Consider the following 72,089-nt stretch of genomic DNA (forward strand, 5'->3'; position numbering starts at 1 on the left):
AGTCATCGTTTCTGTTATGTCCTTTCCAGTCCAAAGATCATTTGAATTCTTTGGGAGAGTAAAAGAAGGAAAATAAGAGTCTAGCTCTGCAGGTACTTAAAGGTACAATAGGGGTAGAGCTTGGCTCTTAATTAGAAAGGTTCATGGAATTCCTATTAGATTTCTAAGGATTGAAGGATCAGAAACACTCTAATGTAGCCCTGATAGCAAACACAGTCAAGACTTTTTCCCACCTGGCCTCTGTTTAAGCCCATAATACTGACATTGTTGTCAACCATAGTTATTCATGCTTATACGAATAGCATTTTTTGTTATCTCCTTCCGTAAAAAGAGGTGGTACATTTCAGTGACTTTAATCTACCAGAAAGGTGCTTTAGATGACTCTCTTGCCCTCCCTTTTTTGACCCAGCCTTTCAATTCCTATCCCAAAATGAACTTCTTAAATGAGAAATAATGAATTCTATATTATAAATAGTTAGCAAATTTCAATGAGATAATTAAACTAATTGATCATCCCTTTCCCCCATCAAGGCTTCCAGGATTTAAAAAAAAAATATCTACCCTTTCCTCACAAAGAAGCCTTTTCCTAGGAAAGGATTTAATATATTATTCACACTAAGATGTGCAATGACTGAGAAGACTTAAAGCATAACCGCTACCAGAATCTACTTTTTAATGGAAGAACAAGGACTCTAATGTAGCTATAATTGTGAATTTCAACTACCCACCAGTAGATTGGGGAAAGTATTTTTCAGAAGGGTAGCTTACCTTGTGTCCATAAAATAAAATACTGCATAATATTGCATTTGAACCCAGATTTTCCTGATTCGACATTCAGCATTTTATTGTTCCTTCCCTTCTTTGACTACCTACTCATATAGTTAAGTGTACAATGAGAAAAATGGAGTCTCAGCAATTGTAAGAATCTTAATGGTTTCCTCTTCAATTCTCACCCCAACTATGAATTCTTGGTAGAACACCCCTAACTGGTGATCATCACCATCACTTTGATGGAAGACCTTTAAGGGCAGGGAACTCATAATTTTACAAAGCAGCCCAGTTCATTTTAAATTGATTTAGTTTTAGGTAGTTTTCCTTATCTTGAGTAACTTTGGAATTGTCAGTTGGTCAATAAATGTTTATTAAGCACTTACTATGTTCCAAATCCTGTGCTAAGGGCTGGAGAAATAATTTTAAGGGGTTAAACTCTTATCATAGAGGCACAGTACTGCAGGTGTTTTCCTACCAGGTAGGTGGGAGTAGATTACTTTGATTGGTTTCATACCTCAAACTTACTGCTTAAGACAAACTACGGTGGGATAGTCTCACTTTCTTTTATGCTCTTTTTTGTTAAGTCCACAGAAAAGATGACAGGTTACCCACAGCCTGGGACCATGAGTTGACCCTCAAAGGGGAATATCTTTCCTCCTTTTTTTTTTTTGCTCCAACTGAGAAAGAGATCTAAGGATGATTGTTTCTGTTCTGTTCCATTTCTGTTCCATTTGTCCTCCTCAATTTCAAGTGCAGGCAACAATTCTCCCTGAATCTATGACTTTCAGTCAGATGACCTCTGAGCCAGAATTATGGGTGGGAGTTTGTAGTCAGCCAGCCTAGCAAGGATGCTGGGCGAGGCCAGGCCCAAGTGGCTTTTGGACTTGGAACTGGGATTGGGCCCTGGTAGAACAGAGGTAAGTCATTTGTACATTTGTTCTTATAATTTTTGAATTAAATATTTCTTTCTATAAACAAATCCAACTATTAGTGGTCAAATAGAACTAGTTTGCAAAGGACCCCTCTCACACACCAGAGAAAACCATCCAAAGGGTCTAGTGCCATTTGCAGATAGTTTTGACACTCCCCAGGTCTCCTTAAGGGTACAGAGAACTTTGAGGGAGGGGTTTTGGAATATAACATAACATAAAAGGCTCCTGGCAGTGGTGGCCAGAGTAGCAGGTGTATCCAAAGAAAGATAAAAGTTCCTTCTTTTGGGGAGTTCACAGACTAATGGGAGAGACAAATAGGAAAACGATTATGTACAAACAAGCTAGATACAGAATAAAATGCAAATAATTACAGAGGAAAGGCATTAGAATGGAGGGAATTGAGGAGAGAATTCCCAGAATGGGTGGAATTTTAGCTGCAACTTGAGAAAATCAGGAAGGAAGGAACCTGAAATGATTATACATCCCAGATCTGCTTCTTGGGACCTAGCAGAATAACAATAAACAACATTAAACATTAAGCTCTAGCTATATGAAGAACATTATGCTAGGCCCAGTGGGAACGTTTAGATAATATATAGCCTTTGCCTTCAGGTGTTTAATGGCAAGGGTGTGTGTATGTGTAATTAAGACTCCATCAAGATAGCTATAATATGCAATTTATATTTTTAAAATATAAAAGTTTTTTTTAAACTTGAAAACAAAAAAGAGAAAAACCATAGAGTACATCTGTATGTTAGTTATATAATATTCATCTGTATATTAGACTATTAAGGAAAATCTACAACCTCCCCCTTTCCAAAAGCAATCTTTATAGTCTTTCCTACTAATGGGGTGTCACCAATAGGTATAATTAATATGCATTTCACTAGATAATAGCACATTAGGAAATGACAACACAGAGGACTGCAGAGACCCAAGGGGGAAGTTCATTTTGAATGGGGACAATTATTATTATTCGACTTGTTTAGAATGTTTATTTTACAAAGAATATGTATATTCTCTTCCCAGGAAAAGGCTTCACAAGGGGGTCCCTATCTACCTTCCCAGCCTCATTACACATTCTTTCCTGCATTCTATGATCCAGCCAGATTGGCTTTTCCTCTCTTCTTCACACCCAGCCACACTTCACCTCTCACCTCTAGCCCTTTACCCTGGCTATTCCCAATGCCTGCCAGGAATACAGCTTCTCCTCATCTCTGACCCATAGCTTGGACCCTCCTTTTTTAAGGAAGCCTTTCTGAGTCCCCTTGTGAAAGTCTAACACTAGCCTGTGCCCCTTTTTTGGCACCCCAAGACAAACTTTGGATTTTAGAAAGCTCAATATTAAACTTGAGGTTACAGCTCTGCTTTTTAGGCCACCCTCTGTGGAATAGGAATGCAAACAAAGCTTATTGTTTATTAGTAAACAAGCCTTTAAGGTAGTGGGTAGAGGAAATAGAGAAAGTGGGCATAATCAGTCTAATGGTCTCTTGACTTCTGGCATGGACCAGTTCTGCCTCTTGCCCAGAGTGAGGTTGGAGTCCACCAATTGTGGGGCTTTGGGAAAGGCGCATCACTGAGCATACACTGGAGTACCAGGAGGAAGTGGGGGACTTTTTCCCTCCGAATGTAGTGTATAGGTGTGCATAGGTCCAACTCCAGCTCTTGGAGGAAATTGCTGAGGGAATGGCTGGTCATATGTGGCTGATGTTCTCACTTTCTCTGGCCTGCTTTTTATTATTTAATAATTATAAATTAAGATACAATCTCCAGACAATTTTAATCTTAACATCCTGAAGCTGTTGGCATCCTCACTTTCAACCTATTTTGTATTTCTATTTAACTTCCTTGTATTCATTCTGCTTATATATATATATATATATGCACATATGCATTATTTATATATATACACATACACAACACATATCACATTTATAGATATGCACATATACATTATTAAACCTACAACTATATATGTTCACACATTTGTTTATACATGCTACTATATATGTGGATACACAAATATATACATATATTTATTTTGCCTATTATTATATACGTCTACACATTATATCTATATAATGGAAATAAAACTTTTTTTCTTTTCCATTAGCATGCAAACTCCTTTTAGAAGATTTTTCATCACTGAATTTGTATCCTCAGTAAGTAGCACAGTGCCTGGCATATAGTAAGTGCTTAAATGCTTATTGATTGATTGATTGGTAGATTAATTCAAATAGGTGAAGATAGTAAGCACACCTCTCTAAATCTTTATTTTTCTAGGCCAAATATTTTTAGTTCCTCCAGTCACAAACTTCTCTTCTTGTGTTCTTATCCCCCTCACCTGCTTCTACACTGATGAAGAAGCATGTCTGTTAACTTTCTACCCAATAATTTTTTTGCAATGGGAAAAAGTTTTATTTTCCCTTTGCTAAGTACTACTCTGTTGTTTTATGAGATTTTTTTTCTTGCCAGCAAGTGTTCCATCCTGACATTTTTATAGCACTTCTGACTTTGGGAAAGGAAGGAAGGTGGTCCACATTAGATAGGTTGTGGGAACTAAAAGATATTGCCTGAATATGCATTAAGTACCTTTGCTATTTGGCCCATTAAATACTAAATTGTGATCTCGCCCAGGTGGAGACTCAGGTGAGATTATAGGAAATTCTGGGAAGTACCAAGGACTTCTGGGGATTGAAGTCTGGGGTTCAAATCTCCATTTTTATACTACCCCTTTTCCTGTGGGAAAATTTTCTTCAATTTTTTCTTTTCTCAATGTTTAGTGTCATTGATTTTCTATGGTGTATCTTATTCTGCTTTGTAATTTGATTCTTTTTTAATGAGTTCATTTTCCAGCTTGACATGTTTTCTAGTTCTTGAATTTCCCCCCTGCCTTTCCTTCCATGGAGTGTAATTTCATTGTACATGGACAACTATATGTTTTAGAACTTGACATTTCTTTTCATAAATCTGTCGAAGGCAGCAAGCAGCTAAGATTGCTCTAGTCAAGAATTTCTTTTTTATGTGGTCAACAAGATCTAGTCATTCCTTGCTGCCATTTCTGCTGAACCTAGTCTTTAAAGTTGCCTATCTGCATGACCTGGAGGATTACATAATAGCAAGGATGGATTACTAGTTGCTCCAAGTCCTGGTTCCATGATCAGAAGTGGCATCATCCCTGGAAGTTGTAGGTCCTTCAAAATGAGGAGGATCATAAGTGCACTACTGTTCCACTGGGTTGTGTGAAGAGTCTGATTGATAACTGTAATGCAAAGGATCCTAGCTTAAAAACAAGGAGGATCTCAGAGATCCAATTGGACAAACCCTCATTTCTCAATGATGGAGTGAATTGCTTATGGTCATAGAGCTTGCACATGTCAGGGATAGGATTTGAGTCTAGGTCTTCCTGATGTTAAATGCAGCTAGTTTAATTTAAACATAAACTATTATTATTGGTGGGTAGCTAAGGTGGGGTAGTGGATAGAGTGCCACGCCTGGAGTCAGGAAGACTCATATTCCTGAGTTCAAATCTAACCTCAGACATTTACTAGCTCTGTGACTTTGGACAAGTCACTCAACCTTGTTTGCCTCAGTTTCCTTCTCTGTAAAACTGAGTCCCAGAGAAGGAAATGACGAATCATTCTAGTATCTGTGCCAAGAAAGCCCCAAAAGGGGTTATGAAAAGTTAAAACCAACTGAAAATGACTGAATTGAACTATTACTGGTAAGAAAATTCCTAAGTAGATGATTTATATTTCTAGTGACATTTTTGGGGTTGATTTCATTATGCAAGTTCTTCCTCTTTTGTCTCTGCTATTTGTTTTTTCTATTACTGACATGATTCTAGTTTTTTCCTACTCTTTACTCCAGCCATCATGATTTAACCTTCCTTTGAATCCATCTCTTTTGGTCTTAATTTGAATGATATAACCTTAGCTTGAATTGATAAATATTATAGAATTTCTGGAGTAGAAAAGCATGATGTCCTCCACTAATGAGCCCATGTATTAGAATGTAAAATTCCCTGTATGCCCCAGTTCTTTTTTCTTTTTGAGGCTCTTCAATATTGTTTCTTGGAATATTCATGTAAAAGTCAGGGGAGTACTGTGTGTGTGTGTGTGTGTGTGTGTGTGTGTGATTCTCTATCCCAGGCCAAAATGTTGGGTTGTATATTTGCCTTTTTTCTCCCTACCTGTTCATCTTTAGGTCAGAGCATCTTCTTTCTAGGATTGTTGCCTCCTTTGGGCTCGCCAAAGCAATGTATAGAGACCTCCTCATTCCCTGGAAGTAGCTGGAAGTCCTAAGAAATGCAACTTCTGCTAGGATAATACTTTTCCTGAAGTATCTAGTTCCTTAGCATGGAGACAGTTGGGTTGTTTTCATTACACCCGCCCCTCCCCCCGCCCCCCCCATCTCTGAAGGCAGTGAGGTGATATGCTTCGAAGGAGGACAGTGGACTCTCTTCCCACCTCCCCCAAATGGCAGGAGGGTACTAGAGCCCCTTTGTGACTCAAATCCATCCTTATTCTCTGCTCCCCCCAAACCTTTAGCTAAGTGTGACAAACCAAAAAAATACCACTAGGTGACACTCAAAGCTTGAGCTACAGGCATACTTGTTTTGCAACTAGTAAACACTTCATAAATGCTTTTTGTCCCTCCCTCTCTCCCTATTTCTCTTTCCCTTCCTCCCTGCTTCTTTGCCTCCATCTCTAATTCCTTTCCTGTCCCCACTCCCTCCTTCACTCCCTCCCTCCCTCCCTCCATCCCTCCATCCCTCCCTCCTTCCCTTCTTCGTTCCATAGGAAGGGTTTCCCACAGTCTTTTCCCAAAGCCCCGGATTCTTCTAGCTTCAAATAATCAGTCATGAATTGTCTTTGATTCATTCTTGCCGCTATCCTACTAGATCCTGCTCTCCCGCTTTCTCTTCACAGTGTGACCCCCCAAATGATTCATTCAGCTGGATAGCAATGGGGGATTTTGCTACAATAAAAAAGAAATGGCAATGGCAGCTTTCAACTTCCAAACTGGTTTGTCGACTTTCCAGTTAATATCTGCGTGTTTGGTGCCTTCCACCTTCTGCCTTTGCTTTCACAGGAAGAGAGAGCCTGACGCACCCTGAGCCCTTCATAGGGAAGCGTTCTCCAGGGTGCCAGTAAGAAAGGCTTTGGGAGAAAGAAGTCGTTTTACTACCATGTGCAGCCATTTTTTGGCTTCTTCCAGAGCAGTAGCTGTGTGCAACACCTGGATGGCCTCCAGGAACGTCCTTGGCTTCATACCCCACTTGCAGAGAGAGCTCCGACTCTCCCCACCTCTTCCCTCCAGTAACCCACCCAAGCATAAGCTGCCTTTGTACCATTCTTTCCTGCTGTCAGGCAGACTTCCAGAGTCACATTAGCAGATTGAATACTACCAGCTCCAACCCTACAGTGAAGTTAGGATGTGTCGAGAGAGAAAGAAATTCTCTGACCGAGCCCCGTTTTATTACATTTATGAGAAGCCCTATTCAGCCCCACAATTCCCACTAGAAATGGGTACCAGGTAGGAGACCTTGTATTCCAGGGGTTGTTTTTCTCTAGTGCCAGCCTCTGTCACAGTCTCCAAGCCCAGACTGTTGCAGAGAGCACTCCAGCAAGGAGACACACTAATACGAGGAAATCTGTTAAGTTAAACAACAGTCTGGGCAGCTCTGAGGCACAGTGTATAGAGATCAGGGCCTGGGGTCAGGAAGATCTGAGTTCAAATCCAACCTTAGACACTTCCTATCTATGTGACATCAGGTCTATTTGCCTTATTATTTTATTTGATTAGTTATTTTATTTTTAAATAAAAAACTATTACTTGTTTATTAACCTTTATTTGCCTCAATCCACTGGAGAAGGAAATGGTTAGCCATTCCAGTTTGTTTGCCAGAAAAAATCCATGAACAGTATTGGCATGCTTTGTTCCATGGAGTCACAGAGAGTCAAACATGCCAAAAACAATAGCAAACAACATTCTACACTTGGGAAATCAAAAACTGACTTTACAAGTGCAGAATGGGGCAAAAAATCTGTATGGAAAAAGATCTGAGGATTTTATTTATTTTGGGGGGTAATCTATTTTATTTTTTTCAAGTTTTGGAAAATTTTATTTAATTAATTAATTTAGAATATTTTCCCATGGTTACAAGATTCATGTTATTTCCCTCTCCTGCCCCTTCCCTCCTGCTGTAGCTGATGCCCAATTCCAGTGGGTTTTACATGTGCCATGGATCAAGACTTATTTCCATATTATTGATATTTGCACTAGAGTAGATCTGAGGATTTTAGCAGACTTCAGGTTCAATAGAGATTTCAATATGGTGCCTTAAAAAAAATATATTATCTTAGGACAAATTCAGAGAGAGGCACAGCATTTAAGAGTAGGAGGGTGATGATCCCATACACAATGTCATAGTCTGAATGGATTTGAAATTTGTATTTGGTTTTAGAAACCATATTTTAGGAAAGACACTCATAAGATGGGCAGTGTTTGGAAGACAATGATCAGGATGGTTGAAGTCAGGCCATGATAGACTCAGTTGAAGGTACTGGAAGAAAGGAAGGAAACAAGCACTAATTTATTTTTTTAAAACCTTCCCTTTTATCTTAGTATCAATTGTAAGACAGAAGAGCAGCAAGGGCTAGGCAACCAAGGTTAAAGGACTTGATCAGGGTCACAGAGCTGAGAAGTACTGAGACCGGATTTGACTGGAGGTCTTTCCAGCCCTAGGCCTTGTGCCCTATCCATTGTGCTATCTAGCTGCCCCCAAACAAGCATTTAATACGCATTTATTATACTATGGGACAGGTACTTTGCTAAGCTCTTTACAAATATCTCCTTTTATCCTATAGCAATCTGGGAAGGTAGGTTCAATTATGAATCCCATTTTACAATTTAGGAAACTCAAGAAAAACAGGGGTTTTATCTATTCAGTGCCATACCCATTGAACTCCCAAAATATTTCTTTACTGATTTAGAAAAAAATCATAACAAAATTCATCTGGAATAACAAAAGATCAAGGATATCCAGGGAAATAATGAAAAAAAAAACACATATGATGGGGGCCTTGCAGTCCCAGACCTCAAACTATATTACAAAGCAGCAGTCATCAAAACAATTTGGTACTGGCTAAGAAACAGAAAGGAAGATCAGTGGAATAGACTGGGGGAAAGCGACCTCAGCAAGACAGTATACGATAAACCCAAAGATCCCAGTTTTTGGGACAAAAATCCAGTATTCGATAAAAACTGCTGGGAAAATTGGAAGACAGTGTGGGAGAGACTAGGAATAGATCAACACCTCACACCCTACACCAAGATAAATTCAAAATGGGTGAATGACTTAAACATAAAGAAGGAAACCATAAGTAAATTGGGTAAACACAGAATAGTATACATGTCAGACCTTTGGGAGGGCAAAGACTTTAAAACCAAGCAAGACATAGAAAGAATCACAAAACGTAAAATAAATAATTTTGACTACATCAAATTAAAAAGCTTTAGTACAAACAAAACCAATGTAACTAAAATCAGAAGGGAAACAACAAATTGGGAAAAAATCTTCATAGAAACCTCTGACAAAGGTTTAATTACTCAAATTTATAAAGAGCTAAATCAATTGTACAAAAAATCAAGCCATTTTCCAATTGATAAATGGGCATGGGACATGGATAGGCAGTTCTCAGATAAAGAAATCAAAACTATTAATAAGCACATGAAGAAGTGTTCTACATCTCTTATAATCAGAGAGATGCAAATCAAAACAACTCTGAGGTATCACCTCACACCAAGCAGATTGGCTAACATGATAGCAAAGGAAAGTAATGAATGCTGGAGGGGATGTGGCAAAGTAGGGACATTATTTCATTGCTGGTGGAGTTGTGAACTGATCCAACCATTGTGGAGGGCAATTTGGAACTATGCCCAAAGGGAGCTAAAAGAATATCTACCCTTTGACCCAGCCATAGCACTGCTGGGTTTGTACCCCAAAGAGATAATGGACAAGAAGACTTGTACAAAAATATTCATAGTTGCGCTCTTTGTGGTGGACAAAAACTGGAAAACGAGGGGATGCCCATTAATTGGGGAATGGCTGAACAAATTGTGGTATATGTTGGTGATGGAATACTATTGTGCTAAAAGGAATAATAAAGTGGAGGAATTCCATGGAGACTGGAACGACCTCCAGGAAGTGATGCAGAGCGAGAGGAGCAGAACCAGGAGAACATTGTATACAGAAACTAATACACTGTGGTATAATCAAACATAATGGACGTCTCCATTAATGGCGGTGTAATGTCCCTGAACAATCTGCAGGGATCAAGCAGAAAAAACACCATTCATAAGCAAAGGATAAACTATGGCAGTGGAAACACCGAGGAAAAGCAACTGCCTGACTACAGCAGTTGAGGGGACATGACAGAGGAGAGACTCTAAAGGAAACCCTAATGTAAATATTAACAACATAGCAATGGGTTCGAATCAAGAACACATGTAATACCCAGTGGAATCACCAGTTGGCTATGGGGGTTGGGGGGGAGGAAAAGAAAATGATCTTTGTCTTTAATGAATAATACTTGGAAATGATCAAATAAAATATTATAAAAGAAAAAAAAGAAAAACAGGAGTTAAGTGGCTAACTTTGAGTCACATAGTGACTCTATATACTACACCACCTAAATACCTCCCCCTGGGATGTTTAGATAAGGTAAGATTTGGGGGGACATAAGAACTCTTTTAAGATATTTGAAATTCTATTATGTAGAAAAAGATTAAGACTTATTCTGTTTGGCATCCATTGGTAGAAGGAATAATAAGTTGCTGGGAGGCAAATTGAAGATTGATTTAAGGACATATTTCATGACAATTAGTGCTATCCAAAAAGATAATGGGCTACCTTGGGATTTTCTCCTTCACTTGAAGTCTTCAAGCAATATTTGTGGGCACTGAGTTAAGGAGGGAAAGCAGTAAAAGAGGAGCTGGAGCTGAGAAATCAAACAAGAAAGATTTATGAAAGGGTTGGAGATATACACTCTCCAAATTGTCCAAGTAGCACCCAATCTTCTGTATCCCTTCTTATGTTTGAACGTTTTACCCTTCCAATCACTGTCTTGCCATTCATACCTCATGAGCATGAATCTAACCTCTTCTCAGTTGAGAGAGCCTGAGCAAGTCATGTAGCCCCTGTCAAGCCCTTTGGTTATCTATCAAATATAAAATACATGATGTTTGGGAAAGCTTGGAAGATTGAAGATTGATTCTAGGTTCATATCCTAGCTGGCTCACCAAAACCTGTAATTTTTATTGGGAAAAGAGATGGGGGATTGGAAAAATGGGGGATAACTGAGGTTGTAGTAGGGTATGGAGGAGTTGAGGGGAGAGAGGGAATATTGCTTGGTGATGCAAAGGAGAGAGATGCTCCCTGCTGAGAGGAAGCAGCAGAGGTCCAATAAGGACTGTTTTTCGTTGAATGACTGAACTGATGTTCACCTCCCTCTATGCCCCAGAAAAGATAGTCCACTTATCTGACTGCGAATTCAAATAAAATAAAATTTAATAACCAGTTGGGATTGGAGAGATATCAGGAAGGAGGGGCAAGGGAGGTCCCTAAATGAGGTTGGAGTCTTCCGCAGCTTTTAGAGCTGAGTCCAGGTCCCACAGGCTCGCAGTGAGTTTCTCCCACTCCTGTCTTCTATGCCAGTTTTGTCAATTTCAGAATCTTAGCAGTAGACAGAAAGCAAACAAGAACAGTTCTAACCTTCAGAAGCCTGTGTCTTCGGGCTGAATGGAGTAGAGGCACTCCACTCCAGACTGGGCAGAAATGAGCTCCTCCCTCCTCCAACACCAGGAAGGAAGTAAAGTCCAGCAGGAAGGAAGTGCAAGTCACAAGACCCAACTGCCACTCCCAGTTTCCCCTTCCCCCACCAACTGTCCATCTTGTTTCCTTTCCACAGTGTGTGTATGTGTATGTGTAGAGAGAGAGAGAGAGAACATTTAAAAGGAGAGAGATACACAGAGTTAAAGACAGAAATGGAGCAAGAAGAGAATGAGTCATCTTCTAGTATTTACCTATCTCATCATAATTTTTCTAAGCAGCAAGGTGTAAGAAGAACTATGTTCAAGTTCTTCCTTTGACACTAACCATAAGACCTTGGGACAGCCTCTAAATATCTTAGTGTCCCACCTGTTGCTCCATCAATAAAATTTAGAGTCCAGTTATTGATGGATAGAGCTGAAGAGAGCTTCCATGATTTGGATAAACAATATCAATGAAAAGTCTAGATCTTTGCTCTCCTCCTCCTCTTCTAAAAATGGGTAGGGAAATGAAATATGTAAGAGACATAGGGATTTTTAGAAACATCTGAGGTATGAGAAAGGAAAATATATAACCACAATCTGCTATATAAATATGTAATTGGCAGTTAAGTGGCTCAGTGGCTGACTTGGTGTCAGTAAGATGTTGTTGTTGTTCAGTTTTTTTTTCAGTTGTGTTCAATTCTTCATGACCCCATTTGTTTTCTATTTTTTTTTGTCTCAGATACCAGAGAGTTTTGCCATTTCTTTTTCCAGTTTATTTTACATATGAGGAAACTGAGGCAAACAGGGGTAAGTGTCTTGTCCAACATCACACAGCTGGTATCTGTGGCTATATTTGAACTTAGGAAAGATGAGTCTTTATCCACTATTCCACCTAGTTGCCTAGGATTCAGGAAGACCTAAGTTCAACTTCTGCCTCAGACTTAATGACTACAACAAGTTAACCTGTTTCAACCTCAGTTCCCTCGTCTGGAAAATGGGAATAATAATAAAATATCTATTAGAATGGATGATCCTTGAGGACAGGGGCATTCGTTTGCAAGTTTTGTTCTGCTAATTTTTGATTGCAATGAAGTAGCTGTTCTAGTAACTGTGGTTTTTCAGAAGCACACATCTATATATGTAACTGGATAATTGGTAAAGCATTTCTCCCAAAATATCCTTGGGAGCTAGGCAGAGTATTATCCAAATTTTACAGAAGAAACAGGCTCAGAGAGATTGAGTCAAATGTAGGCAGGTGTTGTGCAATTTTTGTCTTTGGATGCCTACATCTAGCACACTGTATTAGACCTTGAAAGCACTTAATAGATATGTTTGTTGGACTGAATTAGTTAGAAATAATTTTTTCAGGTCTTACAGCAGGGCTTCAACCCATATTTTGACCTCAAATTCATTGCTTTCTCCACACCGTATTCCTCTCCCCCTACTTTGATACAATACTTCTTGGTATAAAAGAATGAATACATGAAAAAGTATTTATTCAGTGCTTATATGCCAAGCTTTGTCAGAAATCAAAAAGTAGAAACATTCCCAGTCCAAAAGGATCTTATATTTTAAGAGAGAAACATTACTTTTGGGAAGTGGTGACCAAGGTTTAGAAAATGATTAGAATGGTGAATGAAACTATAGGGAAGCAGATTGGCATATTCTTACCAGAACCAATGCCACCTGCTGCTGAGGCAGACATTTGGATATGATGTGATGGGCTTTCATTTTGCTTCTCCTTGACATTAATATGAAACAAAATGGGGTGCTTTTGTATCAAAATCCCATCTACAGAAATCAGGTCATCTTAAGTAAAGAGTGTTAGGAGGGGTGAAATGCAAAGCTCTTTGAAGCTTTAGGAAAGGTAATTTAATCTCCTTTACGAAGGACCAAAAGCTATTCATTTTCCATCTGGACACACATCTTTACTAGGACCAATTTTTTTTAATTAAAGGTCCTAGATGAGCTTCAAATGAAAGATACTTTTGAAGAGCAAAATTCTAGTCGGTATGTTTGGTTAGAAAGGAGGCCGGGTGGGTAGGGCTTCAAGAAAAGCCAAAGGTTTTGTGTGAGATCACTTCACATGTGCTGTGGGAAAATAGGGTGAAGAAATCAATTGTAGGAGGAGCTAGTTATTTTTCTTGGAGCACCATAGTAGGTCCCTTTAAGCTGATGAGGATGCCTTTTAAGTATATGTAGGCATGTGAAGCTTTTTCAAAATATAATAGTAATAGTACCTTTTAAAATTTAATTTCCATTTTTCCTAGATAATATGCCTACACAATTTTTAATCATTTTCTGACATTTTGTGATCCATGTTCTTTCTTTCCTTCCCATGTCCCCCCCTTCCTAAAGATGGCAGGTAATATGAAATGGGTTGTACATGTGTCATTATACAACATTTATTTCCCTGTTTGTCATATTGTGAAAGATGGTACCTATCACTTACACTACAGAAAACTTCATGGAGGAAACAAAGCCAAGAATGCTGTGTTTCAATCTGTATTCCAACTCCATCAGTTCCTCCTAAGGCAGTGGATATCCTTTTACTTAATGAGACCCATGGAGTTGTCTTGGATCCTTCTATTACTGATAATAGTGCAAAGTTATTTATAGTTAACCATTATACATTATTGTTGTTTCTGTATGCAATGTTCTCCTGGTTCTGTTCATTTCACTTTGCCTCATTTCATACATGTCTTTCCAGGTTGTCTCTGTCGCCATCCTATTTATCATTTCTTATAGCACAATAGTATTCAATTATAATCTCGCTCAGCTATTCCCCAATTGATTGAAATCCCTTCAGTTTTCAGTTCTTTGGTACCACAAAAAGAATTGTAGGAATATTTTTCTACCAGTAGGTCCTTTTCTCTTATTTTTGAGAATAATAGTATCTTTTCTTTTTTAAACCCTTGCCTTCCATCTTAGAATCAATACTGTGTATTGAATGTTCCAAGGCAGAAGAGTGGTGAGAGCTAGGCAATGGGAGTTAAGTGACTTGTCCAGGATCACATAGTTAGGAAGTGTCTGAGGCCAGATTTGAACCTAGGACCTCCTGTTTCTAGCTCTGGCTCAATCCACTGAACCATCCAGCTGCCCCTGGGAACCATAGTTTCTTAAGAGGCATCATGACATAATGGATAGAAGGCTGGCCATAGAGTAGAGAGAAACTGAGTTTAAGTCCTGCCTCTTGCAAATACTATGTAACTTTGAGGAAATCATTTAACTTCAGTGCTCTAGGCAATTTTCTCAACCAAGTATTGCAGAATAAATATTATACTTCCATTGGTTTTTAGAGTTTCCAAACCAGAAGATTTCTTCCTATGAAATCAAAGGTTAAGACAATAATGATCATTCTTGCAATATTGTTATCTTATTTTTGATTTTGAAATTCATTTTATTTAATTTTTATTCAATTTGTATTTTATTTTATTTTCAGGTCTAAGTTCCCCCTCTCCTTCCAATTCTTGTCTGCCTATTGAGAAGGCAAGAAATATAAAACTTATTAGATATGAAGTAATAAAAAACAAATATTACCTATATTTGTATAACTCCTTGGTTTTTACAAGCCTTTAACTTACATTATCTCCTTTTATTCTAGAGTGGATATAATTATATCTATTTTGAAAATAAGGTAATTGAGTCTTGAGGTTATTAAATGACATGTCTAACATTATATAGTTTGTATGAAGTAGGATCAAACTTAAAACTCAAGCCTTTTTTCTTTTTAGGAGGTTCTATGTCACCATTAAGTACAGAATTGACTAATGTTGACATCAATTAGCAAATCTACACATTAAATACGTAGCTGGCTAAAATGAGATAATACAACAAACATTTATTTTAAATATTATTCAGAATAAGCTGGTTAAAATTGACTTCTCTTGTATATGATTTTCCCAAATGACAACATTAACTACTATGTCTATAAATATAACTAAAATTAATGTGCCACACATGACTAAAGAGTGATATCTGCCCTCCAGATTATAACATAATATGATTCTACTCGTGTTAAGGCACACACATTTGAGATAATGAACAAAATATTCTGGTTTTGTCCCAATTTTTTTGTTTGTACAATTTATTTTCCAAGCATTTTTCCTAGTTCCTGCCACTGCAGTTATATTTTTGATCTTCTTTAAGGATCACGTGTTGATGAACCATTTGCTGTTATTCACTCTGCCCACAAATCATATGCTCCAGGAAAAGCAAATATCACTAATGTTGAAAGATGAAATGGCTTAGGAAACAGAGGTTTGAGCTTCTGAACATCGATTTATTAAGAAATGCATGCCAATTTCATAACAAATTGAGACCAGACCTAATCTCATTCCCTTATATGAAGGAATTGAATTTCTCAATGTGGGATCAGGGTACAGAATATTCTAAACCAACCCCATTAGAGATGGAAGAGATTTGTGTTGTTTCATGTCTTGATTATGATGACTCAGTGGTGTGGTCTGGTCTTCTCTAGAATTTGTTTGGGAACTATTTAACTAGTCTTACCATCTATACATCCTGATCAAACTTATGATTGCACCATAATTTCAGAATATAGAAGGCACATTAGTGAATACATTCAGGAAATTCCACTTAAAAGTGCCAAAGACTGATTACAAAATGGCATTTCTATTTGATGTAAGGTCCTATCATCTCTCCATAATGACTGTCACTAGATACTCTGTATAATCTCCTCAACAGGAGAAATTTTCCTGGAAACGATAATGTGAATGATATAAATGCAAACCTTAAAAAGTCCCATAATGTCTATAATCCTTTGTTACAAATATAGTTGTATATTCTTGATTGCCTCCCTTATTTTAATGATTTTTAAGCAAAACTAAATGAAAAAGTAATCGTCTGAGATCAGATCTTGAAACCATTAACATTGTAATCATGAATCGTAAATTATGTGCTACCCAGATGAGCCAAGTTGTGAAGCACAGCCTGGAAAGGGAGAAGCAATAAAAAATCAGTTGGAAAAACCCTCCATTTCTATTTCATTCAAATAGGGAAAAAATGGTAACAAATGCCGTTTGTGGTGGAGGAGACAAGAACCCAACCAGTAAACATTAATATGGGTGAGACATATGTTTCTGCTTTATTTAACCGCACAAAACAACAACAATTCATCGAGTCGCAGCTCCTCAAATCTGCATGCCCAAACAGAAGGATCAAAGGCTTGACTTTCTTTGGTATACTCCCATGTCAATGGAACTTTCTCTATTTGCACAATATGAAAGAAAAATGATGACATGTGCATGAGGGAGGGAGGGATTTATTTTGGGGAGAATGAATTAATCTCTTATTCCTTCCTTTGTCAAATTATGTATATATATATATAAATAAATCCACAGGATCAAGCCAGATCTGGGGACCTTAATAGGGTAAATGTTTTGGATGACAATTGGACATTTGGGGATGTGCAATTTACCCTCAGTTCCCTTAGCTTGGGAGAAGATGGAAGAAGCATGCCATGGAATTGGGGATTGGGGTATGGGATATAATAGTGTCCAGAGCTTGAGCAGAAGGGTCTAAGCTTAGAGCAAGCACTGCTAGAAATTAAGGGTGAACCACAGAGAATGGAAGTAGAAATCAGGCTATTTATTGGAACAGGGGTGCCCAAACTTTTTACACAGGGGGCCAGTTCACTGTTCCTCAGACCATTGGAGGGCCGGACTAGAAAAACCTAACTCTAACCCTAAATGGGCAGCAGTATACACAGTGTGGAATCCCCTTCCCCAGATAGCTGCTCACCATGCTGATGTCTTCCATTGTGCAGCCACATAATCCTTTGCTCAGAGCCTCTTTCTAAGGCGCCACACAAAGGATTATGTCACCAGAAGTAGTACTCTACATGAGGGACACCATGCTTTGTGGCACCGCCACATACAGTGCTCCTCTCACTGACCACCAATGAAAGAGGTGCCCCTTCCAGAAGTGCAGTGGGGGCCGGATACATGGCCTCAGGGGACTGCATGTGGCCAGTGGGCCATAGTTTGGGAACCAATAATTGGAGTAACAGGGCTCCCAGGGAGGCTACACAGGGTTGTTGTCCCTGGTAGGCTTCTCTTATTTGGGAGTTCTAGTGCATTCTTTCTATTTTCATTTTGCTTTAGCTTCTTAAGATCTGGGCAGTTTTCCTTTAGGATTTCTTGAAATAAGATATCTTGGCTCTTTTTATTGTCTTGGTTTTCAGGTTGTCCATGATTCTTAAATTATCTCTTTTTGACCTGTTTTATAGGTCATTTGTTTTTGAAAAGAGATATCTTACATTTTTTTAATTTTTTTTAGTCTTTTGACTTTGTTTTAATATTTTTTGTTGCCTCATGGAATCAATAACTTCTGTTTGGTTCTAATATTTGGAGCCTGTTACTTTGGTATAGTTTTATCCTTTTTTAAAAAGTCTTCTGCCTTAGAATTAATACTAAGTATTGGTTCCAAGCCAGAAGAACAGTAAGACTAGGCATTTGAATCCAGGACCTCCCATCTCCAGGCCTGGCTTTCTATCTGCTATGCCACCTAGCTGCCCCCAAGTTTTATACTTCTTAACAGCAAGTAGCATTTATATAGGGTTTTAAGATTTGCAAAGTACTTTACAAATATTAATTTTATCTTCAAAGCATCCCTGGGAAATAGGTCTTATTATTATGTCCATTTTATAGATGATGAAACTGAGGCAGAAAATAGTTAAGTGAGTGCCCAGTGTCACACAGCTTGTAAATGTTTGAGACTAAATTTGAACTCAAATCTACTTGACTCTTAGTTGAGCTTTTTATTTACTGAATCACCTAGATAACTTGGTACCTTTTGTAATACATCTTTATTCTCCCTCCAAGGCTTTCATTCAGAGCTCTCATTTATTTTCCACACTTGTAATAAACCTCTCAAGGCAAGCTAAGAAAGTAGCCAATGATAGCCATTAGTATCAAACAGTACTGATTGATAAAAACTCCATAACTCTATTTTCTTCTATTTACTTCTACCTGTCTGACCACTTGGCCTTTGTTTCCTTTGATGATATTGAATCATCCTCTTTCTCCAATTCCCTCTAATCTCTGTTCTGGACCTTTTTCTTATTTCTCTCTACAGTATTTCTCTTTAGGATTCCTTTGGAACATTTAAGTTCTAGTTTTTTATCTGCATCCACTGGCTATAGCTGATGGTAGATGGATGTGAGATCCCTTACAGGGCTGATGAAACCAAACAAGGTAACATGTAAAGGACTTTGAAAATATAAAAGCACTTTAGAAGTGTTTTTATTGTCATTATCATCACCTTCATCATAGTCAATAATAATAATAAGAAGCACTATTACTGAGGCTCTTTGCTTCTGATGGTTCAGGGTATCTTCCTTGGGGCAGTGGTCAGAAACTGTGTGGCTGGCACTCCATAAGGATGGCCCTTCCTTCCATTTGGCAAGAATAATTATAGCTGTTGAGGGCAAGTAAAGCTGAATTGGTATGCTTTAAGGTATGCTCCTACCCCCTACTGAGTTTTGAAACGCTCTTTTTTTGTTACTTTTAAATGTGATGAGAATAGATTGTGTTTCTTTAGTGATTTCTCTCAGCTTGGCAGCAGAATGGACTCTACTATTTATTGGGTCAATTCTAGCTCTGCTATCTGTGTTTGTATTAAAAGGTTAATTGTTTTACACCTACACATGTCTGTTCTTGATTCTCTAAGAGAGAAAAGCAGTCATAATGAGAACAGCATTTCTTTTCTAATGTCTTTTGCTGTACTGAGTACACGGCTTTGCTTATTATATATTTTTTTAAAGCATAACTCGCTGATTCTGATTGGAGTGAATATTGCCATTCTGGCAGGGGATGGTGTCTGGTTGTGTTAACTGCTTGTTTTTGAAACCCTTGAAGATATTGGTCAGTTTCTTTGTTTATTCTGGGCTACCAGATAGTGATTCCTTACTTTCAAAGGGCAGCCTTTAATGAGCACCCTGTGGCTTTTTTGATGTTACCCACCTACAGTCTTTGGCAATGTGAGGAATCATCTATTTTCATTTGCGGCAACATTTGTACCTAGTCCTTTTTTTTTTTAATAACTCTCCCTTTGGAACACAGAAAACCCAATTTTATAGCAATGTTCTTTGTGTTCCCATCTGTACGCATCCTAATAGCTAGGATGGAAATATTCTTGGAAGCATAATCGTTTTTCACCCTATAGGTATTTGGGAAAGGCCCTGGTGTCTTTGCTGGTGATATCTCAGAAAACTGCCTTTATGAGCAATATTCCTCTGAGGTACCCCAAATGAATTCATATCTGCATAAGGAACCTGGAAATGATAGGGCTTTGTAGAGAAGATGAAAGTAGAAAGAAATATTCCCTAAAGCAAGAGCTAATAGAATCAAATTTAGTCTCTGTTCTAGGTATATCTGAATGACAGCTGCAAATTGAACCAATCTATACAGCACTTCCTTCTAATGCACACTGATGAAGAACAGATTCTGAGATCCTGATTTGGTTTTAGTGAAAGTAGATGTCCAATCAATTTTCTGACACTACTCTTCTCTATTTACTAACTACAGCTTTTAAAAGAGGAAGTTATTTCCTGTCCTTTTTTTCCCCTTCAGGTTTCATAATCAGGAATACATATGAATTTTGGACCAATGGAGTTCTTTATCTGGCTCATGAAACTATAAATTAATGGAATTAGCCTTTGCTTAATCCAGCCAGGAGGCAGAGAGACAGAGGGATTAGGTAGGAATGGAAACCTTTGAAGAGGGAAGCCAGGTCTAGGTTGAGCAAGATCCATTGCCAGCTGCTAACTGTGGTCATTCAGGGTTAGTGTGGAAAGTCTAAAAGGGGAGCCAAGTTTTCTGGCTGTTTTCTCTGCAAGAATGTCTGACTGTGGGTGGAAGAGAAATGGAGGGAATTAAGGTGTCAGATTTGAGGGACATAACGAGATAAGATAGGGATTGAGTTGATCATAATAGGGCAACTTGTAAAGGACAGCCAGCTACACACATACACACCCAGGTAGAGACACAGGCATAGATATTGATAGACATCCATGCAGACAGCTGTAGACATAGTTACATATACACACATATATGGATATATAAACATACAGATGTTATATATGTATAATATATGTGTATATATTATAAATATAATATATAGTATGTATATTATACACTAGTGCCCTGTTGGCAAAGCTATGGCACCTGTGCAGATCCGGCACTCAGGGAGCTGCTCTGCTCCCTCTCTTCCCAGGGTCTGAGGACCTTTTTTATATGCCCTACTCCTCTGTCCAGTGCCCAAAGCAAGCACTTTCTCCCTCAGCTCTCTCTGCTAACCTGGGCACTCCCAGACAGCTTGAATTTCCCCTCTGAGCACTCGAACTGGGAAAAGGTTCCCCAACTCTGTACTAGTGTATAGTGTCTATACTTTAATGGGAAAAGGATAGAGATAGGATAAGATTTAAGAGAAATGGAAGACTGTCTTTAACTCAAGGGAAAGGATCTTAGCAGGCAGAAGGCAGAGGAGGAACAGTTTGAAAGTGACAAGTGCTAGAGTGAGTGACTTCCTGAAGGAAGCTTTGTTTTTCCTGTCCGGAAGGGTGGAGGAAAGGTGGGCTTGTTAGAGTTTATCTACCTCAACCTGACTGTGGAAAGGGAGAAAAGCCTAAATCATCTTTGGAGGTTCTCTGTTTGACTGGGAAACATCTAGAAAAGGATCTGATCATATCTGCTGTGCTTTCCAGAAGGTTTTTATCTAAAAATCCTGTCAGATAGGCTTTGAGGTTTTACCTCGGGGGTCAGACCCCCTGGGGTGAACTTAGCCCTTTGAGAGAAATCCTAAAGATTTTGGAGACAGCTGTTGAACTAAATCTAACCAACTACTGAGGGTCATTGATAGATAGCTTAGTCAGCTTTTGGGGAACACCTAGATAGAAATAGGGAGCTGGTAGGTGAGCTGGAAGACCAGAAGACTCCCTCTTGTGATGGACATAGAGGAATATAGGGTGAATAGCTAGATCCCTTAGAATTAGGAACCCCTTGTTCTGATCCTCAGTTTGTATCCTCTCTTAAAATAAGAGATACTGATTTTATACATCAATTGTTTCCAAGGCATTTGCACAACTGGCCCATTGAGAGAAAGTGATTCTATTTCACTCTCACTAATAAGAGGTTATAATACCCAGAGATCATGGCTGGGTATTCAGTGGGGGTCCCTAAGTGGAAACTACTCTATCCATTTTGGGTCTCTCCCCCATTATATCTTTTAAAATACATTATATATAACATATACATAGGGATTATAATAGTGTAAAAAAAGCTGAAATGATGAAGCAGAGCAAGAAAATTAATAAATGGGAACTGAATAGCTGCCTGTTTGGTGTGCCAGGCTACATCCTAGAGAAGGCTGATAGTTAATGTGGGAATATAAAAAAAGAGCCATTTTCAAGCTTCTTTTTGGCATGATGGGATGGAAGTTTTAGTCACTTTCTTACTTAATTCCAAAACTCTTTCCAGAATTTTGGGACTACTTTACAATTTTAATGGCAGTGTGCTAGTGAAGCTGATTTTTCACTTCCTACATCGACCATTCTAATCTCTCAAATTACTTTTCCATTTATTTTTTATTTTCTTTATTATGTGTTTATCATGTGTCTATTTTGTACATGCATATATTGACCCACTTATAGAATGTACATTATTTGAGGAAAGGAGTTATTTCTCATCTTTGTACCTATAGCCTCTAGAGTAGTGGCTGGAGCATAGTAGGTCATTGATTGGTTATTTGATCTGAGACACATGGGAAAAATATGCAAGTCCTAGGTACTAATATTGGCCATATTGACTCTTATAACATCCTCTTATAAATAAAAATTGAGCTGGGGGCTATCCTATCAGATTTATGTCTTTATTGGTAAAGAGAGAGTGATTGATAGAGAGAGCCAGACAGACAGAGAGCCAGACAAAGATAGAGATAGATAGATAGATAGAGAGAGAGAGAGAGAGAGAGAGAGAGAGAGAGAGAGAGAGAGAGAGAGAGAGAGAGAGAGAGAGAGAGAGCTGTGGCTCTCAGGCTTCCTGGATCTGATACTTCATTTTGCTGGATGGCTGAGGCCCATGAATTTGTCAGAGACCCCCAGGTAAGATAAGATGGAGCCTGGACAGCCTGAGAGCCAAACTCAGCTTCCTGTCCTACTTTTAAAACCCATTTTGTTTCACCTCCGTGGTCACTTTGTGCTGGCTCTGCCACATTGTTACTCTGAATGCCTACCATCACTGGGAACCCAGCAGTCTCAGTTACCCTGTCACTTTGTGACTCCTCAGTCCCACTACCAGGGTGAGCAGGATCTAAGCTGGAATGGAGGCCCCCCAGGCATTATGCTTCACACAATCCTCAGATAATAGAAATGAAGCAAGTCCTGAAATTGAGCTGAAATGTCTGGCTCATCTAAGCCCATAGAAGTCACAGAGCTGGCTTCAAATGGAAATACAGTGTGTAGAACCTAATACTTGATAAGCAGAGCAGGAGAGAGTGCTTAAAAATAGTTCTGATCAATTCTTTAAATAAATCTTCTTTTCTCTAAAGTTTCTTTCTTTTTTTCATTTTCCATTTAATTCTTTCTGTGAGAATTTCTTTTTTTTTCCTGGCTGCTCAAGTGAAATGGCAAGACACTTTTAGAAAAGGAAAATAAGGTTCTTCAGAAAGACCTAACGAAATTGAATTGCTGTTGAGCAAAAAAGAGTTTTTGGTCAGTTTCTATGAAAACTTCTTGATTTTGAACTTTGCACACATACATGCATAGACAATATGTAGACAAACACCATTATCTTCCAAAAGCATGTTGGCAAAATGTGAAGATATATTTATAAGGTAATCCAGAGTGAAGTATAGAAAATCACAGGACCCTCACAACAGAGCCAGATAATCTTCTTTATAATGGTTGCAGACTCTAGCAACCTAAGGGTATGGTATAATGAGATACAAACTAACTTTGGGGAATTTCATCAGCTATTTGATATCAAGTGATCTCATTTTCTCCTCAACTCATTGCATTACGCTTTGATATTGAAATAGAAATAGTGTGTTGAATCACATATTTTGACTTCCTTTAATATTAGATATTTCCAAATATTCTCCAATTATTATCATATCACATCCCCTTGAAGCAGGTTGGGATTATTATCTTCAGAAGGTGCTTCGGTTTCAACCAAATGAGATATTTGACATGCTGAAAGGTTAAAAGACTTAAATATGGCCCCAGATTAAGTTACTGTCAGACAAGGGACAGGAATTCTGATTTTTCTGGGTGTGAATGCTTTTCAGCTTTTATCTTTGTTCAATGAGTTGAAGTATAGCAAGGAACAATGCACAAGGAGTCAGGAGACTAAGGATGTAATTCATTTTCTATCGTTCAATCTTCGACTAAATATGAAGTGTTATACTGGAATTTAAAAACAACAACTTCACAAGTACAAAATAGGGGAGGTCTGGCTAAATAGTAGTTCCTTAGAAAAATACCTGAAAGTTCAGTATGAGACCACATATATGTGCCAGCCTGAACCAAAAACTAATGCAATATTGCATTGCATTAAGAAAAGAATAGTGTATAGGACAGTGGAATTGGGAAGACAGCTGGGTGGAGCAATGGCCCTGGAGTTAGGAAGAATTGAGTTCGAGTCTGACCCCAGACATTTATTAGCAGTTTGACTCTGGGCATGTTAATTAATCTCAATCTGCTCCAGTTTCCTTAACAATAAAATGGGGGCATAATAACACCTATGATTAATATGAGGACTAAGTGATAATATCTATAAACTGTTTAGCATAATGTCTGATAAAGGAGCTGAATAAATGCTGATTCCCTTCCCTTGTACTCTGTCTCCGTCAGACTACTTATTGCTATAGAGTATTATATTGGGATTTGAGCACTGTTTTTTAGGAAAAAAGCATTAATAAACCAAGGAACGAGCAACAAAGTGGTGAAAACATTTTATAATTAGTGTTGTTGAAGGAACCTAAGTTGTTCGACTTGAAGAAGAGAAGATGCACGGAGGACACAATAGCCACCTTTAAATATTTGAAGGGCTGTCCTGTGGAAGAAAGCTAGACTTGTTCTAGTAGGGTCTAGGGAACAGAACTAGGAGGAGGGTTAGAAGCTGCAGAGATAAATTTAGGTCTGATATAAGGAAAAGTTTCCTAATAATTAAACATCTAAATATGGAATGGGCTGTGTCAGGAAGTCTTCAGGCAAAGGCTGATGCTCCTTTGTTGGGTATAATATGGGAGAGATTCTTGTTAAACTACAAGTTGGACTAAGTGACCTCTGATACTGTTCATGGAAGTGGGCAGTGATAGAAGGTGGGTAGTGATAGAAGAGGGACCCTTGTGTTTTGGAGTCGTGTATTTTTTACCAGTTAGTAGTAGGTGAGCATAAATTGCAAAATCTGTATTATTAATTATTTACATTAGGCTTGTACTGTTCTGTATTATTAATCGCCTATAGTCTTATATTATTCTGTATTTACATTAGTTTTGTACTGTTCTGTATTATTAATCACCTATAGTGGTCTTGTACTGTTCTGTACCCTTCCTATGTTTCCCAACTAGATAAGGACATTCCAGGAGGATAGCAAGACATCTCCTATGCTGACAAATGATGGCAAGGGGGACAATGAAGGGAACACAAGAAATGCGTGCTAAAGATACTGACAATTCAGGGGAATCCCCCAAACTCATGTATGCTCCCATTCTCTTTTTGGTGTCCTTAAGTTCATCTATACCTGGATTTGTACCATCCTCCTTTATGCCCATTTCTGGGTTTTTCTGCCTCAAACACCCTAGAATGCTTAGGGGTGGCCTGTTCCAGTAAAAAGGTGAAAATTTCCCTGGAATGGGAGGGGACAAACCCTGAGACTTTTAATAAATATGCAAACCCTGATCCACAGCTTGGGCCATTTCATCAGCCTTCGGGTCATTCCATCAGTCTAGGTCACCTTTTAGAGACTGAGTGCACAAACTGCAACCCTTATACTGCATGTGAGCCCCATGCCTAACCTCAGACAGGGGAGGGACAAAGCGCTCCCATAGGGCTGCTGGGAAGAGGGGTGGGTGATGTGAGAAATGTCCTCAGGCACATGTGGAGAGGAGGAGGGGATCAGCCCAGTCCCACATCCTTCTGACTTTCTAGTAATAAACTCCAGTGATCTCTGTGCTGGGGTGATAGTATGTGTGCCCATGGAGAGAGTGCTGAATTGCCCCTCTGGCACACGTGCCATAGGTTTGCCACCACAGTGGGACATTTCTTCACTCTAAATTTCTTCTTTAAATAAAAACTTTCATACCTCTGGGCCGAAGAGTTTTGAAACTCCAATTCTTTGAGATACTTTTATAAGTTTTGGTGTGTTTTCCCACAATACTGTGACTTATTGTCAAGATTTGAGTAAATAATTCAGCTTCTCTTGGCCTCAGATATTTTATCTGTAAAATGGGAACAATGATACCTTGGCTAACAATTCAAGAGACAAGACCATTTCCTCCCAAAGATCTATGATTCTAATTCTCATCAATTTGTGTCAATGCACATGTGGAAGAACCAGTGACTTCCAGAGTCCTTTTTTGCTGCTATTCGGTCAGTCATATTTGAGTCTTCATGACCTCATTGCCCATAGCACGCCAATGCTGTCTATGGGGTTTCTTGGCAAAGATACTAGAGTGCCACCCCACCCCCCATTTCCTCCTCCAGTAGATTGAGGCAAACAGAAATTATGGGATTTGGGTAACACAGCTAGTAAATGTCTGAGGCTAGAGGCTCAGTACTATATCCACTGAGTCACCTAGCTGCCTCCCCTTGCCAGAAATCTTTGCAAACCTTAAAAAAAAACAAACACCTAGAATTAATTTGAGTGTTTGTTTTCACTGTAGAAATGGATTGGTCAGGGTAACCATGAACAACTGTGTCCTTCCAATATATTTTATGCTACCTGATAAAACAGTTGATAACAAGATGTTAAAATGTTGCCCCTTTTGGACTTTGAATGGTTGCATATATAGCTTAGACACTGAGTAATCTGTTTACAGATTTTAAAGACTTTGAAGCTGAAAGCGACCTATTTATCTTGTAAAAGAGAACAAAGACTCTGATGGGCCAGAGTAAAAGTGTAAAGAAGTATGGAGATAGGAAAAATTTTTTTATTAATGTGATGGAATTCCACATGGTGAAGCCATTGACTGACTAAATGCTCAGCCATGGTCCTGGTGACCTTAAGGAGAGTAAACAAACATTGAGAAGGAAGTCACTTCTGGTAGTTGAGAAGGGAGCCTGCAACTGAAGAAGTACACAGTTTCTGAGAGGAAATCACTTTTTGTCTTTTTCTTTGTATTTTATGGTGCTGCAAGAAGAGGTGAGGGGGATTTTTCTTCTCATATCTTCCATCCCCTCCAATGGCAATTGCATCTTGCCATAGAGCAACTCTTTCAACAGCTCTACCCAGAAGAGATCGGGTCCAAAGAGTTCAGTTGCAGAGCCATGTCAAGCGGCAGAGAGACCCAAGCATCCTAGCACAGTGGCCTGCCCAACATATATACTGCATTCAAGGGGAGCAGGGGAAGGATACCATGAGAAGAGAAAAGATATTGGGACCCTGTAGTGCCAGTGGTATGAGCTACATCCCTATATAAATAACTCTTTATTAATGAACATTGTGTACATATTCTTCATTTCTTTTGATATATTTGTGGTAGAGCTCCAGAAGTGTGGGGCAAATATTTTGTTACCAGTGTAAATGCTTTGCTATTTCCATCAATCAATAAACATTTTTTAAATCCCTGCCCTCAAGGAACTCACATTTTAGTAGGGGAGACAATGAACAACATATACAAATAAGCTATACAAGGTAAATTTAAAAAATAATAATTAAGAGAGGAAAGGCAATTGAATTAAGAGGGGATGGAAAAGGCTGTCTGGAGAAGATTGAATTTTAGCTGAGACTTACAGGAAGCCAGGAAATCAAGGTAGTGATGAGAAGGGCAAGGATTACAGGCATGGGGGTTAGACAGAAAAATTATTCAGAGCCAAGAGATAGTGCATCTTATTCTTTGGTTGTTGTCTTTTGTACCTGAAGAGGACCAAAATGACATCATAGTGATGTTTTTTTGACTTGGACATAATTGGGCTTAAGTGAGGTAGAATTGCACAAAGTCATCAATCTCATGCTCTCTTCCAGAATCATTAAGGTCCAGTGGCCATACAAAAATCACGATGACTAGCAATGACTCAGAAAGCAGTGGATGACTTTGACTTGTTCTATCTATGCCTAATCAAGCTTTAAGTGTTTCACTGGGTCAACTTCTGCTGCCTTCATGGCTAACTTCATTGAGGAGAGGGTGATCAACAGTGTCAAAAATCTTTGCTTTTAGAAAAGCTTCAATCTGCTTTAACCTTCCTACCATGATGGTTAACTGGGGTGAGACCACTGTACATGATACAGCTTCTTGGAGACACAGGTGAGAGCTGGTTGACAAATGGAAGCCAAAGGAAGAAAGGAGCCTTAAAAAGGGCTTGACAAGTTCTCACACCAGAGGAACTGGTCTTCTTTGAATACCCTGTACCTGCTCTCTTGTTCCTAGAACAGCAAAGAGGTCAGTGTCCTAGGATTGAAGAGGATATGATGGAGTATAAAGTTTAAGAAGACTGGAAAGGTAGGAGAGAGCTAGGTTATAAAGAGCTTCAAATGCCAAGCAGAAGATTTTGTATTTGATCCTGGAGGAGAAACCATTGGCATTTACTGAGTGGAGGGTGGGTAACATGGTTGAACCTATGCTTCAGGAATATTACTTTGGTGCCTGAATGGAGGATGAATTAGAGTGGAGAGACTGGAGGCAGACAAAACCACCAGTAGGCTATTATAATAATCTAGGTATGAGAAGATGAGGGGCCTTCACTAGAGTGGTGACAGTGTCTTAGGTGAGACAGTGCAAAGGTGAAATTGTTAAGTCTTGTCAACAAACTGGATATGGGAGGATAAGAGATAGTGAGGAGTTGATAGTTGATAATGCCTATAAATTGTCACATTGTTATAACTTTTTTTAAACCCTTACCTTTTGTCTTAGACTCATTACAAAGTGTCGTTTGGAAGGCAGAAGATTAATAAGAGTTAAACAATTGGGGCTGAGTGACTTGGCCAGAGTCACACAGCTAGGAAAGGTCTGAGTCCAGATTTGAACCCAATTCTTCCCAACTCTAAGTCTGGAACTCTGTCCACTGAGTTACCTAGCTGCCCCCAACAATTGTCTTTCTAAGTATAGCCAAGTTGTATGCTTCTTTTTCATATGGGAAATAACAAGGGTCCTCCAGTGGATAGTCCAAAATCCCACATTCCCTGGTTCCCAGTCTAGTGAGCTATCTGACAAACTATTTCTGCAGTACTACAATATTTCAGAAGAATTATGATTTCACCAAATGCAGAGGAAAATCAGGTCCTTATTAAATGTTTTACTTGGTTGCTGTGGCCAAAAATAATCATTACCTGGTGGTCATCCTTTTGATGATGATCATCTCAGCATTTAGCCAGTTTGGTCTTCAGATAACAATCTGTCTCTAGATTCACACTTGAAACATTTCCAGCTTTAGAGGATATATGAGAGTTTGTGATATGTTAGTATAGCTTTCCAAAACCCAAGGTCACCTTTGCATCACAGCAGCCATTTATTAAAGCACCATTTCCTTTAATTCCTTACTTTATAATGTTTCGCTGGTGTTGGCTGTTTCCAGTATAATGAATTCAGTGAGTTGGTTAGGCAAGAAGTATTTATTAGATGCTTACTGTGCTGGTCTCTACAGATACAAAGAATGACAGAATTTGGTCCCTGCTCTCAAGGAGCTCACATTCTAATTCACACCTAATGAGAATTATGCTAAACATTTATATTTTCTCCCATTTTAATATCTTATCACTTGTCATTATCATTTTTTATGGTCCACACATAATTTCCTTGCTTTTGGAGACTCCTAGCAGAGATGCTCCTTCCATTGTTGCAGATAATAGTAACTGTTCTTCAATTTAATATTAGAGAGTTATTTGAGGCATTAAGGGGGGGAAATGACTTGTCCTTGTGTTAGACTTTGCATTTATTCTTGTTAAATATTAGAGTACTTAAGCATTTGAATTCCAATAATGGCATTGCTATAGGAATTTGGCTTAGTAGAGCTGGACCCCAAATCAGGAAGAGCTGAGTTCAAGTTCCATTTCTTTCATATCTAGCTGTGTGACTCTGGATAGGTAATTTACCTACTTAGTATCTCAAATAACTCTCTGAAATTATATTTAGGGGGTCTAGCACACATAGCTGAGTTTCCATAAGCAATGTTTATGGAAAGGTCTAGTAGTTCTGAGGATTTAACCAAAGAGGAGATGGCAAGTACAAGATTTCAGAGAGTAAGATTTGTCATCTTATCAGGATGATTATAGTTGATCCCTCTTTGTTCATTGAAGTGATGAGTGACAAGTCTGCCACACAGTGTAGGGTAAGGGAATCCTAGAAGGGCCCAGACAAATGACTGATATAAATAGGCAGTGGAATCAGGTATTTTAGGTTCTTTCCCTTGATGGTGGGGATTGGGATAGGAGTTTATTTTCAGTAGGGCTGGAAGGGTGAAAGGGAATGGAGGTGTTGATAGGAATAGTGGAGGTAAGAAAAGATCCTGCTGGGGCCTGAGATGGAGGAAAGGGTACCTTGGTGACTCTTCCACTGGTACCACCCAGTAGAATTTGAGGGAGGGATAAATTAGGGGAAAAAGAGTTTCCCACTACTTAGTCTATTCTGCCCTTTGGCACCCAAGTGGAACTTGCAAATGTAACTAAAAAGGGTTTTCATCCCAAAAGGCATGGGGAAGGGGAAAATTTCCTATGGATATCCATAGCCAGTATAAGGAGAAGAATAACAAAAGAGGCATCCAGAAGTTCATAGGAAGCAGATTCCCAAAAAGGAGTTACTGACAAAATCCAAATTCTTTAATGCTGTACAGAGATACACAAAATGTGAGCAACAAGCAAGAGGAACTATAAATCACAGAAGGAACAAAATTTAACTCTCACTGAGATTTGGTGGAATTAGATGTTTTGCCTGGACTATAGCTCAGGAGAGGAGATCTATAAGAGTATATTTTATTCAAAGGAATCAAAAGAAATAAAAAGGAAGGCATAAAGTCATATGCATATATTATTTATTTTTTTTTCATGTTAAGAAATCCAGAAACCAAAACGAGGAAGCACAGTGTTGAGCATTTTGGTGAAAATTAACACAGACAGGAACAGAAACAATACTGTCATCTGGCTGAAGTGCAAGATAACTGAACAAAAAGAAGATAGATGAGTACCATGTCAAAAGCCTGCCATGGAGAAGGCATGCTCTAGTACTGAAAAGAAATGAAAAGCAATGTAGTTAATAAATTCTTGAATTGCTTCAATGTTAACCTAATTCTTCAAAAGACAGAGGAAACAACAAGGGGGAATTCTTTCAGTATCTGAATAACAACAAGGGGGAATTCTTTCTGTATTTGAATCTCACCAAAAATGGGGAATTGAATGATGGGAAACTTTAGGGAGAAGTGACTCTTAGAATTTAGAATACAGAATTTATAATATAGAAGGAAAAGCTAGGCATTAATAATTTGACACTAGTTTGGAGAGAATAGATTTCTAAGGGTTCAGAGAGAGTATAGGGAGATTATATCCCAGGAACTAAAATGCTGAAGAAGCAAATCCAAGAGAGATGGGGAGTTTTCAAAAATGAGATTCTTGAGACATGAAGAGAAATAATTTTGAGGAGACAAAAACAGGAATTGTTTAAAGGGACTGATATAGACACACAGGGAACTCACTAAATTTTTTAGGTTTTTAAACTTAAAGAAGATGGAAGCAAAGAGGTAATGAGTGAAAAATAGTGTCAAGAGTTCTAATGCTCCCATGTAAAAATAAAGCAAGTTTTTTTTTTTTTAGCTAGATTGGGTAAAAGAGGAGACTCAGGAGGGCCATTGTTCTGAGTGATGGACACACTGATAATTGGAGTGAAGATAGAATTGCTTCAGTCAAATTTTATTTCTAGAGCCCAGGGAATCATGGCACCCTTTATGATGATCATCCCTGTTCCTCACCCATTCCCTACAGTTGTAATCTAGGGGACCAATTCTAGTGGAGAGATCTGGAAAATTGTTTTGCAGGAGCTGTTTCCCCTGCCTCCTCAGAAGCCACAATTAATAAAAAAACTAGAGAAGAAAGTCCTCACCTCCAAATTCTCACCTCAAATTGTTCGGAAATTAAACATTGTATTAATAGAGATTATATTAAAGGTCATTTTACTATCTACTTTGTAATCATAGCCACAGAGTCATGAAGCCTTTCCATCTGACTTAATAATGAAACTTGTACACATTGTGTTCCCCCTAGTACAGTGATGGGCAACCTTTTGAGCTTGATGTGTAAAAAATTTGCCAAAAAACTGAGCATAATTCAGGTGGTGTGACACTTCCAGAAAAAAAAACCCATAATTTCATGACATTTATAGTTTAAATAAAAATGTATTATTGTAATATATTTAATAAACCCAAAATGAATTATTTAACCTACCTGCTTAGTGACTTCTTTGTTCATCTGACAGTCAGTTTCATTCATTGGTCTTGATATTATTTAACTTATGTGGGGTGCTGCGAACTAAGATAAGTGAGGGGGAATTCTTTAACCTGCTTATTAGTGCCTCTTTTTGTTGCTGAATTTAATTGGCTAAATCTTCAATTGAAGGTTGATATTTTGTACACTTCAAACCCAAGCAAGCTATACTAACTTCAACTGTCAATCTGTTTCTTTTTGTTGGTTTTGATATTATTTAATGTTGAGAATAAGGTCTCATAAAAGTATGTAGAGGGAAAAATTGTGAGTAAAGCCATTGCTATATTTTTTCAGGGTGCTAAAAGTGTCTGGTAATTGGTTCCTGGCACTCCTCTACTTGTGTGGGCTAGAGCTGCCCAGTCTTCCACTGATCTAGCCCCTCCCATTCCCTCCCTAGCCAGCTGGCCCAGGGGGCTTGGAGAGCCAGCCTGCCTGCCTATGCATGCTCCTCCTCTCCGTTCCAGAAGCCCCATTTGCCCCAGCCTCCTGGCACATACCACCTCTTGCCTCCGGCCCTCACAGCCAGCACATAGAGCATGCTTCTTCCCCACCCCCTGCCAGGATGAGGCATTGCCATGGCCAAGGCTGCGTGCATGCAGCTCTCTGGGCAGCTCCAGGGCCCTGAGGTGCATTGAACCTTCATGCGGCTTGTGTCATCAAAACATGTCATAGGTTCACCATCACGGCCCTAGTAAAACATGAGGTCCTTGAGGGCAGATTCTTGTTTTTCAATTTGCAGCCTAAGCAAAACACTTTGTACATAATAAGTGTGTAAAGTGATTTTTTAATTCATTAATTCACCATTCATTTATTCATGGCAAGAAAACACTTACCTGTCCTTAAGGAATTCCAATCATTGTATCCCTCATAAGCTATATCTTATTGTAATGAAAGTATTGTAAGAATTATTTCTATTCCACTAACAGTGATCTGTGAAAGAGAATGTGGAGAATGGGAGAAGTATTGTGGGCAACATATTTTAATTGCTTTCAAAACAGAGAAAAGAATGGAGCCTGAAAATTATGGGCTATCATCTCATACCTATCAGATTGTATAAACAATAAAAGGACAAAATGACAAATGTTGAAGAGGATGTGGAAAAATAAGAACACTAATACATTGTTGGTAGAACTGTGAACTGATCCTACTATTGTAGAAAGTAATCTGGAATTGTATTTGAAGAGTTATAAAAATATATATACCTTTTGACCAACAATACTACTATTGGGTTTATTTCCTTAAGGTGATTGAGGAAAAAGGAAAAGAAACTCTTATATTCTATAATATTTATAGTAGCTCCCTTTGTGGTAGCAAAGAACTGAATATTGAAGGGATGCCCATCAATTGAGGAATGGAGAAAAAAGTTTTGGCATATGATTGTGGTGGAATATTACTGCACTGTAAGAAATTACAAACAAGTTAATTTTGGAAAAAACATCGAAAGGCAGATGAAATTATGAAGAATTAAACAAGCACAATCCAGAGAACATAATATACAGAAACAGAAGTATTCTTTGAAGAATGACTTGTGTAGGTCTACCTCCAGAGAAAGAACTGATAAAAAGAAATAGTAAGACATAGTTTTATATATACATATCTTTTTTTTTTTATCATCAAATGATGTCTTCTTTTCGGGCGGTAAAGAGGGAAGGACTTAACTAAATATCTTAATATTTAAAATTTTACAAATAAAGAAATAAATAAAAAATAAGGTAAGATTAGTATACAATTGTAATCCTACAGATATAGTTTATTAGATTTTAGTCAAGCATTTGATAATGCTTATTTGATATTCTTGTGGAAAACATGGACATATGTGAGTAAGGTGAAAGTCCAATAACGTGGCTTCAAAATTGGTTAAAAGGTGGACTCATATAGAGTTGATTAACAACTTGATGTCAACTTAGAATGAGATCCCTAGGGGAGTGCCCCAATGATCTGTGCCTGGCTTTGTATTTGTTTAACATTTCTAACAATGATTTTAAAATAAAGATGTTGTGCTTAATGCATTTGCAGACATGCAACACATATTTTAGGACATCAAATAGATCTTGACAGTCTAGAACTAATTCTAATAAAATGAAAATGGTTGGGATAAATGTAGAGTCTTAGAGTTGGGTTGAAAATCAGTGTCTCAAGTAAAAGCTGTGGGAGTCATGGCTAGACAAAATTCTACCCGAATAAAAGGTTTTTTTTCTTTTTTTTAAATTTTATAGTATTTTATTTGATCATTTTCATGCATTATCCATTAAAGACAAAGATCATTTTCTTTTCCTCCCCCCAACCCCTATAGCCGTCGTGTGATTCCACTGGGTATCACATGTGTTCTTGATTCGAACCCATTGCCATGTTGTTAATATTTGCATTAGAGTGTTTGTTTAGAGTCTCTCCTCTGTCATGTCTCCTCAACTGCTGTAGTCAGGCAGTTGCTTTTCCTTGGTGTTTCTACTCCCACAGTTTGTCCTTTGCTTATGGATAGTGTCCCGAATAAAAGTTTTAATAGATTGTATACTCAATATTAGTCACAGTGAGATTTTACAGACAAAAGATCTAAAGCACATGTGGGCGTGAGACTTTTTATATTGTCTATAAGCCTTAAATGCCTTTGATTTTTTAGATCTTAGTCTGTTTTTCCAACATATTTTTTGCCATCTTTTCCTCAGAACACCATTGTATTGAAGCCACTGAATATTATATGTTTCCTTTGGAGGACCTTAGTGATTTCTTCATAGACTTTTCTGAATTGACTAAGTTCCCATCTTTGACAATTAACCAAAGAAGACAACCCACCCTCCCCCTTTTCATATTTTTTTATATCAAACTCTTTGGATGGTACACAGTTGGGACATCTAGGATCTTTGGGGGCCCATACCACAAGTTATATTCATTTTAGAGTTTTTAAAATCCATTCCAGTTCAATTGTAAAGTGAGTTCACTCCTAAACCACAGTTTTTCTCCTATTGTTTTTTCTCTTCTTTTGGGGGTAGTGGAGTGGGAAGGTTGTACAGATGGTGGGAAACCCATTCCATTTTCTTCCATTTTCCTAACAGTTCATTTCTCACTTATTACTAGAGGGAGCTCCTTAATTTTACAGCCAGAGTAATTAATATAAAACGTTGTTGTTTGCCAGAGAAAAGATGGTTGTAACTTCTGGATCACAATCAACGTGACTCATTTAAAAAATGCCTTCTCATTAAAGATACTGTGCTAAAGTTGCCCAGCAGGGGCTGATTTATACCTTTTTTAATGAACAACTTTCAAAAAGATTTCAAGTTTATGTAATGTGTTAAAAAGTTTACAAAGTGCTTTCCTCACAACAACATTGTGAGCTAAATTATGCAAGTATTAATGTCCCCTTTTTACAGGTGAGGAAAAAGGCTCAGGGACATAAATAGCAAACGTCTTTGGGGGAATTCAAATCCCAAACTCCTGATTACAGATGTAATACACCTATTTTAACACTTTGTCACATTGCTTCCTTCAGATGTATCTTCAAAGAGAGTATCTGCTCCTTTCCATCCCTACCCCAAAGACACACTTAAACTCAATTCCCATCATCTAATAGAAGAGCAAAGCTACCAGGTAAATACAGTGTTAAATTCCTTGAGTAATTATATTGACAATAACTCCCTTGTTACATTGTTTTAAGTCTACAAAGGGCTTTCCCTACAACCTCCCTATGAATTCGGTAGGAAAAAAGTACAGAATAATTACTTTAACTGTCAAAAAGTTACAGTGCTGGAGGCTCCAAGCCATGCCTGGAGATGGAAGTGCTGGATTCAAATGTCACCTCACACACTTCCTAGCTGGGTGACCCTGGGCAAACCAATTGGTTCTAAGACAGAAGGTAAGGGTTTGGAAAAAAAAGTTATAGTGCCAGCCTTTATTTGTTATTGCCTTCAATTTGTCTAATGGTCCATCCTTTCCGTCCCAGTCTTTTCTCACAATTAAAAGTAGAGTACTTTCTTTTAAATGTTTTGGACTAGGAAAGGGAATTGTTACCAATGGCAAGACCCAAGACAGTAGATGATCACACTGATGAACAGGATTTCCCGTTAAAACATTGCCTGTACGGAAGTTCGTTCTTATTAGGCATTTACAAAACCTCTCTTGTTTTCCCCTTGCATTGTAATTAGCATAATTAGAGTTTATGTGTAAAGTACTATATGTATGGTGAAGGTTTTCAGGGTATCAAGAATTCGAAATTGTTTCACACAAAATGATTCCTTTTTGTATTGTATTTGGCAGAGCTTCTTGGGGGAGGGGGAGGGTCCCACGATCAGGACAGCATTTTGGGGTGTGGAATTATAGTATCTTCTTGCTGGACTTGTCATCTGTTTTCCTGGGTTGGCTAGGTGCAGTGTTGATACAGTAATGAAATATGTCCGCTTGAGATTATAAAATGACTGTTTTTCTGGGAGCCTGATGAGAACAAGAAGAACAGCGTGGCACGCTAGTCTAGCCCAGGGAGCACGAATGTAAATAAAGAGAAAAGAAACAGGTTTCCTGGTATAGATGGCAGCTACCTTATGGGGATTGGTTTCTGCCTGCTCCAGCATGTGTTATGTTTGAGAGTGGCAGTCTGGGCTGCAGAGTCGCTTCTCAGAGGCCCCTAAAGAGTTACTCAGAGAACAGAGAGGTAGACACACGCTGGATCTGCCTCAAAAGGGAAAAATACATCCACAATGTGTGCTAATTTGTCTCTGTGTACTTTCCATTTGCAACATCAGATATCTGTATCCATCGCCCATACAGCTCCACTTCCATCACATCGTGCTACTTTGTAAAGATTATGTTTGGTGCTGGCCAGGGCTGAGTCTCCTGACTAGAAATGTTCTGCTCAGAAAGCAGAATCTGTGGACGGTAGCCAAGTACCTTTCTGGCCTTTTAGCAAATCGCCTTTTTCAAATGGAGTTGAAGTTCATCTAGAGAGGCCCCCGCGATTCTAGATCGTTTTTTAATTGATGTGCTCAGCCTAGTCATGCTTTACTTACAAGTGAAATTGAACCAAGTGACCACACACAGCATGTTGTCTTTTCTGTGAATGTGCTAGCCCACCCCCTTCCCTGACCATGCTGGTGCCCTTAATTACACGTAGCCAAATCACAGCTAAATTTAGTTCATAAAAAGTTAAAGTTCGTCTGTGGATTTTTTGTCATCGTGTTATGCTGGATAGTCAAGTACTTTGGAAGGACACACGGATAATTCGAGTGATTAGGTAGAAAGTACTGTGGAGACAAGTTAGTGATGTGTGTTGTATGGAGCACTGAGAGATTTCCTATATCTTGCCATTCCTTCCGAAATGTGTTAGCTGTTGCATGACAGAAAGGAAAGGTCCAGTGAGTTTAACTTTTAATCTGCTTTTACAAAGGTTAAACCTTGGTGATTTCACCACTTACCATGTCCGGAGTTATCCCCCATTTCTTTACTATGGGAAACTGCCTAACTCCTTCCTTCTAAGAAGTATATGAATACACACACACGAATTTATATCCACATAAGTAGATTCAAATACATGTATACCTATGCACATCGTATAATATGTGTATATATAGAGAGACAAACATGTGGATATAAATATAATTTCATATTGATATATGCATATTAAATGTTTGCATGCCTACCTATTTATGTAAATACAAATGATCATGTGGATGAATATATGAATTTATATTATACTTCTATCTTAAGATTTATAGATCCATAGATGACTATAATCTAGAAATATTGGTTTATATGCATATGCATGTATAGAGGCAGTCGTATGTGCATAAATATGACTCTGTAGTAATATAGTCAAATAAGGCACACAGTGCACTAGTATGTATATATATATATATAGAAATATATATATATGTCTGTGAGTATATACCTACAAATGCATAATACTTATAGGCGTAAACACGGACATAGTAGACACCTACTCGCCACAGATGACATTAACTAGAATTTCTTCCAGGGGACTGTGATCTATTCTTCTACCTGGCCTTTCAGAAAGTATTTAAGAAACAATGATTTCTTAGTAGTTTATTTCTTCCAGTTTTCTGACCACCCAAAGAGTTCATATTGGTTCATTAGGTCCAGACAATCTGGAATTCTCTTGGAAATGCTAGTGAAGGAATTAAGGTCAAAGGCAGAGAATGTCCTCATTAATAATCTTTCAAGAAAGGCCTGGGATAATTCTCTGTGAATTTTTCTTCTGGACTTTTAGGTTCCTCTTTTAGCTGTGATTCTACTTTTTCAGAGAGAAGGAGTGAGGCACAGGAATACAACTCGGAGTCCTTTCTTCATTGACTTGAGGTGGGAATGCTCCAGAAAGAATACATTCTGTTTCTGGGCATGAAAACATGAAGTCTAACCCTTCCCAACTACCTAATTGCTCATCTCACTGATGTAATGCTTTTACTCTTTAGGGCTTCTGGTGACTAAGTAGTAGATGCAATATGCAGAATAAACATACTTAAAGTGCATCTTATTTGCATCAAGAATAAGCTGAAGCCAGCTCTGACTTGGGGAAACTGATCATTAAATTTTCATTGTGAGTATCAAGATTTGGTTTACTGCCTTCTTGATCGTCTAAACTTAAGAGTGACTGAGAAAATGATAATAATGTGGCTTAAACAAGAATATGTTGTATGCATGTTCTGCTCAGCCATTTATTAAATATTTACCAGTTCACCATTTTGTGTACATCCATGTGTAAAATCACACACACATATACATATATGTAATCTTATATATATTAATGGATAAAAATAACGTGATAATTTTCTGAGTCACATCTTGCAAGTGATATAATATATTTTTGAAGATACTCAGCAAAATGGCAACACATTTACCAATTAATTTCTCAAAGGCAACTTTAAGCTAGATTCTCAGATAACTACAGAACAAATGTATTTTGTGTTAGAGCTTTAATTAAGGTAGGTTTTGTCCTAGGGCACTGACTTGTGAGGCCACCAACAGAGTTCATTGTCTTAAGGTATGCTTTCTTCACTGCAAACCCTTTCTCTATGGTGTCAGTCTTCATCCCAGGGCACCCTTTGCTTGTTAAGAAATTTTGTGATGTCCCTCTTCTCTAGTAGCTATAATCCAAGCCTCGTTGCCTTTTCTCTTCTCTCTCTCCCTGTCCCTAATTTTTTCAAGGTTCAACAAATGCCAGTTATAGTTGTTTAGTGGTAATAGACACGCACACATACACATGCACATGCACAAAGTCATCTAAGCACATTCAGGAATAATCTGAACAAGCAAATTAAAGACAAAGTTGATAGCAGAGATGCTGAAGGTTATGTTGCTTTTTTAGATTAATAGTTATGTACAATAGTAAAACAAAACAAAACAACCCTCTATATTTACTCCATTTCAATTATAAGAGAAAATAAACCACTGTAAGATAGGGTTAGAAAGCAGCAGGTGAATGGAGAATTTAAACTCACCAATTCATCATCTCTGACCCCAAGATACTGCTATTCATTAGGATTTTCTATTACTGTTGTTTTAAAACTAATTAGAAAACAGTGATCACAACATTTTGGAGCACATACACCTGGCAAATATGTCAATCAAGTACCATATTGTTTGCCTAATATAAGATTTTGTTTATTTTTAATATTAACTAAACTTGATAGAGGCTATTTCTAAAGGAGGGAGGATATCTGGGCATCTATGTGACTTTTCGAATGAACAAGAGAACTCCAGCTTCCTCTGAGCCAGGTAGAAATTCTAATGCCCTAATCAGGGAATAAAGTCTCAAGATGATGGGCCTTTCTCAGGGGTTCATACCTCTGAGAAAGGCAGGGTTACTAAGTCAGCCTTTCATTCACCAACAGTGACTGTCTAAAAAGAAAGCAGTCTGAGATCTCCTGCATGAATTCCCCCAGGGGTCCAGTCCTACAGCCAGTCTCTCCTCAAATGTCTGTCCTCCAGTACAACTCCGAGTCAGAGTTCTTCCATCTATCTTGAATCTCAAATTTCTCTTCTTCTGGCCTCTGGTCCTCTTTTTAAAGATCTTTTTTTCTTGTGTCACCTCCCCTAAATTTCATGTCTACCAATCACAGCAGACGCTCCTCTCAAGGACTGTCCACTCTTTAGTTCCTACCTTCTTTGGTTAGATTATACCTTTCTTGGTTACTTAACATCTTTTTTGGTTAGTTCACCTTTTGTAGCTAGTTAACACCTTTTTGTAGTTAAAATGGGTAGATATACTTCAAATACTCAGTTACCACCTCTTTGTAGGTTAAAATCTAAAAATAGACTGGATTGTAATTCAATCTTCCCAATAAAGTAAGAGCTAAATACCTTCATTGTTAGGATCAGGGGATTACAATTTAATCTAACAATAAAGGAAGAACTAAGAACCTTTGTTTTTATAATAAGGAGATAGCTCAATCCAATCTTCATAGGCTGTTTCTACCTCAAGGTAGAAGACAGATCCCTTCATCTCCTCTCTAGCCATTGCCTTCTACCTAAACTGTGAACTGAAGAGAAATTTGGTTTAAGCCCAGAAGAGACTTGTCAGCAGTGCTGTTAATATCTACCCTTAGGGGAAGATAATTTTGTTATCTGAATTGACTGTATTTCAAACTCTTCAATCAACAAGGTGACTTAGAAATTAGGGAGACCCTAATTTCCCTCTTTCCTCCCAACCTCTTCTTACCCCCTTTCCCCAAAGAATAAAAGGACTGGTTGTGAGATTTTTTATTAGTGGGAAAATCTTCAACTTACCATCTGTGAGAAGATCCTTACCTAGACAGTTGGGAAAGAAACAGGAAGTAGTGTAGGGGAGGGGCTCAAGATTCAGTCTCTTCCTTGCCTTATTTCCTGGTGTAACTTCTCTAAAATTCCCCACCACTATAATTCACCAAGTTTCATTATCTATTACAATATGTATATGTGAGTTGCCTAAATACATAGTCTGGCAAGAGGCTGCATGGATAGATATCATCTGAGATCTAACTCATCTTTATTGAAATTAGGAGAGGGGCTGTGCTTACATTGGTATCATCCTTGCTAGTGGTAACAGACAGATAAGATCTAGGACCACTGGATTGCCACAAAGAGTAATAGACCATTACAAATAATAAATAGTGATCAAGCTCATATGCCCAAGCAAAACAGCATGCAAAAGACAGGGAAATTAATTAGATTAGATTATATCAAAGAAAGTTTTTGTGGCTCAGTTGTTTTTCAGTTTGTTTCTATGTGATTTCATTTGGAGTTTTCTTGGCAAAGATACTGGGAAGGTTTGCGATTTCCTTCTCCCGTTAATATTACAGATGAGGAAATATAGGCAAAGAGTTTTAAATGACTTGCCAATGGTCACACAGCTAAGTGTCTGAGACCAGATTTGAACTTGGGTCTTCCTAACTCTAGTCCTGGTGCTCTCTGTAGTTACCTTATGCCAAAAAATATACAGGATTAAATAAACTCTTCTGCTGAAAGTGAGATAAGATCTCAGCTCAACCTGGAAGAGAAAGTGCAATCCCCCCTAGGAGAGATCCACTCTTAGCAGGCTATAGAGCTGCTAACCCCTGAAATCAAGAAAAATGATGGGGCCAGCTTCTCATTCAAGTATATATTCTGAAGATTCTGGTCCAATATTCAGAAGTCCTGCCATTTAAAGTAGGTTGCTTTTAACTGAAAAAAATGGTCTTTTCTTAAAGTGTTTGCAACCAGCAAAAATTAAGTTCTTATGGTGCTTCCACAATACCATATTCAACATCTAATCAGCCAATGAAAAATCATGTCTTCTGTCTTACAGCACGTCTGTCTTTCAAAGTCCAAGTAGCTCTTACAATAGCAGCAACCTTGCTACCTTTGTAAGATTAACTATGAGAGAAGCCTCGTCTCAGATAAGTCTTTGGGAAACCAGCAAAAGGAAAAACTATAGCCACCTTTGACTTTTGTCTTCCATCCTGTGAGTGCTTTGTTGGTATTAAAAAAGTCCAACATGGCAAATTACATAATCCTGTGGTGTTTTATTAATTGTATCGCTATTGGAGTATTTCTTTTGACTTGTAGGAGAGGGGTCTATGTCCTTGCCTATGTGTTGTCTAATGAGGTAGGAGAAGGAGGGAGGCCCAGAACCACAACACTCAAGTAATTAAACTTACTTGAGACTAGTCTTCATCAATGGCTATTTCCTCCATCAATTGAATAATTCCCAACTAGTTTCCCAGAATTTCCCCACTGTCCACAGACAGATACAAACTAGCAAAAAGCTGGAGGAGGTATCTTTTCTAAAAAATACAAAAATGAGAACTATTTCCCTTGTGCTAGCACTGAAAAGTCTAACCCAGTAGAGAGATATCTGTTAAATAATATCAGATCTCTAATGAGAATATTTTGGTTTGCCTTATTGTCTATGAATATCCTTCTTCCTGTGAACCCAGAATGTCTTCCCAATAGAAATCCTTCTTAGAAAGGCTGAGATAGGTGTCCAGAAGAGTAACAGTGATCAGAAGCGAGATTTGATCTCAAGTCTTCCTGATTCTATCTAGAACTAGTCCTCCATATCCTCTGTCAACTAGCTGCCTTTACATGAAGATATGTCAATGGGCACTAGTCTAATAATAATCATGATAATAATAATAATCACTATCATTTGTTTTAGCACTTACTATATGCCAGCCACTGTGCTTAGCACATTACAATGATAATCTCATTTGGTCCTCACAAAAAACCTGGGAGATAGGTGGTATTATTACCCCCACTTTATGGGTGAGGAAAATGAGGCAAACAGAGATGAAATGACTGGATAAGGGTCACACAGCTAATATATGTCTAAAGTCAGATTTGAATTCATGTCTTCCTGACTCCATTCCTGCTGCTCTACCCACTGTACCATCCAGCTGCTCTCAAATAATTTGGGGATTTATAAAGCTGTACCATCTCTCTCCTTGGGGCCAGATAATGTAGGCACCCACAAACTTCTGACCTTCTTCTCATTTTCTTTGACTTAACTCAATCAACATGTATTAAGTACTTACTACATTTGACATATTGTGCTTGTGTATAATTGAAAATCTGTTAATCTAAAAAAAAACTACATTTCCCAGGAGCCCACTGACTTCCTGTCATTATGTCCTTCCTGTAGACAGGGGATAAATTCAGTAGGCATGGCTACTCTGGCTTCTTTGGCTTCCTGGCAAGGATGGTGGCTCTGCCACATTTTTGTAATGATGTCAGTAATAGATTTTTTAAAAATATCAGCCAAGGTTGAAAGATTTGTGACAAGTATCCATTAGATTTTAAGGTTTGTTTTTTTTTAATGTCATAAAACATACTCATGTGAATCCTAATGATAGTGGGTTTGTTTGCTATTGTCATGAAATAGGCTATTATAACTGTGGATTTTGTGGATTTTCTTAGCTGACATAGCATGTCACTGATTGTAAGCTATATATTTTTGATTTTTAAAATTTTCTTATTGTTTTTGCTTGCATGTGCAATATAGTATTTTGGTTTTATTTTTTCTTTCCTTTTTGTATTTGAAGCACATGTCACCAGTATTTGAGAAGATTTTCTTTATTTTTTTGATTTTGCAGTCATACAAGTTTAAAATACATTTGCCCTAATGTCAATGTGTACCCCAAAAGCTTTAGACTATAAAAATGATGCCATTGATTTAAAAAAAAAATTATGGGACTTTGCTTAATGATTTTGTCTGATTCCAGGAGAAGGGAATACAAAAAGAGCCATTGCACAGTGCCAAAGAAGCACAAAACTAAACTGCATAGTGCCAATTAAGCACAAGGTCAAAGAGACCAACCAATGCCAATGGAATTGATGAAATTTTGAGCCAAGACAAGAGGACTTGAACTTGTTTGGGGTTCAGTGTTGTGGTTGTTTTGACATATGTCAAAGGCAGATCTTCCTTGTCTCACATTCTACCAAGTATCTCAAATTTGGCTCCTTCCTGGCTCCCATAAATTTGGTCCCTTTTCTGTCTTTCATAGTGTGACAAACTTTCTGCAGTCCTGGCTACTGATTGCGTAAGTGCATAATTACTTAAATCACTTTAATTGGGCCCTGATTCAAGGACCTGCTATATGTTTATTTTCCTTTACTTAGAATTTTTACACATAAGATTTTGATATTCTATATTTCATCCAGAAATTATTTTTTCTTTTTTATTTGGATTTTTGATGTTTTTGATTTCTCTTGCTAATTGATTCATATACCTCATAAACTCAGCCCTGCATCCCTAAGTGATCCCCATGTTTTTCAATATCCTCTTCAGGGGGGGAATGTATTATTATTCTAAAATGCAAAGTTTAATTTTTTTTGAGAGTAAGAAACATGCTACCTCTTTGAACCCAGAAAGTGAACTGTTTGGAAAAGGCACCATGAATATGCCTGCATAGACCATACACAGCACCAGAAGATTCAGAGTGAACTTTGGGATGTAGTGATTTGAACTGTGTGGGATTGAATGCATTTGTTTTTGTATGTATACTCATGCCTGAAGGGGCCTACCTCCAAACTGGCTCTTTGTCAATGCGCCTAGCAAACATTGGTTTTGTTCTTTTCCCTTTATCCCCAAATTATTGTAATTTAAAAGTTGATTATGTTAAAATATCAATTGGGGAGATGAGTCTTCCAATGATCATGGTGGGGGGGGGAATGTATAATTGGAAATCTGTTTCCTAAAAAAACTTATATTTCCCAGGACCCTACTGACTTCCTGTCATTATGTACTTCCTGTAGACAGGGGATAAATTCAGTGGGTGTGCCTGCTCTGGCCTCTTTGGTTTCTTGGCAAGGACAGTGGTGGTAAGTGTGAGGGGTTTGAACTGGCTGATTAGCCATGGGCATGTGGTTTTTATTTTGTATCCTTTTTATTCCTTTCTTTCTAATGATCATTTAATAAATCTCTTAAAATATAATATTCTACATTATTGTAGATTAATTTTAATTTTTATACTTGGCAATGGGGGAAATAAATAGATAAATAAAACATGGTCCCTGACCTCAAGGAGGCCATTATCTCAAACCATTTGTTAGACATTCTGCCTGGATATGCCACCAGAACTTCAAGATTAACATTTACCAATCCAAATTCTTTGTTTTTCTATTTCAATATCCTTTTCTTCTTAATTTCTCCATTTAATACTAATGATCCCATCATTACTTATCTAGACTCAAAGACTCAGAATTATCACTGAACTTTCATTTTCTTTTACAGAATTAATTACCAACTCCTATCAGTTCTGCCTCTGTAGTATCTTTAATAACTCACAATTAATTTTTGCTTTCTATTCTCATTGCTACCACCCTAGTTCAGGACCTCATTGCCAAGTGCTTGGAGTATTATAGTAATATTTTAAATTATATTCCTCACTTTCATTCTATTTCTTCTCCAGTTTGCTATTTTATAGCAATCTTCCTTAGTTATATCTCTGATTAAGAGATTACTTGTTCAAAATCCTTTGATGGCTCCTTAATGCCTACCAGATAAAATCCAAGCTCCTAAACTCAAGTTTCTCTGTTGTCTTCTCAGTTTGTCTTTCTAGCTTGATATTGTTACCTTGAATTTCATTTTTACTTTAACTTCATCTTATATGCCATATTCAACATTTCCTAAGTTTGACCCATCCACTCTTTTTAACTTGTGCTTTTTGTTTATACTCATTTCATCCTCTCCTTCTGAAATGCACTATATCCAAGCTTTGACTATTAAGATATTTCCCTTAAGTTCCATATACTTATAAATCAGGTAATGAAATCTCCTCTGATTCTCTCCAGGACTCCCAAGACTTTGTATGAAACTTTATTATGCATTAATCATATTCTAATTCATTTTATAGTTATTTGTCCTTGAGGACAAAGACCAGTCCCTTTTAAGGTGCCTTATTCACAGAAAGTGCTTAATAAATTCTGTTGAATTATTAAAAACCAAAATCTCTATTTCTATTGAAAACATCTGTTTAATACAATGCTCTACACATGCTGAATAGTAGATCAATGTTGACTATTCTAAGAGAAGAAACTCAAATTTATTAACCAATAAGCATGAGTGATTTTAAAAAATATGCCTTTTTATAAGTAGCTCAATCATTTCCTGATATACCTTCTTCCGATTCATTCAAACCTCCTTTGTATTAAAGAAAAACAGTTAAATATAACCCATAAAATACCTGCAAATATGTCTGAGAGATCATATGTAAAATTCTGTTCCTATGATCCTCCATTTCTCTATAAAGAGGAGAAAAATGGTTGCTTAATTGTTTTCTGGGACCAAGATTAGTTACTGCAATTAATCTGAGTTTGGCTGCTTTTTAATGTTTTTTTTTCCATATTATTATAGTCATTGTGAATACCGTTCTCCCGTTCTATTTACTCTGCCCTTCAGCAGTTCCTACAAGTTCTCCCATATGTTTCTACATTCCTTATATTCATTGTTTTCTTACAGCACAATTAGATTCCATTACAGTCATATATAACAGTTTATTTACTCATTTCTCAATGATGGGCAGTCATTTCATTTCTAACTTTGTTTGATACTATAAAACGTACTACCATGAATATTTTAGCTGAGTATAGAAACTAAGTTTCATAAAAATGATTTTAAAAAAGAAATTATTTTTCATTTATTCTGTGAGAAATAGAGGGATGGAAAACAAGTTGGCCTGTATTTATTATTGTTGGGTAATGTCTGTACCAGAATTCCATTTATTAAGTGCCAAAGGGGTACATGTCTCTTTGTTAGGTCTACTACAAAATTTTGACCAAATACTCCATGATCCCTGACTGATATGAAAGTATGGCCTACGACTTATTGATGATTCACATATCCAGGCGTACTTAAACAACCATGTCATTTTTTGGCAAATGTGTAAGTTTTATTGAAGACAATTAAAAGTCATGGTCCATGGTAAATAAGTAGAAGAACTTAGTAAATCTAATAGTATATTAAAACCCATTAACAGCAATTTCTTGGGTAGGTATACACCAAAAGGAATGAGCTCACTGATGCTTAAAAGTAGAGATATTTATAATCCACATCCTGATTCTTTTTTTCCTCTCCTGTGATTATTTTGGGAAAGTGATTAGTCTGTAATACATAAAAATGCTTTCATATTTAGAATGGATTCTCTTATTGCATAGGAAAGTATAGTTTTGAATTAGGTAGAAAACATGAGATTTATTTTATATAATCCCTAATGGTCTCTCATTTTATAAAACCAAAACACCAGAAGATTGTTATTATTTTGGAAAGTAGACTATAAACTATTGAAGATGTTACAAAGTCAAATGGCCTGGACATTTACTAGTAAAGTGATATGAAATTTGCATCATGTAAATATTGCTTCATGAGTTTATTTTTTAAACAAATAAATGAGGTGATCTTGCTTACTTTTAAGGAGGCTTTCACAGATATTAGTGAGAAAGTCAGAGATAAAGGCCAGATGGCTTTTAGTTTGGGATGAGTTTTGGGTTCATGTTGACTATGAGTAATGTGTGAACCTGGAAGACGATCCAGACCAAATATCAAATATGTCAATATTCCAGCTTTGATATTGTCACTGGACTCGAGAGAGGCACTACATTCTACAGAATTGCAGTTCCTCAGGGCTCCCTTTCCTAACTCTTATTGAATTAACACTTTGGACCCCTAGTGATTGATTGGCTAGAACCCTTAGGTTCTAGGAGTAACCACACAGAGGTGGGGTTTTTCATACTGTTGCTCAATAGTGTCCACCAATGTATATCATACTATCATTTAACTATAAATATCTCTCTAATATCAATTAATCAGTTAATAGGAATTCACTTGTAAAGGGCTTTTATTTTTTTTCTGAAAAGTTATATCGAGAATCAAGGTACAGCAACATTTTCTCCCTTGCCCATGCCCCCTTAAAAGATCTCAGACATAGCCTCCTCCAAGTACATACAGAGTCCAGGTGAAAATGACATCAAGCTTCCAAAGCACATATTGCAAAAAAGGTAAATCATGGATCTTGATTGATGGAAAATCCTTTTCTGTCTTCTCATAGTTCTCATGAAGTTCCATTGAAGTATAGCTGTTTCAGAGTCAATCCCTTTTGTAGAGTCCTGAGTCTGCTTTTCTTTAATGTGTCTAGTGTGTTCTCAGCTCCTAATATTGACTCTACTGTTAGCCATTGCTGTTCCAAGTGGATAATGAAGAGTCCAAAGCTTCTGATCTTTCGACATTCTTAAAATCCTTCATTGGTCAAGAGTTGGGGAAGGAGAGAGAAATTCTCTCCTTCAATCCAACTGATTGCTTCTCAGAGCTGCTCTTCTAGGCCTCACAAGGAATGACCAATTCTCCTCAATCAATCTCAGTATCCATCCTATATATTTCATCCAAAGACTCAAAGCATTTCACTCTTGATAAATTGCCTAAGGAATTTTTTGAACTTAGTTTTTTTTTCTTTGAGAAGGAATTTTAGGAATTCTTTACACTAATTTTCTGCCTTTGGCTGATTTTGAAACTCAATAAAAAAGGTATTCACATCTAATAATGAGCATCTTATCAGTTACACTAATTGGGGAATGGGAGGGAATGAAGCAATCAAGAAGTCTGGCAATTGGGCAGATTTTCAAACCCCATTTGAGAAGTCCAGCAATTCAATGCCATAGCACATTAAAGAAAAGTTATTCTCTTTTCCCAACCTCTGCTTATGTGCATTTGCAGAGGCCATTTCCTTCTTTGCAATGTACCACCTCCATAGTTTTGCCTTTGAGAATACTCTTCTTTCAGCTTAGCTGATATACTAATTTTTTTGCCAACCTCTTGCTGAACATTTTCCTAGGGTACTTTATGTGGATCCTTCCTCTGACCCCATAATCTTCTGCTACTTCTCTGTGTTCATGCTGTGTTCTCCCAATTATTAGGTCAATTTCCTGAGGTCAATAACTATGTATTTGCTATGTACTTAAAAGTATTTAATTAATATTTGCTTATTTGAATTTATTAATGAATTGCCCTCAGGTAAATTAGAAATCTCAGATGAGAATAGTTCTTGTTTGGAAGTCTTTGAAAATGTAATTGACTTACTGATTTCAGCACATTATTGCTTCAAAAAGGGGATAAAATGGAGCCTTTGAGAAAGGTATGAAAAGTGAGAAAAAGTTGATTCTCCTTTCACGTGTGATACAGGAGTTTTCACCGTTATTAAAACAGAGTCTGAACAAGGTGATTGTTGGGCAAAGTTGTCATATGATGAAAAAATCCAGTGATAGAATGCAGAAACCCAAATCTGAAACAATTGTTTTATGTGTTCCTTAGCTAAGGTAGCAGAGTATGTATTTTTTTTGGATGATAACAATAGCTTATGCCAACAATTATTCATATAACTGTGCACAATGATTTCCCAGGTGTGCTATATTTTTCCACTCCATGCATTTTAAGGACTGCTTCTACTAAAATAGTGACAGCATCCATACTGAGCCTCTACTGGGTTGAACAGAGATGCTTTTATTTGGATTGTGTAGCTTTATCTATAGATGCTAAAGAAAATCTAGCAAATCATATTTGCAGGATCAGAAGTCTTTCATCTATATTTATTTGTCCTATTGTTTTTGTCCTAAAGTTTCTCTGGTTCCATTTCCTTAGGTAGAAAAAGAAAAATGTTCATTCAAACTTGCATAATATATCAAGTGCTATGTACAATTTATACCTGATTTCATTTTATGATGGTGGTGACTTTCAGAATTCCTTGTCAAATCTGGGATTATTTGAGTTGGTAGAGTGCTTGCTGTATCAGTGTTATCAGTGGTCATGATTAAGATTTACTTTTCCGACCAAGTTAAAGCCATGTTGTTCCCAAGAGGTAGCTTTCTCTAATCATAACCAGGCCAACTCACTGGGAAAAAATGTGAACCATTGCAAACCTGAAGCAATAGAGTGGTGGTGGTGGTGGTGGTAGTGGAGAATGTCAAGGAAGGTATCATGGATAGGAAAATGGCTGGAATAGCTATTATGGGTAATATAATGGGAAATCAATAAGAGGTGAGGAATAGTGAGAGGTTGTGAGTGCCATTGAAGTAAGAGACCATAAATTTGTAGTTAAGACAGTCATCATACTTTGGTGACCTCCTCCTTTAGGATTCTACTGCTTGAGAGGAGGAATGGGGAAAGTCAAATGACAGGAATTAGAAGGATGGGGAGAGTATAATTTCAAGGGAGGCAAGGATTTCAAGAGTAAAAGAGAAGGAATCATTGAAAATGATCAGCTAACAAGAAATTCAACAGAGATGTGGTAAGCAGGTGGACTGCATTGTGAGCAGCTGCATCATGATGAGTTACTGGTTACAAGGGCCCATACAAAGAGAAGAATGAATACTTGCTGTTAATGGATTATAAAGTTTGCCACAGCATTTGACCCTTGGTTAGGTATGATTACCAAAGGATCTGTTCCAAATAGGTCTCTGGGGCACAGGCATTTATAGATTCCTCTATATGTATTCTCTTGATGTTTTGAACCATGGCAGAGCAGGTTTGGTCTAAGAGTGCTCTGCTGGTTTTATTTATTTATTTTTTTGTGGTAAGAATCTTGTGTGCGATTGCTGTGTTGGTACCTTTTTCAGAGTTAATAATAAGACTAGCTCACTTCTATGGAGAACTTCAGGGTTTTTGAAGTACTTTACAGGTGTTATCTTATTTGATTCTCATAACTACCGGTTGAGGTAAGTGCTTTTACACACGGGAAAACAGTTTGAAAAAGGTTAAAGGGTGAATTGGAGCAGCTTGATAAGGCATGAGAGCCAGTCATTAGATTTTCACTGTGAGCAGTTACACCTCAGAAATTGGCAAACTCTACAAATTAGGACTTGATTCACTATTTTATTGTTGTCTAGCCATAAGAAAGTGATGGAGAAAATGTAGACTAATGCATATTCAACTTAAATCTATGCCGTATTTTTCTAAAAGAGCCAGTTAAACACTTACCAGCATATTCCTGGTTAAGTGACTTGCCCAGCACCTCACAATTACTGTCTGAGGCAGGATTTGACGTTAGTCTTGCATTCCAAGTCCAGCACTCTATCCACTTTGTCACCTAGCTGCAAGGGGTAGGGGTGAATTTCTTAGAAAAGTGATTCTGTAATTAGAATTCTATTCATATTCAGTCCTAGCTACTTTTCTGGTAAAATAATCATTTTGAAATCCTCTGCTGTCATCTTAAGTGTGGGTGAGAGAGCTGTAAACACAATAGGAAATTATACAAGAAATTTTCTCGGAAGTATTGGAATTAGAGGGAAAAGGACAGTTTCACTGAAACCGTGCTTTATGGACTGATGTGTTAAACTACTGATTCATTTTGATCTTCAAGTTTATTTCCTTAAGTGATTTACCCTCATCTCTTGCCTCACAAACCTGATAATCTATAAGTTTGAAGGAATGTCACATAGATTACTAATGAATTTGTGTTAAAATACATACACTACTTTTCAAATACACAGGTTCTTGTCAGGAAAAATGAACACTACTGTAGTTATAGATGCTGTAGGTACATGCGATGTGATTTTTCTAGTTTTTTTTTTCAATTATGAATCTGTTATCTCCCATAATTATCTATTATTCTTTGAGGACTTTTTTGCTATGGTAAATTATAATACTCTGAATATGTTTGTATGAAAGTATTTTTTTCCTATAGATTATCTGCTTAGAACATAGTTCCAATAGGACTACTGCTGAATGAAAGAGCATAATTGGTTTTTTATATTTTGCTATGTGATAACATGTTGCTTTAAAAGGAAATTTGGAAGATAATAAATCCGATAAAAATGACTGTTGTTCCAGGGAAACCATGTTTAGTGTTACAGGATAAGTTATCTTTAAGTACAAGCCATTTTCATTACTTTTTGGTATATCATATTATGGAATTTCTTTTATATCTTATATTGATTAGTAAGGTTGGGCAGTTGATTGTGACGTCTCTTAGGAAATTAAATACTCCACACTTTGTAAGTATCTACTTGTAAAACTTTATTTTTTTTTAATTGGAAGCTCTGGCACTTAGTAACTACATTTTTGGAGTAATTAAACAAGTTTTTACTACTTCTAATTGATTATAGATTTTATCAATCTGCAGTTTTCTCTAATTCCAGTGTTACAAAGAAATGTTATTATATGATTGACTGAAATAGAACGTTATGCTATTTTTTTTAAAATGGAAGTACAATGACTCTTAGATTATTCTGTTGAACTCTCTTCCAGTATTAGTTTGTAGGGACTCCACATGTCCTTTTAATTTTGCTGCTTTTGAATTTTCTCTAATATTTCACATTTTATTTCTTCCTTTAATCCCTTTATGAAGATTCCTAATCACAAAACATTTTTCCATTCTATTTTCTGTATCTAAGTAGAGTTGTTGCAGAATTATTCCCTGTACCTAGAGGTATTTTTTCCTTGCATTCTTTAAATCATGATGTTTCTTCATTAGAAACTTTTTTATTACTACTTATTCTTTAAACTGTATACTCCTTTGTCAGTATTTTCTTCTGAAGGTTTGTTTACTTATTCCTCTTTTTACGTAATGATCTTTTGGGAGGTAGCATAATATGGCAGCAAGAGATCAATGGAATGAGCACAAGATTTGGAGTCAGAGGACCTTTGTTTGAACCTGGCTCTGTTGCTACCTGCATATCTTTGGATGACATTTAATTTTTCTAGGTTTTAGGCTTGTCATCTATAAAATGAGGGATTATTAATTTAGAGCTTTAAGGAAATTTAAGGATCACCTAGTCCATCCACTTACTTTACAGAAAAGAAAAGTGAAATTAAGAAACTTGCCCAAGGTCATTTAGGTGAAGTGGTAGGGCTAAGATTTGAACCTAGGTCCCCTCATACCCAATCCAGCATAAACCCAACAGTCTTCTCTACTATATTATACTGCTTCTCTGGGAATTAACCAGAGACCCCTCTAGTTCAAAGTAAATTACTCTTTATGTGATTAATTTCTTACTATTCTGAGTGATAAAAGTGAATTGAGGTTGGAATATGGTCTTTCACTTTGTGACTTGCTTTCAGATTATCATGTTCTTATTTTTAATTCTACCAATTTAATGGTTTTAGGGTGGGATCTCAGAGAGATTTTCATTTGAATTTCATAAAGACTTATATGATCTGATGCAAAGTGAAATGAGCAGAAACAGGAAACCATTGTACATAGTAATAGCAATATTATATGTGACCATCTGTAAATGACTCCTTTGTTTTCAGCAGAACAAAGACCCAAGGCAGTTCCAAAAACTTATGACTAAAAATGCTGTCTACCTCTAGAGAGAGAACTGATGGAGTCTGAATGTAGAGCAAAGCATACCATTTTTAAATTTTCTTTTTTTTTTTAAGGTTACTTTTTTGAACCATGTTTTCTTTCATCTGACTAATATAGAAATACATTTTTCATGACTGTCCATTTTTACCCATATCAAATTGTTTGCTGTCTCAGGGAAAAGGGAGGAAATTTAATAAGATATTTTTTGACTTTTGTACTTTGCTTATGTTTGATTTGTTTTCAGTGGAAAATCCTTAGATCTCCCTTTTAGGGACCCCCGTATGCTCTAAGGACTGGCTTTGTGAGGCTGACACACCCAGAAGCTTGCTACAAACAGAGTGACCGAAAGCCTCACTTTCCCCTGCACCTGCTAGAACAAAGCAGTTGTTCCACTTCATAGGATACTGTTACTCCCCATGCTGTGACCTAACAAATCCATGACGGATGTCTATACTTGTGTTCTGATGCCTATACTTTCTTATTGCGTTTGTGTTCTTAACCTATAGAAATCCCTGATTATTTATATATCTTGTAATCCATGGAAGCTATTGTGTATGTAACCCATAGAAACCCCTGATTGGGAATGTAATCTATAAAATACCCAGGGTCCCTTACCTCCAGGGCCAGAACTTTGAGGAAAGATCCCTTCTTGGTCTAAATGTGCATACATAATAATAAAGCCTTCCTTCTTTTCTTTTGAGTGACAATTGGGGTTTCCTGCATGGCTAAACTGAAAATCCCAAAAGATTTTCACTGTCTCCCTCTGTGTCAGTACCTTGCTCTTTGTCTCCATAAAAATTCTTTAGAGTTAGATGCTTTTTTGTTATTTGCTCATTTTTCTTATCTAATTATATGTAGGCTTTGTTTTCTGGGAAGTTGGGGTACCCCATTAAACTTTAGTCCTTACTTGATGTTATTCTCAGTTTATTTTCTGGGTCTGAGGGCTGAAAGCTCTGGGAACTCCCTCACCCTGCTGATTCAATTGACTCTTGGAATCATTACTGTGTATTGGTTCCAAGGCAGAAGAGTGGTAAGGGTTAGTCAATGGGGGTCAAGTGACTTGCCCAGGGTCACACAGCTGGGAAGTGTCTGAGGCCAGATTTGAACCACAAACTCCCTTCTCTAGGCCTGGCTCTCAATCCACTGGGTTATCCAGCTGCCCCCATGGGCATAAGCTTTTGATCTCACTCTGACCTTGATCAGGTCTGGGGCTGATCAAATTTTATTCTCCCCCCCAACCCCCAGCCTAGGCTCAAACTTTTGGTATCACTATGTACTTGATCCAAATCAGGCACATCCTTGATTGTCCTGTCTTGGAGCTCCACACTGAGCTTTAGGCAGAAAGATCAGTACTTAGTATCTATTTCTTAGTTCTATCAGCCACCCCAAACTGTATACTATTTCCTTATCCCAAGTCCAGACTGAGATTCCTGGTTTCGCTCTGGGCCCACATGGATCAACCCACTTACTTCTCCAAAGGATTGAAATTTCAAGGGGTGTGGGTTGGCTTGTACCACTCTTTGCCCAGGCAGGATCTCAGAGTCTCAATGTTATCTTGGACTTAGGTTCTGAACTGGGACAGCAGATGTGGGGTGGGAGGTTGGTGGCTTGCTCTTGGCTTGTTCTTTCCTCCTTGCTATAGCTTTTTGCTGGCTCTGCTCTCCTCTCACCCCAGTGCTTCCAGATATTCTCTGCCTACTTTTTGGGTTTTTCTTTTTTTGAAAGTTGTTTCATTCTGTTTCCTTGTTGGTTCTTTCACTCCTGTATTTGTTTTGTGATGAAATTTTAACCTTGGCCAGAGAGGATTCTCATGGTGACACAGAGCAACTCTGGGTCACGATACCATCTTGGCTCCATCCCTGGAAGTCTCCTCAGACCATTTTCTAATAGCCACCTTATGATAAAAGCCAGATTTGAGGTTACTTCTTGCTGCTATTAGCTAGGCCAGAGGAATAACTAAGCAATTGCAGGCTTGGGTACATGACTATTCTTTTTAGTCATACTCACTACCTGAAAATAGAATTTTGCTGATTAATGAGCCTAGTAACTATATCAAAAGAGGAAATGAGGTTAATATGAAAGGTTTGTGTTTGATGAACCCTTGCTGGCTCTTAGTGAATACTTCTTCCTTTTCTAAATGTTCATAAAGTATCCTTTTGATGATATATTTTAACATTTGGCCAGGAACTACAATTAAAGACATTGACTTCCAGTTTGAAAGGCAGTGTATTTGCCTGTCTCTAATTTTGTGCCTTCCCTATCAAACATTTAATTTTTAAAAATTGTATTAAGTGCCTGCTAAATGGTGGTTGTGCTCTGCATAGAGGATACAAAAACAAAAATGAAATAGTTCGAATGAAGGAGCCTATATTTTATCAAGGGAGATGAATCATACATCTAGGTATTTCTACATTCTACCTGTGTAGGTTATGTGTTTGTCTAAATGAGGAGGATGGGGAGGCCTTGCTAGATCTTGGCCATTCCTCTTCAAAAGAGACTTTGATTCTTTACTGGAAGGTATATGGAGAAGGAGTTATAAGGCTGACTGCTGTAAAGAAGGAGAAATGATTGGAGACCAAGGGAAAAGGGGTGAGAGAGTGAAGGGATTATTCCTCTCCTCCCTTATGTGTGGGGGGAGATAAGGTCAGTCCTGTCCCTTTGAAAAAGGAGTATGTCTCCACAGACATGTTTTCTGGGAGATGGAGGACAGGAGACAAGAGTGGGATTGCCTCAGTGAGATGCCAAGATGCTTCCCTCAGAGGAGCCCAGGGCTCCTGAGGTTCAATCTGTCTTTCAGAGGCAAGATGATCTCTTACCCCTCTGCTTCCTAAAGGGACATTAACTGTCAGCCTTTTCAGGGGCTTAGAAGTGGTTAACTGCCAAGGAAAGATGTCAGTTTCCTTGGTCAGACAATCTTGAATCCTTGGGGTCTGGAAGTCAACCCTTTCTTGGTGAGAGGTATGACTCTCCCAAATCTTTGATCCCCTTAGCTATGTTATTTAGAGACAGGCCCAAACCCCAAATGCTAAATGTCAAATTTCAAATGTCAAATAATTTATTGAGGTTAAAGTAGGAAGGGGATGGCAGGGATATGAGACAGGAAAGTGGGTTAAAGGGAAGCAGCCTTGACCTCTCCCTTTTTGCCAACTGCTTTCTTGCCCCTATTCTCAAGCTTAAAAGTATGAAGTATGAGTCTAGGGACATGCAAGGGAGAGAGAGAGGGAGAAAGAGTGAGAGTGAGAGAGAGAGAGAGAGAGAGAGAGAGAGAGAGAGAGAGAGAGAGAGAGAGAAATAGAGAGAGAGAGAGAGATCGAGAGATCTTAGAAAAGGGTCTGCATGGCTCTGTTCAAAAGTTCAAATCCACAATCCATCTTAAGGATTTTAAACTGCTGTAACTGAGTCTTATTGGTAGTGTTCAGGGTTTCAGAAAGGATAGTAAATCTCCAAAGAAATAGGCTCTTCTCAGCTTCAGGGAATCTACCTTTCTTCTCTATCTCCCAGGCTGGAAGTGAGCTGTCATTTGGATTTCAAACTTCTGATTCTTCCTTAGAATTCTCAGCTTTTCTTCACCCCTCCGCAACTCTCTCTTCGGCTGGCCCCTCTAAGAGATTCACCTCTCTCTCCTAAATGCAGCATCTCTCTTCTCTTATCTTACACTGCTTAGTTCTCCTCAGGCAGGGGTTAGTAGACTAGGATTGTATCTATTGTTGTCCCCTTCCCTCCTTCCCACATTGCTAATCAAAAGGAAATAGTATGTTTGGTTCAAGCTGCTTTTTTGTTCATTATCCCTTAAACAGGAAAATGTATGATATATATCTAAAGGTTTGACTCTTTCCCACCAAATGTTTATTGCACAGCAGACCATTACAAAAAAGTGAAGAAACAAGCACACATACAGAATTCAGAGAAAAAATAGAGATTAAACTATACCAGACAATACATAGAGTGAATAAGCTCCATTACTAGAAGTGAGCTATCTCAGCTTAATCAAGATATTCCCCTTTTCACCAAAGGGGAAATTCCCTAAAGTCATCTAGAGGAGGAGTTGGAAATCAGGGATATGATCAGATGTAAGTACCTTTAAGTAGCTGTTGCTGCCTAACATCTCTTCCTCTCTCACTCCCATCCTTCTTTCTCTCTCTCTTACCCCCCATCCCAATATGTCTGAAAACTTTGGATCAGTGCAAGGACCAGGGATGAAACAAGCTACCTCTTGACAATGAAGTGATGAACACATGGAATGGACAGTCATTGTTTGCTTCAGAAAACATACATATTTCATTCAAAGGTTTTAGGTTTTTTTCTTTCAATTTCAGTAGCCAATATTTTAGGGCCTATTGAGTCTATCAAAGTTATCAAAATTATGAAAAAGAAGTAAAAGGAAAAGTGGCTCATTAAATATTTTTTAAATGCACAGAAGAGAACAGAAGGTAGGTCAGTAGTAAACACAAACAAGCAAAACAGCTTTGAGAATAACATGTTGAATTTATTGTATGCTTGGAAGGACAAGCAATCTGCCTGTGGTGCAGATTTTCAACAGAATATGCAGTGCTTCGTTTTTATTCTGTTTTGTACATGGAAATACTCATCTTATTTGGCATTACATTTCAAAATAAGTAAAATTATATAAAATTTTTAAAAAGGAAAAGAGACTGAGAGATTGGTAGATTACCCCTTTTTTATGCATACTCCATTCTAGTTCAGGAACTCCCGACATCACCATCCTGACCTGCAGTCATTTAGAAGTCTCTTTGTCATTACAGTATCAGTTTCTCAATCTCATATGGCTAGAAACAGGTTTCCAAGGTTCCAAATATTAGATTAAAATCAGACAGGATCCACCAGCAAGAGTAAATCCAAACATATTCCTTCCATAACAACTGTCTCTATAATTTAGATTACAATTTTCCTGAAGCCAGAAAAAAAGCAGCCTCTGTATGCACTGATTATTGGCTGACTGATTTTCTCTTCAAATATTTAGAATAATTTTCTACTATTGAGATTGCTACAATACCTTGGCAGAGTAAATCACAAGCAAGATGAAATATATAAAGAGAGGACTTAGTTCTCTTACTATTACTATGCATCAGTTTCTTTAGACATTTACCATTCCACTTATATAATCCCTTCATATAGATCTTAAATTGGAAAGCATCCTGAGACCATCTAATATTGTTTTGGCGTAGGCATGGCATGCATGTCCCAGTGTGCAGGAGGGAACTGCTGTTTTCCCTCTCCACAGCACCAGAGGATATTTTTCATATGCCCTACCCCTCTGCCCAGCAGCTGAATGCAAACACTTCCTTCCTTCCTCTGTTGTCTAGGGTAATGGTGGTGGTGGTGGGCCTCCCAGGTGACTTGAAGGTGCAGTTTGAGTGCACGATCTCAAAAAGGTTCACCAATGCTGATTCCAACCTTAGGCATTTTACAGAGGAGGCATCTGTTGAAGGTGAGCTGAGTTGCCCAACATCACAGAACTGGTAAGTATTAGAGGGATATGTGAACCCAGGTCTTTTGACTTTGAGTTAAAGCACCCACCTACCCTGGTAAATATTTAAAGACTGCCTCACCAAATGTATGTGGCACATTTTATAGTTCAATCTACATTGTTAACATTTTGTCCACTATTTTTTAAAGACTAGCTAACTAAGAAAACAATAAATCAAACTCTGATTTGCAGAGTTTTACACTGTAAATGTTCACACTGAAAATTTAATAATAGCCTTCCTAGATGATTGACTCCAGTACACTTCTGTTCTTACACTAGAGGGAGCAGTTTTTAAAAACCCTTTGGCCAATATTTTTTGATCAATCATTAGTAAATGTATGCTAGGTTTCTTAAGTTTCTCCAGAGGTGATCTGGGGAAACCCAAGATACATCCTGGGGGTCTGAAATTGAATTTATTTTAATAATACTAAGGTATATTAATTTCTAATATGGTAAATATGACAGATATAAACCAAAGTATTTGGAGTCCTCAATTTTTAAGAGTATAAAGGAGTCCTGGGACCCAAACATTTGGGAATTGCTGTTTTAGGATTTCTTACAAACCTGTTTTTTTCTACCCCTTAGCTTCATAGCAAGTCTTTACCTCAAAAAAAAAAAAACTTTCTGAGTAGGCTGTACATATTGAAAAAAACATGGGGTTATCATGTAAGCAATGTCTAGGTTTAATTTTGGGAAAGTCTGTAACATTAACAAAAGGTGAAAGATCCATCTTTATTTAGAATGAAAGTGTTACCTCTCCTATCTGTAAAATGTGGGGTGTTAGCAATCACTCACTGTGTACTATCTCCTTGGAGAAGGTGGCTAAGTGCTTTGATGTTCCTGTCTGAACAAGGAAGACTGGCAATCCAAAGTATAATGGAAGAATTCCAAGTCTTTCTAGTCTCTTTGCTTAATTGTTTGACAGTACCATACTGATTAAATAGGTTACACAGTAGAATAAATTTGTTGCATAGTAGGATAAAAGCAGTAACATGTTATATTGTTTTAAAGTTAGTCAAGTATCATGCATATGTTAAACTCACCTGAACATCACAACAATCCTGTGAGGGAGGGACTTCAAGAATATTATCTCCCTTGTATAGATAAGGAAACTGAGGTTCAGAGAAATTAATTAATTGGCTCATGGTCACTCAATGCCTATCCAAGGTAGAATTTAAGCCAAACTCTTCTCTGACTCCAAGTCCAACATATTATCAGCTGTCACAGCTTACTAATGGGTTTCTCTGTCTCTTCCATTTTTACTCATTTCCTTATGTTTGGATTCCTTTGGCTAACTTTGAATCTTCTACAATATGCCAGGGACTTATTTTAGAAATAAAATGGAATTCCCTACATGGAGATTTGAATAAGGAAGAATGAAAATAAAGAACTGAAAATGGTATGGGAGCTCTCTTTCCTCTCCTGTCTATTTCTGAAGCTAATCAGTGAAAGTTTCTGGTGACTAGGATGATATCTAGTGAGATCATGAATGAACCCTGTAGCAGTCTAGACATTTAATGGCAAAGATCAGATCAGGCAGATTAATCCAGAGTATGGAAATAGGATTGAATTAAAGAAATAGATTTCCAAAATGAAACCAGCTAGGATTCTGTTTGTTGCTAATTTGATCTACTTCCACCATAAGAATAAGACTATCTTTCACTCATGCATTCCACCCAATACCAAAGGGCTTTGAGTAGACACCAAACACTTGATGGAAATTGGAGAACTGCACCCTTTTGTAGAGTAGCATTACTTATTTTATAAGTCAAGGTCAGTGTGGATTTACCCAATCAAATTATAGTCTTGAACTCCCCATTCATTATGGAAACTCTGCCTTTCTTGTTTCATGTCACATCACAATGACTTCCAAACATAGGAGCACAGTAGAATAGAGGTGTCAATCCAAGCATATTTTGATTTGTTATAGTTTTTTTATGGTCAAAGAAGCTAAAGAAAATTAATAAAGCCACTATATATTAGCACTACTACCACGTGGGCTCTGTGCTAATAGCTTCTTCCAGACATAGGCATCCCTTAACCAGTTTATAGATATTCCTCAAGACCAACAGTGCTCACTCATTATTCAGACACCTAGACTCAGTTTCCCTGCCAACTTCTCTCCCTAGGAGGGAGTAAATGTTTCTGTTCTGTTTCTTTTTCTTTAAAACTCTTATCTCACACCTTACAATCAATACCGTGTATTGGTTCCAAGGCATAAATGTGGTAAGGACTAGGCAATGAGGGGTAAGTGACTTACTTGCCCACAGTCCCACAGCTACGAAGTATCACTGACCAGATTTGAATCCAGGACCTCCCTTTTCTGGGGCTGTCTCTTAATCCATTGAGCCATTTAGCTTCCCCCTCTTAGTTCTTTTTTTTAACCATAGCCGCCAGGGCTTTTCCTACCTTCTGTCTATTCTACTTTGATCATATTTTCAGTTTTTTAAATTCCTTATTACTCCTCTAATAAGACTATTCCAGACAAAAGTTTTACCCACACTATACACTCTAATCATGGGAATATATTTAGGACAAGAAGGAGGTGCTCTATATACTCATATCACTATTTTTTTTAAAATATATTTTATTTGATCATTTCCAAGCATTATTCGTTAAAGACATAGATCATTTTCTTTTCCTCCCCCCCCCCCACCCCCCATAGCCGACGCGTAAGTCCACTGGGCATTAGATGTTTTCTTGATTTGAACCCATTGCTTTGTTGATAGTATTTGCATTAGAGTGTTCATTTAGAGTCTATCCTCTGTCATGTCCCCTCAACCTCTGTATTCAGGCAGTTGCTTTTTCTCGGTGTTTCCACTCCCATAGTTTATCCTTTGCTTATGAATGGTGTTTTTTTCTCCTGGATCCCTGCAAGTTGTTCAGGGACATTACACCGCCACTAATGGAGAAGTCCATTACGTTCGATGATACCACAGTGTATTAGTCTCTGTGTACAATGTTCTCCTGGTTCTGCTCCTCTCGCTCTGCATCACTTCCTGGAGGTTGTTCCAGTCTCCATGGAATTCCTCCACTTTATTATTCCTTTTAGCACAATAGTACTCCATCACCAACATATACCACAGTTTGTTCAGCCATTCCCCAATTGATGGGCATCCCCTCGTTTTCCAGTTTTGGGCCACCACAAAGAGCGCAGCTATGAATATTTTTGTACAAGTCTTTTTGTCCATTATCTCTTTGGGGTACAGACCCAGCAGTGCTATGGCTGGGTCAAAGGGTAGATATTCTTTTGTCGCCCTTTGGGCATAGTTCCAAACTGCCCTCCAGAATGGTTGGATCAGTTCACAACTCCACCAGCAATGAATTAATGTCCCTACTTTGCCACATCCCCTCCAGCATTCATTACTTTCCTTTGCTGTTATGTTAGCCAATCTGCTAGGTGTGAGGTGATACCTCAGAGTTGTTTTGATTTGCATCTCTCTGATTATAAGAGATGTAGAACACTTCTTCATGTGCTTGTTAATAGTTTTGATTTCTTTATCTGAGAACTGCCTATCCATTTCCCTTGCCCATTTATCAATTGGAGAATGGCTTGATTTTTTGTACAATTGATTTAGCTCATTATAAATATGAGTAATTAAACCTTTGTCAGAGGTTTCTATGAAGATTTTTTCCCAATTTGTTGTTTCCCTTCTGATTTTAGTTATATTGGTTTTGTTTGTACAAAAGCTTTTTAGTTTGATGTAGTCAAAATTATTTATTTTACATTTTGTGATTCTTTCTATAACTTGCTTGGTTTTAAAGCCTTTCCCCTCCCAAAGGTCTGACATGTATACTATTCTGTGTTTACCCAATTTGCTTATGGTTTCCTTCTTTATGTTTAAGTCACTCACCCATTTTGAATTTATCTTGGTGTAGGGTGTGAGGTGTTGATCTATTCCTAGTCTCTCCCACACTGTCTTCCAATTTTCCCAGCAGTTTTTATCGAATAGTGGATTTTTGTCCCAAAAGCTGGGATCTTTGGGTTTATCGTATACTGTCTTGCTGAGGTCGCTTTCCCCCAGTCTATTCCACTGATCTTCCTTTCTGTTTCTTAGCCAGTACCAAATTGTTTTGATGACTGCTGCTTTGTAATATAGTTTTAGGTCAGGGACTGCAAGGCCCCCATCATATGTGTTTTTTTTCATTATTTCCCTGGATATCCTTGATCTTTTGTTCTTCCAAATGAACTTTGTTATGGTTTTTTCTAAATCAGTGAAGAAGTATTTTGGTAGTTCAATGGGTATGGCACTAAATAGATAAATAAGTTTGGGTAGGATGGTCATTTTTATTATATTGGCTCGTCCTAACCATGAGCAGTTAATGTTTTTCCATTTGTTCAAGTCTAGTTTTAGTTGTGTGGCGAGTGTTTTGTAGTTGTGTTCATATAGTTCCTGTGTTTGTCTTGGGAGGTAGATTCCTAGGTATTTTATTTTGTCTAAGGTGATTTTGAATGGGATTTCTCTTTCTAGTTCCTGCTGCTGAGCTGTGTTGGAGATATATAGAAAAGCTGATGATTTATGTGGGTTTATTTTGTATCCTGCAACTTTGCTAAAGTTGTTGATTATTTCAATTAGCTTTTTGGTTGAATCTCTAGGATTCTTTAAGTAGACCATCATGTCATCCGCAAAGAGTGATAACTTGGTCTCCTCCTTGCCTATTTTGATGCCTTCAATTCCTTTATCTTCTCTAATTGCTACTGCTAGTATTTCTAGTACAATGTCAAATAGTAGAGGTGATAATGGGCATCCTTGTTTCACTCCTGATCTTATTGGGAATGCATCTAGTTTATTCCCATTGCAGATGATATTAGCTGTTGGTTTTAGATATATACTGTTTATTATTTTTAGGAATGACCCTTCTATTCCTATGCTTTCTAGTGTTTTTAATAGGAATGGGTGTTGTATTTTATCAAAGGCTTTTTCTGCATCTATTGAGATAATCATGTGGTTCTTGCTAGTTTGCTTGTTGATGTGGTCAATTATGTGGATGGTTTTCCTAATGTTGAACCAGCCCTGCATCCCTGGTATAAATCCTACTTGATCATGGTGAATGATCCTTCTGATCACTTGCTGGAGTCTTTTTGCTAGTATCCTATTTAAGATTTTTGCATCTATATTCATTAGGGAGATTGGCCTATAGTTTTCTTTCTCTGTTTTTGACCTGCCTGGTTTTGGAATCAGTACCATGTTTGTGTCGTAAAAGGAGTTTGGTAGAACTCCCTCTTTGCTTATTATGTCAAATAGTTTGTATAGTATTGGGATTAACTGTTCTCTGAATGTTTGATAGAATTCACAGGTGAATCCATCAGGCCCTGGGGATTTTTTCTTAGGAAGTTCTTTGATGGCTTGTTGGATTTCAATTTCTGATATGGGATTATTTAGGAATTCTATTTCCTCTTCTGTTAGTCTAGGCAGTTTGTATTTTTGTATATATTCATCCATTTCTCCTAAATTGGTGTATTTATTGCCATATAATTGGGCAAAGTAATTTCTAACGATTGCCTTAATTTCCTCTTCATTGGAGGTGCTGTCCCCCTTTTCATCTTTAATGCTGTGAATTTGCTTTTCTTCCTTCCTTTTTTTAATTAGATTGACCAGTACCTTGTCTATTTTGTTTGTTTTTTCAAAGTACCAGCTTCTTGTCTCATTTATTAAATCAATAGTTCTATCACTTTCGATTTTATTAATTTCTCCCTTAATTTTTAGGATTTCTAATTTGGTTTTCTGCTGGGGGTTTTTAATTTGATCGCTTTCCAGTTTTTTCATTTGCATTTCCAATTGATTGATCTCTGCTCTCCCTTGTTTGTTAATATAAGCATTCAGGGATATGAATTTACCTCTGATTACCGCTTTGGCTGCATCCCAAAAGGTTTGAAAGGATGTTTCACCATTGTCATTTTCCTCGATGAAATTATTAATTGTTTCTATGATTTCTTCTTTAACTAAACGGTTTTGGAGTATCATATTGTTTAATTTCCAATTGGTTTTAGATTTGGTTTTCCATGTACCATTACTAATCATTATTTTTATTGCCTTGTGATCTGAGAAGGCTGCATTCATTATTTCTGCTTTTCTGCATTTGTGTGCTATGTTTCTGTGACCTAATGTATGGTCAATCTTTGTGAATGTGCCATGTGGTGCTGAGAAGAAGGTGTATTCCTTTTTATCCCTATTTATTTTTCTCCATATGTCTATTAATTCTAATTTTTCTAAGATTTCATTCACTTCTTTTACCTCTTTCTTATTTATTTTTTGATTTGATTTATCTAAATTTGATAATGGTTGGTTTAAGTCTCCCACTAGTATGGTTTTATTGTCTATTTCTTCCTTCAATTCTCCTAGTTTCTCCATTAGAAATTTGGGTGCTATATTATTTGGTGCATACATATTGATTAATGATATTTCCTCATTGTCTATAGTCCCTTTTAACAAAATATAATTACCTTCCCTATCCCTTTTGATCAGGTCTATTTTTGCATTGGCTTTATCAGATATCATGATTACCACTCCTGCCTTCTTTCTATCAGTTGAGGCCCAGAAGGTCTTACTCCATCCTTTAATTCTGACCTTGTGGGTGTCAACCCGCCTCATGTGTGTTTCTTGAAGACAACATATGGTAGGGTTTTGGATTCTAATCCATTCTGCTATTCATCTACGTTTTATGGGTGAGTTCATCCCATTCACGTTCAAAGTTATGATTGTCATTTGTGGACTCCCTGGCATTTTGATTGCCTTCCCTAATTCTAACCTTTTCTTCTTCGGCTCTACCTTTTAGTCCAGTGATTTACTTTGAAACAGTCCCCCTTGTCCCCTCCCTTGATGTTTCCCTTTTTAGTCCCTCCCTTTTTGTTCCCTCCCCCTCCCCCCTCTCTTTCCCTCCCTTTTTGTTCTCCCTCTCCCCCTCCCCCCCTTGGTTTTCCCTTCTCCTTACCCTATGGGTAAGATAGAATTCAAGATCCCAATGGATCTGGATGTTTTTCCCTCTCAGAGTTGATTTCCCTGAGATTGAGGTTTAAGTAACCCCCCCCCTCTTCCTCTCCTTCTTGTAGGAGTTTTCTTCCCCTCCCCTTCCCATGTGAATCTTTGTGTGAGAATGATTATTCTATTTGGTCTTTCTTTACCCCCTATTTATACATTACATTTCCCCCACATATTAGTATACATAGGTTGATATAAATGTAGTCCTTATAGAAGAGAGTTTGAGTAAAAGAAGAAGATAACATTTTCCCCTTTCCTTAATATTTACCTTTTCAGGTATTCCTTGCTCTTTGATTTTCGGTATCAAACTTTCCACAGAGCTCTGGTCTTTTCTTTGCAAAAAGTTGGAAGTCTTCTATTTTGTTGAATGCCCATACTTTCCCCTGGAAGTATATAGTCAGTTTTGCTGGGTAGCTGATTCTTGGTTGGAGACCCAGCTCTCTTGCCTTTCTGAAGATCCTGTTCCATGCCTTACGATCATTCAGAGTAGAACTTGCAAGGTCTTGTGTGACCCTGATTGGCATTCCTTTATATCTAAATTGTCTTTTTCTGGCTTCCTGTAGGATTTTTTCTTTTGTTTGATAGCTTTGGAATTTGGCAATTACATTCCTGGGAGTTGTCTTTTGGGGGTTTAGTGTAGAAGGTGTTCTGTGAGCTCTGTCAGTGGCTGTATTGCCCCCTTGTTCTAGAATCTCTGGGCAATTTTCTTTGATTATATCTTGTATCACCATGTCCAGTTTGGTGTTTATTTCTGGCTTTTCTGGGAGTCCAATTATTCTTAAATTATCCCTTCTCCCTCTATTTTCCAGATCTATTACCTTGTCGGTGAGATATTTTATGTTCTCTTCTAATTTCTTGGTATTTTGGCTTTGCTTTATTAATTCTTGCTCTTTTACACGATTGTTGTCTTCCAGCTGCCTGATTCTGGCCTTTAAAGCCTGGTTTTCCTTTTCAGTTTTGTCATACCGGTTTTGTAGATGCGTGAATTTCTTTTGCATTATTTCCCACTTTTCCTCCCAGAAGGCTTCCATCTTTTTGGTCATTTCTGATTCAAATTCTTCATAGGTTTGTGGAGAGTTTCCATTTCCTTTGGAAGGTTTTGGAGCATTTTCTTTTATATTATCTTCTATCTGCTCTGTATTTTGTATTTTGGCTCCATAGAATGTGTCCAAAGTCGCCCCTTTCTTCTTATTTTTCTTGGTATTTTGGGGCTTCTGTGGTTCTGTGGAGTTTGCCATTTCTGAATGTGGAGGATTAGCTTTTCTTGTCTCTGTCTGGTGTTCAGAGGCTTTAGTCCTGGGCAGATGGTTCTATGAGCTTTCCCTGGGTTAAACTGAATATGCCTCACTGGAACTGGAATGGAAGGGTCGGACCACGTTGCTTTCCGGAAGTTGCCTTCAGAATCGCTGGCCGTGAGGCTGTTTCGTTGGCCTGCGGGGGGATGGGCTGCAGCTAACCCAAGCTCTGAGGGCAAGGACTTTCACTGAGACTTGGATAGCAGGATCCAGCCCCTGAGGCTGTCTTGCCCGCCCTGAGGGTTGCTTTTGTTTTGACCAGCTCTCTGCAGCGGAAGCCCCAGGCAGTAACTTTCACCAGGACTGGGGTAGAAGGCCCTGAGGGTTGTTGTTCCGAGGACCCTGCTCTCTGAGCCCGGGGGCTGTGGCTTCCGGGAGCCTTGGACTCTGCGCTCCTACCCCTGAGGTCCGAGTGATCTCGGGTTCTGGCTTTTGAGGGGAGCCGTACCTTTTGAACCGGGTCCAGGTCCAGGAGGAGGGTTCCCAGGGTCTGTGCTGTTGATCGTTTTGAATTTCGGCGCCTTAGGAGCTTATAGTTTGAGATCGGTCGGGAAGGGTTTTCCGGAGATCTGAACTTTAGCTTTCTCTAAGCCGCCATCTTAACCGGAAGTCACTCATATCACTATTTTGCCCATTGTTCCAAAAGTGTTTGAATAACAATATGGCCTTTTTGCTCCCATAATTATTTTTGGATCTTCTGATCTCAGTTTTATGGGAAGTGCTATATAATCAACATTATAGGATTGATACCTCATCCTATTGTGTATAAATCTAACTCCTGTTACACTTAAATCAAGGCAGAATTTCCCTAGGTTGACCATAAAAGCTCCACAACATTGATTGCAATGTTATAGGAAAGGATGAAAAGTATAAGCACACCTTCCACCCTCCATAATATAGGAGAATTTATCCAACATTTGATAGATTGTGATGTTCACAAGACCAGGAAAGGAAGCACAAGTCATAAAATCATAAAGTCAGTGTTGGAAGAAGTCTTAGAAGTCATTCACTCCAACCTTTTTTTATTTTTACTTTGAAAATGAAGAAACTGAGTTTTAGAGATGATAAATAATCTGCTGAAGATTATATAGGCAGAATATGACAGTCAAGTCAGAAGTGTAGTCAGGTATACACTGATCTTTTCACTGGATTATGCTACCATGTAGCTATAGATTAGAACTCAGAATGAGAAAAAGTGGTCTTAGCCATTAGATCCTAGAGGAACTGGTACTGAAGAATTGGTTAATAAACAATGTGTGCTTTTATGTTCTGCCCTCTGTCTCATAAAATTTTATTTATCTAATGAATTTTATTTATGTTCATAAAATTCTGTAATCTTAATATTATGATATCATTTGCAATTTAAAACTGAGATAGGACAACAAAAGGAAGTTAAATCAAGGTTAGTTTATGATGGTGATTAAATGACTTCTTTCCTTCCTTATAGAGGAAAAGCATTCATAAGCAATATAAGTTACAAGCTAGAAAACTAGGCAAATTATGTTAAATGAGATAAGTATCTGAACAAAAGATTTGTTATGAAACCCATAAAATCACAGTGACCTTTTAGCTAATTATAGTGGTTTAATTAAAGTTATTTTAAGTAATAGTTAATTATACTTAATTAAGGTAATTACAGAATTAACCAAGAAAATTTGAATGAACCATAACGAAACAGTGTTTGGTCTCTGAGGATGAAGAATACCACTTCCCACCAGTCCAAAAAATAACTCCTATAATTTGCATCTAGAAAGCAAAAGTAATATAAATTCTGCCTATAGTTTAAAACAGTGAAAAAGCAAGAAATATGATATTTCTGTCTGAGAATTTTCTGTATTTTTACATAACATTATATCACATCACATAGGATTGTGTTGTATTCTGTCTTTTAAAGGTAGGTATACTCTTATGAAGGAATAAGCTAAAGGCCTAATAGAGTCATCTATTTATATTTTGGAAATCCAACTAGTTTTTTCTTCTGTAAGCATTATTCAAATTTGCCAGATGCTTTAGGGAATGACTGAATTTGGAAAGGATTTAGTATGGCCAAACAGAGGTGCAATTTAAACTGAAATGTCTGGGTTTTATATTGGTGTCATTTGTTGTCATTCTGCCATTGACTCTTTAAGACCACTAGACAAAAGAGCAAAAAATCATCTCTTATTAGTTATTGGTAATTAAACAGTTTTCAGATGTCTTATTGAGTAAATAGTAGCACCAAAGGAGCATTTAATTGTGTTCTGAGGGAGAATACCTATTTAAGGTGAACGATTCACAAAGAGAACTTCTCAGGTAATTCTCTGGCTGGTCTTCATTTATGCGAGTTGGCCAAAGGATGAGAATTAATCATAATGAGGAGCTATTTATTCTCTGTAAATGATCAATATTTGTTTTCAAAATCCAGGATATACACTGCTGACTTTGTTTAGGGTGAAGAATATGAGGTAGAAGTCTGTGATTTCTCTTTTGTGAACTTTAAAAACTATTCCACCCTACTTAGATTGTACTTTAGGGGAAGATAAAGTTGTAATCTCCTGACTGAACAATGAAGGTACTTAGTTCTCACCTTATAGTGAAGCTAGAAGTGTAAGCTAAGTCTATTTTTAGATCTAATACAAAAAGGTGTTAAGTAACTATAAAGGTTAAATTAATCACAAAAGGTGAACTTAACAAAGAAGTATTAAGTAACTCTAAAGATATAATCAAATCAAAGAAGGTGAGAACTAAAAGTATGGGCAATCCTGGAGAAAAAACCTTTAATGTGATTGGTAGATGTAAAAATTTAGAGGAGGAGACACAAGGATGAAAGGTCTATATATTTGAGATTTTTTGTCCCTCAAGGACTCTCTCTTTCTTTCCCTGATTGGCAGTGGAGAGTTAGCTGAGAGCTGTATGCTGAGCCTTTTGGCATCTTAGCGTGGCTACAAGCTATTGTCCAGTTCAGTGGTGAGTTTCTGGCTGAATTTTCCTCTTTCACTTTCCAACTTTTTCCTCTCAGAAGCCTCTAATCTTCTTCAGAGACCTAGAGGCAGGGATTTTAAAACTCCCTCTGGCATAGGCCAGGTAGGAGAAATCCTATATCCTCTTTTCTTCTTCTCCTTAAACTCCTTCCCTATATATTAATTAAATTACCATAATTTTCCAGACTTACTTGGGAATTTTATTTGGCAACCATTTAAATCTAGAATTAAAGTTACAACCCTAAAATTATCTGACACTTTGTCATTTCTTATTTTGTTTCTGTAATAATTTACTCATATTTCAAGGTTTCATTAAAAAAAAAACTTCACTAGTTTCTAAGTATTGCATGGGAGGAAATAAGTACATATATATGCACACACACATATATACATATACATATATATACATACATACACACACACTATATCTATATCTATATATCTATATATATATATACTGTATTCTATGTGCCAGGCACTATACTAAGCACTACACAAATATTATACCATTTGATCTTCACAGTAAGTCTGCAAGGTAGGTATTATTGCTAACTCCATTTTATATTTGAGGAAATTGAAGCAGATAGACATTAAGTGACTTGCTCAGGGTTACACAACTAGTAAGTATATGAAGTCAGATTTACTGAAGTCCTCCTGACTTCAGATCCAGCACTTTATCTATAGCCACCTGGCTGCCCACTAACTTGTCTTGTGAATGGAATTGGGGGAGGGTGATGGTAAGCTTCATCTTCTTTTAAAAGCTCCCCTGAGTTGGCTCACGAGACTAAAAGAAGATGAGAACCACTGATCAATGTGGAGAAATCTAGTCATTGCCATGAACTCTTGACTCTTAGGAAATGTCTGCTTCTGGGCTCTGACCTAACAGCACTGGCAGAACCATAAGGAGTGTGAGAAGAACAGGGTTGGATCTGGGTCTCTGACACACACAAAATTTATTTCCTCCCTCATTCTTCCATACATATCCATTATTCCAAGCCATCATGCTGCTCTCCCTTGCTAGTCTGTGCTGCCACACAGTGTAATTAAGAAGGGTTTATCACTCTCAGGCTTCAGTTATAGTAGTGTCTCCTATCCATTTGTATCTTGTCTCAGGTAGAAAAAAGTCCTAGTTTCACCTCTGAGCATTGGGCAGAATTTGTGAGGTCACTTGGGGCATGGTCAGACTTCTCTTTGAGGGCACTGGAAGGATAGCCAAGGCATCAAATGAAGAAGGGAGCATGGAGAGATGAGAGATTAATTTCCTGATATGAATAAATTTCCCATTCTTGCATTAAAAAATAGGACTTCCAAATGATACTGAAGACATTAATACAAAGCCTGTCTTGATGTTCTTATTGCATGACCTAACTTTGCTGTTACTAAACAGGAGAAATTTACATAATTCTTGCTTCCATGTGGCTTTTTGCTCCTCATGGAGTTATAAAAATGAGTTAAAAAAAGAGAGCTCACTTATGACACCTGCTGTAAAAGGCAAGGAAGAGCAGAAATAGGTGAGGACAGAAAGATTCCACATCTTTGACACTAATTTGTTCATGAAGTGAAGACCAAGAGATCCAAAGAATTCCTCTGGAGAATTAAGTGATTTCCTCACTTAGCCTTTTTCATCTCTCATGCAGTTCACATCACCTAGAGAGCTTCAAATAGTTTTAGATTTGAATTCTAGGTGATTGGAGTCACAGATTTCCTTATGTGGTTCTCAGTTGGAATTCTCTATATTTCTTGATTTGTTCAATTCCAGTTTGATTTTTTGGTCATAGTGTGATCCTTAAAAAAATAAAAATCTTTGCCTGAACAGGGAAAATCCTGTTGGGCTGAAACAGAATGTGATTATCATATGCTTTCAGAAATTGTGCCTTGGCCTGGTCAGAGTTTATACATCTCTTTTAAAACTTTATTCTAAACTTAGTAACTATCAACAAAACAAACGAGA

General features: G+C 37.6%; 1 long non-coding RNA gene across 2 annotated transcripts; it reads left to right on the forward strand.

The window, feature by feature from the left end:
• The first annotated feature begins 888 nt into the window (after positions 1-888).
• LOC103096764 (uncharacterized) lies at positions 889-36,182 on the forward strand. Of its 2 annotated transcripts, none has more exons than XR_001624252.2 (3): positions 889-1,688; positions 3,817-3,891; positions 35,652-36,182. It is a non-coding gene; the product is annotated as an uncharacterized LOC103096764 (long non-coding RNA). The 2 variants fall into 2 exon arrangements; XR_008913960.1 differs by lacking the exon at positions 35,652-36,182 and adding an exon at positions 6,635-7,411.
• Positions 36,183-72,089: the final 35,907 nt, after the last annotated feature.

The sequence above is a fragment of the Monodelphis domestica genome, chromosome 8, assembly GCF_027887165.1.
Source record: "Monodelphis domestica isolate mMonDom1 chromosome 8, mMonDom1.pri, whole genome shotgun sequence".
NCBI classification, from domain to species: domain Eukaryota; kingdom Metazoa; phylum Chordata; class Mammalia; order Didelphimorphia; family Didelphidae; genus Monodelphis; species Monodelphis domestica.